Below are 52,500 nucleotides of genomic sequence, written 5' to 3' on the forward strand. Positions count from 1 at the left end.
CACACAAACAGTGACACACACACACATGAGCGTCTAATACCACTCAAAGTGAAAAGATGTCAAAGAACAAATACACATTCCACTCATCAACAAACAACACACACACATTCAGTGACGCACACCGGCACACACACGGCACACATACACACTCACGAACAGATAACACACACACAGAACACACATGCACACGCGCGCGCGACAGGTCGTTAAACTCAACTCCGGCTTCTCAATACTACTACTCGTTGAAACGAATGTGTCCATTTAGGTTGTCTATTCATAACAAGGTGTAAAACTGATATAACATCTTGCATCCAGCCAGAACGACAGACTGGCGCACAGAAGCAAAAAAAAACAACAACAAAAAACCCAACAATAACCCCAAAACACATAAAAAACATATAAGTGCTTTCTCACCCCGCACTACACACACGCACACACACACATATATATATACATATATATATTTATTTATTTATATCTGTGTGTGTGAATAACTGACTTTTCACTACCGGATTTTCACTTAAAAATTTCCAAATCATATCAGGCTACTCATAAATTCTTGGGTTTCCACAACATAGTGCGTGAATTACTCGTGAGCACAAAAAATCAAACCGTGCATAAGTAAATGAGGTCGCAGCAGGTACAGGGATCCGTCGATTTTTTTTTTATAAGTTCCGACAACCAAAATCTGTGGGTGTGCCGGCGCCGTGACACTGAATGAACTTGATGAGCTTTGTGTTACACATATATATTTAAAATCTTAGTTGGTTCAGACCGTGATGGTTTTAGAGACAGATACAGCCAGCATAAATAAAATGCAACATAAGCCTATATTACACTACTGACAACAAAAACAAATGATATTCATGGTTTTTTTTTCCATTGAAAATTTTTGAACTGACTCAGTACAAACACACGTACTACAGTCATCTGCTTTTGCTTCTTCTTTTTTCTTCTTTTTTTTCATGTTACGGGAACAGTTCTATCCCACAACTTGAAAATCAGAAACTTAAACTGTGATGACATTAACCTGCATGATGGTGGACTGCCATGCAGATTCCCGGTTCTGCATTCGTGGGCTGTATATAACTCCCACGTTCACACGTGGGACCTACTGAATGTACGAGTGGGCTTTTAAGAGCAAGACCTTTTTTACTCACCCCGCCGTGTGAGGCAACCAAGGGCTCAACACTCGGCTTGTATCAACTGAAAGACTGACATAAGCCTACAGTTGGACCAACGTCAAAGGAGAACTGTACGATCAGTGACCTCCACAGCAATGGGATAAATGTATGGCTTTGTATTTTGTGAAGGACTGTGACTCTCAAACTTGGAGGCAAGACAGCACTGGCTCTCAGTGCTGCAGCCTGGCTCTTGGAGATAATCCCAACGCCAACCGTGTCCTAAAACCCTCTTAGCTGAGAGAGTGGGGATATGATGGGCAAGATACTCTCCACTTTGTATCAAATTCTAGCCAAGATAGTCTGGACAACAGTTCACTATTCTGCTGTTTTGGTGGTCACACCTTGGGACACGACATACCAGTCAACTTCACTTAAACGTTATCGTTTAGATCATCAACTATTTGTGAATCAGTCAGCTATGCCGTCGGGAAGTGGCAACTATGTTGGGTACCACAGCAGAATTTCTCCTGTATAAGAAAGGAAGGAAGGAAAGGAAAATGTGCAGTCAGTCGGGAGGATGAATTACTGACGCCTGGAGGAATGGGATCGGGACATCAGACTTGACTTTGATTCAATAATTAACTAAGAATAGACATGTTTGGTATGTGTGAAAAGCCATCCGAACTAATCCTGTACCGTACATATGCAAGCATATTTCACAGCTTTATGCGCAAAATCAGAACATCTTAACGCCGCTTTTGCAACGAGGGAAAAAATCCGTCGTCTTCGCAAACCGTTGTCACTTGCCGTGAAGACAATGTTCACTGAGAAGTAGGCTTGAACCCGTCGGAAGCGGCAACAGGGCAGGCATTATTTCTCGGCGATACACGTTTTCAATGTAAATAGACTACATCGTAGAATAACAATGAAACATTAACCGGCGCTTCACTTAGTTCTTCAACCAGTTCAGTTATGCCGGGGAGACTGAGAAATCGATACACAATACGTATGAACAAAAATGGCGCACCCCTCCTCCCCTCCGTCGCGGGCGGCTATTCTGATTATTTCATTTTGTTTTTAACCACCGTGACAGAGCTCTCCCCATCCGCACCCACATTTGTTTTTGTTTTTGTTACATCAAGTTACTGTTAAATGCTTGCCAGTACTAAGCCGGCCCCGGCTGCAAGAAATCAGCCGAGTCATATCTGATGAATAAAAGCCCTGTGACCTGATGTTCCGTTTTGCGGACGGATGACATTAATTGTGGAGTTCGTTTACCTTGACAACTCGAAGTGATACATTAATATGAGTAATGTGTGTTCGGCCGTTCAAGTTCACTTTATTTTTCCTTTCGGATGTTCACAAGTCGTGTGCAGCCAGCCGGGAAAGCGGCTATGGTTTTTTTTGTTTTTTTTTTATACACGCACACACTGACACTGACAGATACAGACACACACATGCTCCGACTCAGGCTGACTGACCTATCTTCTTCACCTAGTCCCATGTACTGGAGTCCGCTGACCTCCACAGAGGGGTCATTGTCCTTAACTCGTCATCTACAGACTCCAAGACTCCACCCAGCCCCCTTTGACTTCCCCGGCTCCTCATCAGTGCCCCAGTTTTCCTAACAACCATTAAAAGTAACCGATACGGACCTGCAAGCCAACAAAAATATTTTGTCCTGGTATGCCATGATGACGGTCCTCATAGTACTTTTACTTCTCCGACTAAACACTTCGTCAGCCTGAGCTTTGAGTTTCATTTGTTGCATGTTGTTCAGTGTGTGAAAGAGACAGACAGACAAAGAGAGAGATATGGAGACTCCAGGGGAGAGAGAGAGAGAGAGAGAGAGAGAGTCAGTCTGCAGAATCGAACTGCAATGAGAGAGAGAGAGAGAGAGAGAGAGGGAAAAAAAAAGCCGGGAGAGGGATGAACACACCCACATAAAGACGGGGGGAAAAAATCAACAGAAACAGAGAAAAACACAAAGAAAAGGTGACGAGAGTGATACAGACGGCTGTATACAGAACTGAGGAAGAAAGACACTGTCACATTGACCTCAGTAAGGTTCCTCTGGATGCTTTACTAAATATAATTATATATATGTGTGTGTGTGTGTGTGTGTGTGTGTGTGTGTGTGTTCACACACGCATAATAGAGCCATACGTTGCATTTTTAATGGGAAAGCAAGCAAGGCCGCGGTACTGTCAAAGAGCACTCAGTATTCTTAAATAACTACCTCTGATTCTAAATATGATCTCGCTTTCTTCCACTTTTTCCCCCCTGAGTCCAGCTCTCACCATCTTCACCGCCCACTAATCGCTCTTCACCCTCCCACAGACCAGCAGTGGCGGGTGAGTTTATCGACCTATTGGCGATCTGCCCCTTAAGGTCGGGTCAAGTTGTTCGTCAGTGGCTGTGTACTTTAAACCACTGAGTATGCTTTAAACCCACCGATTTCTAAACATAATCTATTTATAAGTCTATGGCCCCACCCGCCTCCAACACACATACTCCCTCTCTCTGTCTCCCTGTCTCTAGCCAAAGTCTGTAGCTGGACGTGTAGCGACAAGCGCCTTCGGGGATATCAGTTCCGTGATGACAAGGGTTTGACAGTAGCCGGAGGTCTGCCATACACGGTACATAATAGCACCAGTGTCGTCAGGTTGGAGTTGGAATGTGCCAAAATATTCGTGGAATGTTGCTCCATTGCGAAATGTTGTTGCCGTTACCAGGGCATGGTGAGAGGATTTTAATGAACGTCAACACTGCCACGGTTATCACCACCTTCAGTAGGTTTTGTAACTGCGTGGCAGCCTACTGATAAATATATATATTCTTTTTTTTCTTTTTAATAATTACCGCTGACGGTGATGCCCCATCACCTGCACCTTCAGTTTCCGCAGTGGCATTTCTCTTATCGCTCAGTTCCGAGTCCCCCGGAACCCGCCATATCCGGGTTTGTCTTGTGTTATTTATTCACTTATTACATGATTTTTGCTATTACGGCGTGGGATCATTTTCCCCCCAGATGCATGGTATGATTTATTGTTTCCTCCTCCACTATGATCTTGTCACGTGTTTATGATGCTGCACAGAGGTAAGCGGGAAAAAAACTGACAAACAAAACCCGCTTTCACAATCTACTCTGCCTCTACTGAAGACTACGCGGTGTATCGGTGTGTCAGTGTGTGTGTGTGTGTGTGTGTGTGTGTGTGTGTGTGTGTGTGTGTGCACGCGTTTGTCAACATATGTGTGTAGAGAAACAAACGCACGCATGTAGATGAGTGCACATGTGTGGTGTGCGTGCGTGCGTGTGCGTGTGTGTGTGTGTGTGTGTGCACGCGTTTGTCAACATATGTGTGTAGAGAAACAAACGCACGCAGGTAGCTGAGTGCACATGTGTGTGCGAAGTTTGCGGCACTGATGCGCCGGTGTGTCAGTGTATTCATTCGTTCTATAATTCAACACCGTGACACTCATTGACACACTCTGCACACGGTGTGTCTGTGTATGTGTGTATAGTGTGTCTCTGTGTGTGTGCGCGCGTATGTGTAAGCCTATACATATGTGTGTGTGTGTGTGAGTGTGTGTGGCCGGGGAAAGAGAGAGAGAGAAAGTAGTTGAGAGAGGGTAGGACAGAGAAGAAGAGAGAGAGAGAGGGCGGAGGGGGGGGGGGGGGGGGGTGAGGACGGAGAGAGACCCCGGAGAATTAGCCTGGTTGTGTCTATGAATACTTGTAGTATTCGATCAACAGAGAATCTTGACTTATCAACCTGACGTTGTTGTTTGTTATTGTTTTTTTCACTGCCGACCGAGGATTGGAGGTGGTCCAGCAACAAACTAAAAATCTGAACCGTCAGTCATTTCATAAGATTAACGCGTCCCGGGCAAACGAATCAGTTTCCAAAATTATAAAATTGTAGACTGAGACACGAAAATCTAGGGACAGCGAGGAATGTCAGAGTGTAGTGGGATCAGTCTCGACATAAACTGAAAAAAAAATCAGTATAAGTTTTGCTCGTATATTTCCGACCAAACAGATCCATTCATTATTTCTCCGCTAATGGACTTTCATTTTCCTAATCTGCTTTCCCACTTAGAATAACTGTGCAATGACTCGGAATGAGAGGAGAAAAAGCGAAAATACCTGAGCCAACATAATAAATCCATAGATTAATGCTGCAGTGGCTGGCATTCTACAATAAATTATACATCTATAATGGCATAATGAAGTTGGCTTATAAGTTATATCAATAGCCACTAAGGCAACAACAAACATGTGAGGCCCATTTCTCTTCGGGATTGGTGGGCAACAGACTTTTACAACGAAATAGTGGTTGGGCTTTACAGATATGAAATTCGCAAATGATTCCAAAGGGATGATTGGCTTACCTGCTGGTCTTCAAAGCCATTGCGTCGCCAAGTTGGCCCCCTATTTCATATCGACTGGGGACGGGGTTTGGGGTGGATCTTGTCGGTTACAACCAAGGTCGTTGTTCCTTGCATAATATACGCACCTTTTTTAAAAACCTTCATGAAGCACACCCACACGCTGACTAGCCAGGGGCATGTGGAGAATGTTGACGAAGAATCAAGACTTGCTAACAGGCATCAGGCACCGTGAGCAGTTGTAAAACTAATATTCCGTTCACGCTGCACCCATTAATTTTGTGGCACCCGGCACCAGGAATCGCCTTTTTTCCCCTTTTTGTCACAGGCCTCCAACAAACAAAATGCAGGTTTTTTTTCTCTCTTTCAATGGACCAAATTAACAGGTGACAAAATCATCAGTTGACTCGGCTGTAGTCGCTCAATGGAACACTTATCATGGACTGTGCAGGTGTTGAAGGAAGCGGGCACATTGAACTGTTCACGGGAGCACAGCCCCGTTACCTTCTCGATTCGGCTTCACGTTGCCTTTTCCGGGTCAGATTGTTTGAAATTATACCACCAGTAGCCTACATCGATCGATCAACGACTGTGCGGCGTACACATGCACTCTTCCGCACCTCAAAACACTCTACCAGAAAACTGTGAAGGCAACAGAACAAACCGCGATCATGACAATGACGGATGTTTGCCACGGATGTCGTCTGCTTTTCCAGCTGTCCCAGCCCTTCACTGCGCAGACTCGGACAGACAATGAGTGGTGAGCTGCGTGAGGCGGGAAGGAAGGTGGTTGGGAGGGGCGAGGCGGAAAAATACTACTGTTTGACGACGAGACAGGGGATTCAAAGGCGTGTTGAAACAATGGGACGATCCCCTCATTACGGTCACCCCTTTCCCACTCACATTACCGCAGGCGAGCATGTATATTGGAGAGGTCAATGATAAAGCTAACACAATTCATATCGACGCTACAAGATTTGGGAGACGTATACAAGCGAAACAAGAGCTTTGTTAAACTGATTTTCCCGTTACGTTCCCCTCCCAAACCACATGCGGTCTTTGATTTGTCTATTTCGATGCATCTTCATCATTACTCACAATAAAGTTCGTTTTGAATCGAAAAAAAAAAAGATAAAGAAAGGTTGATGCTGAAATGAATTGAATATGATAACAAGGATACTATTTCAGATCAAGTACTGGAAGAATTCAATGCAAACCATACACAGTACAATATGTACGGACCAGCCATGTTTTAGCCTATACATACAAACACGGAATGAGACAGTAGGCACCACAAGAGTTCCAAAAGGCCTCCCGTTTTCTGTTTTGAAGGCTTCAAAACATCCTTTCGAACCCCGTCCAGTTTTTAATAATTAAAAATTCAAACAAAAATTCTTAAGCATTCTTGTAATCAATTTTAACGACGGAAGAATACATTGCACTACTGTCCTGGTGTTCTCTTAACGTGGTGGTCGATGAAAAGTGCAGGTGAAAACTTCTATCCATGTGAAAAGTGACTTTTCAACGAACGCTTTTATTCATATTAGAAGAGATGGAGACAGAGGGGAGACACAAATACATAAAGCTACATGCTTGTGTAAATAACAATGTTATGCAGGGGATTGCATTACATGTCCCTGGTGGGGTAAGAGGAGAGCCCCCTTATACTGGATTGGTAATGTGTTAAAGATAGTTTATGTCTACATCACTGCATAATGCAAGCGTCCTTGTGTGCGCGTGTGTGCATATGCACATGTTCAGTTCCATCATGTGTGTGCAGTGAGAGGCGAGGATGGGACGAGTATTTGTGTGCATGCGTATGTACTGCCTTCAATAAAACAATGTGTGTTTTCCATTTACGCGTGGTTGCAAGAGAGAAATCCGAATGAGTGTGTATGATTCAGATAGAGTGCGAGTTTATATGCATGCATGTTTAGTTTTCAATGCAACTCTGTGTGTGTGTTTTCAATTCATGCGCGTGTGTGCACATGCACACATGTATAAGAGAGCGTGCAAATGTGTGTATTACTGTATGTGTGTACATGAATATCATTGTATTTTTTTCTGTGCAACTCTACATGTGTGAGAGAGAGACTCGGAGTGTACATGAATGCGCACACGCGTTTTCATTTCAACGGTGATAGTGAAATGTACAGCCATCTAAATTGGAGGCAGAGGCCACACGAGTGTTTGAAGAGTACAAATTTCATGCATGCAATGGGGAATGGATCTGCAGCCTTATCATTGTATTGCCCATTGTCTAGCTTCACACTATTTGCAACAAAGTTTTTGTTCTGTTCAGTGTTGTGTTGTGGCTAGATGTAGAAAGTGCGCATGGCATTCGCGCGCCCATGCATACCATTTTCAATGGTATGTCCATACATGTGTAGGTGGTGTGTTCACACGTTCATCTGTGAGCAATGGTAAAATGTGTGTATGTCTGTGCGTCGATCTGTATATCCATGGTGTCTGTCACTGCGTGTGTGTGTGTGATGTGCGTTTTCAGTGGAGCGTGTGTTCGTTCGATCTTGCATTTCATGTCTTTTTACTTTGAGTGACAATAGGTTTTTTATCATTCAGGTCTGGGAGAGCAAATACGTTGTCATTTTTCAGCAAAAATGGTCATACCACGCAGCTGACATCAAATACTGCACATTCTGTGTTTTGAACATCCAACAAATCCAATGAATGATTGGCCTGGTTTGCTTCATGCACGTTTTTTCATTTTGCCCATACACACACACACACTAAATCAAAGCACAGGCAGGACTCACAGTCTCTAAACTTTTATTACATTGCAAAGACAGAGTGATGGAGACATGATCACATGCGAGGTCCTCTGTAGCTGACTGTGTTGATGGGAGTGGTCACCTGGAGGCCAGCGATGTTGGCAAAGTCCTGAAAAAAGACAAGCACCTTAGTTATAGTAAACAAGACCATGAACCTCAAATCATACTTTCAGTTTCATCATCCATCGATTAGACAGGTATACAAACCTTCAGCTGTTATAAAGTAAACCCAGCAGCTATGAACAGCAAGTCTTCAAAGATCAGACATCACTGCATACAGACAAAATCATCTATCATAGAATTGAGAGCAAAAAGATATAAGAAGCAACAAACTGATAGGATATTTTGATCTTATGAAAAAGAATAACCTGACACATCTGCAACTGATATCTGGGAGAAAAACACCACCAGTCACATTTTTATTTCTACCATAAAACATGAAGGCAGTGAGCAAAAAAACTACAACCTACCAGTGCTTTCAACATCTCCTTGGTGTCGGGATCAACCTCGATGATGTCCTGGTCCAAAGCAGAAACCTAAAACAGACAACAGTATTCTTCAGTTTAGTAAACTTCCTTGCAGGGGAAACACACATATTCAACAACCATAACACAGAGTTAACATTAATGTCCTTAGAATTTCAGATATACTCAGAAATAAATATTTTCTTTTCAGTGCTTTATGGTATACTAAACATAGAACATTGGTCATATCAAATCCGAGTATAATGATTAAAATCATCAGATGCTCACAAGGAAAAGAGAAATGAACACTAAAATAAAATCATGACAAATTAACCAGTTTCGTGCCTACTGTCAGTTGACCTCCCATACGAACTGATTTACTAATGCGACAAAAGGGACCATGGACAACCCACACCTAATTTTTTCTTCATTAGTTTGGCTCAACAGAAGGCATGCCAGTTAGCTAGATGTCCGTAGCATATAAATACATTTCAAATAAGTATACATCAGAAGAAGATTCCTTTCTTCTCAATAATAATTTGCTAACAGGAGCATGGGGTAGACCCATGAAGAAGGGGTTTGTCTTATCCCCCCCCCCCCCCCCCCTCCGCCCAGTGAAGGCAGAAATTTTGTCCAGAAAGATTGTGGTACATGTACCACTCAGCAGATTTACACTTCTCAAGGTAGATATAATGATGCGCGATGGATCTTTCATTTCATTATTTAATAGAACATGGAGACGAAAATGGCAGACAAAACTGACAACCACCTCTGAGGCTTGTTCAGTCCACCCATTAAAACATATCATTTTTTAGTCCGTGACAGTGTCAGAGTTCTCTGAACTTGGAACATCATAATGTGCCCCTTCCCATGACCTCCTGTTGCTTAAGTGAATTCAGGATTTTTTTTTTTAATATGTTGCTGAGAACTGGGGTTATCTGTTTCATATTTCCGCAAATGGTGGGTAAAAAGGATTAAAAAAAAAAAAAAAAAAAAATCATTCATATTTCCTTGTGGTGAGTATATGTTGCAGAATTTCTTCCCTTAGCACAACAGTCAGTTTAAAAGCACAAAGTTCAGTGGTAAGCACATAAAAAAAACACGTTCAGCCCCCAGAAATGTGACGGCACCATCACACAATTGCATTCCCACTCGGCCAATTTCTCGCATTTGAGTCACTACCACAAGGACACTAGATTCATATTTTGAAAAACCCACCTCAGGCACATAGTTATCTCTCCTTTCTCTCTCCTCTTCCTGGAGCTTGATGGAGATGCCACGCACAGGGCCACGCTGGATGCGCTTCATCAAATGAGTCACGAACCTGCAAAAGCACGTCAGTAACATCAGTTACACTGCTTTCCTCTCATTCCCTTAAAAACAAATTATTAACAACTGCAGAAACAATTGCACTTCTGCACAGATATCTGACACGCACGGCCATGCTGTTCATGCCACAGACAATCGTAACACTTCCAAGATATTTTCCCAAAGCCACAACAACAAAATGTGAGTTCAGTTATTGTGAAAACTTCACAGTTCACTACTAAACCATCAAGTAGAATGGCAACTGGCCCTACAACATTCAATCAAAACATTTAGCCCATGAAGAAGACTAAAACAATTCGCTTGTGACTTGATGACAAATGGCATGGCAGCAACACAAATCACCAAACTTTATTCTATTGTGCCTAAATACTGGCAGATGTGCACCCAGTGCTTGTATTTGTAATGAAACATTATCATAGCTGCCAACCTTTCAGAATCAAATCTTGTAACCTGCACCCAAAAAATGCAGAAAATCATAATTTTGTAGTCCGGATTGGAATTTAGAAAAATTCCAGAAAATCTGCAATGGTTGGCAGCTATGCATTATCATGATAATGGAAAGGTGTATGTTTTGAGAAGACACAGGCATACACATTTGCAATAGCAAACATACCCTGCAATTTTGTTGCGGAGCTTCTTGCTTGGGATGATGGCAATTTCTTCACACACCCTCTTGTTGGTGTGGAAATCCAGGGTCAGCCTGGTGTAATATTTTTCAATGATGACTCGGGCAGCCTTTTTCACTGTCTTTGTCCTGACACGCGCCTAATGACAAACACAAAAATATAATTAAAACAAAAAGCATTCAATGAGGTAATGAAACAGGGTTGCAGTATGCAGTTAACTACCTGTCTATAGGTTTTAAAAACATGAAAATCATAGATTTAAGCCAAACCAGTAGAACACAAAATTGGAAATATAGGAACAATCTGACAGCTACATCTGACAAGACAATGGCAGAACACAGTGCAGACATCTGTGAACTATTAATTTTTAAATTATTGTAATCGCCCACCCCTACTTTGCACAATTTTCACCCTGAAGTTGGGAATGGGCATTCACTAGGTACTTTAACTCCTCATCACCATTTTCCTTGGCTTAGACTGTGTTCTGACTAATGTGTATAGTCCAGTGTTTGAGTCTGCTCAGCTAACTGGGTACAAATAGGTTGCCCATAGCTAAGAAACGACTTGATCGAAAAGTTTAAAACAATGTACATGTGTGCTGCTGGTTAGTTGTTCTCAGCTGAGCCAGTATGCTGACCCAGACCAGCCTGGAAAAGATCCAGTGAAGGAGTATCTGTGAGGCTGGGTGGCAGGTTGTTCAACAGGTGCAGGGTTCTTGTGAAGAAACAACTGCAGAGGACTGGGTGGATGGTACATTCCTGGAACAGTCTTTGGGCTCCGCTGGTGTAAAATAAAGACTTAAATAGCTTGGGGAGATGCGGACACCAGAGGATTTGTTGGGGATGAAGCTCATTTGCCAGGTTACTTCCCAATGTTCCAGGAATAAAAGGTCCTGTAGTTGGAGGCTATCTTGAGGGGAGCTGATTCGTTTCAGAAGACAGTCATCGGCAAAAAGCTTGGCAGTGCTAAATTTGAAAGTATTGGGAAGGTCATTAATGAAGGTGAGGAAGAGAAAGGGGCCCAGGACTGTACCCTGCAGGATTCCCAATGTGGGAGCCCATGCCTAAGTTTCACCATACAGCTCTGGCTGGGCTGGCAATAACAAAACGTCAACAGCTGGAGGAATGTCATGCTCTCACTTGGTTTTTCAATATTTTTTCCAAAGTGGAATGATCTTTTGTTTACTGGAATTATTATACATGCACCTTAACTAAGATCCGCTGCTTATATGTAAAATGTAGTAAACTGATTAGAATGTCTGTATCTCCAAGTGTACCAGGGTCAAAGGGAATACTGGAGTGTATACAAACATCAAAAAATCACATACAATCACAAACATAGTGGTATTTTAAGACATTTGCATAAACATAGAAATGCAAGCTTGTGCATGCACTGATGCAGACACTCAGTCATACACACACATTGACATAAAAACTCGCACGCAGAACATACTGATATCACTTGAATATACGCCGCATATAACACATTTCATATGGACAGGGCTGATGACCCGTGGTTGCTGACTGCATAATTCTTTATACACACTTATTGGTTTAAGAGACAGTGCATTGACTGCAAAAGGGAAGAAGATATTGGCGAAGTGTTGGTCCTACCACTTCAGTACCAATGACTGGAGTGAAGCATTTAAAATTTTATTATTGGATAACTAATACCAGGTAGTGTTAAATGTTGACCAAAGGACTTTGTTCTGACAAGGGGATGCGAAGAAAAGTACTGTGAGAACCGAGCTGATAGGATAGGTTGTATAAGAGGATATCTTAGACATATCTCCCGGCAGTGCAAGAAACACAAGAAAAAAAAGATGCTAGTTTGCAGTTGATAATAGACTGGACAGGTAACCAGTGAAGAGTACGTAAACGCAGACAACGACCAATAGGAAGGTGCGACATGATCCCAATTTGGTGACTTGCAGACCAACCTGACAGCACTGTTCTGGACCTTTTCAAGAAGATATTCAGTTAAACCAGCCAGGAGAATGTCACAATAAAAAAGCCAATAAACGGACCCGGGTTTTGTGACTTAATAGGAATGGAAATGTCAAATGAAATTATTTTTATTTCCAAGTACGCTTTCTTGCAGATACTGGATTTGCAAAGATATCTGAATCCACACCTTTTCACTGAATTCAATCATTTTTATCAATTTTTTTGCCTGCGAAACCACTCAACCAGTGGAAGAGTTATCGTTCCTCGGGTTCGTTCACACATGTTGTTGACAAATAATTCAATTTTAGCGATAGGTAACAACGTGAAGCACCTGAATCGTCACAACTTGCACACTGAAGAAAAATAAAAAATCAAAAAGAAGAAGATATACATGAGGAAGAAGACAGAAAATGATTCTTCACCATCATTCTTCAAGACGAGCCGAATTCTGCGAACTCACAACAGCAAGGTATAAGTAACAGAAAATGAAGGTTGGTATTTCAATCTAAATCAATATACTCATGTAAATAATTAATGAAATCGGTTGTCTACCGATTATTATAATGAAAGATATATTACATGCACTAAGTAGACAGGATGATACAGATTTTTTCTTTTCCTCCATGTGATGTACTCACCATTTTGACGATCGGTCGATAGAAGGAAGTAGTGTGTTTCCAAACGGAAGTTGATGTGAAATGGAGGACCGGATGTCACATTTCGGATATAATATTTCATATCTGATTTTTTTTTTTTTGTCAGCTTCACAAAAGAGGGTGATTATTGGATTAAGAATACGTTCTGTAACTACTAAGGATAATCATGCAATATTTCATAAAGTAAATGATTTTCACTTTTCAAAATAGAACACTAGTTTCGTTTCGGTAAAGTCACAAGCCATTATTTGCCTACTCCTCACCGGCCATCGTTTGAGCGAAAAACAGCGATTTAAGAGCCATGGCTGAAACTGGAGCAAGAAGGCAAGTTCTGATATTTCATTAAGTTATGGGTCTCTTTACTGTAGATACTTGCTTGCCGCTTTTCACTGTCGCATATCTACATCGCGTATTTAGATCATATCTAAAAGCGTCGACAAATACATCTGTGGGTTGAGGCCAGCAACAAAGGCAGCATTGCTGATTTGATCGACCACGGAAGCATACTATTTTTAAATACTTTGTGACGGAAACGATAAAGAAGCCGTCTTTTGTTTCGATTAGCGTCGTATTGTTTGCAATGTTCTTTTGCTTTCTTATTTTTTCGTATGTTCTGAAAAGTGGCCTTCTAAACAGTGATACTTAAAGGTGTGTTTACTTGGTACCGCGCAATACATAAATTGCACGCGATACAGTCACACACACACACACACACACAACACAGTAATTGAGCAAACTGTTTCTTGTAATTCTACATCAGTACATGCTGATGCTGGCAGATGTAATGGTACTAACGCCACGGTTAACCCCTGCCAGTTAAAGCTTTTTAGAATGTGGTTCCCCTGTGCAAGAAAAAGAAATAATTCACCTACAGCAAAAACGAATAACCAAGCTTTGCTCAGTTTCCTAAGATTTTGCAAGACTGATCAGCAACTAAGTTCTGTTTCTTGCAGATAAAGTTGTTTTAGTTTGAGATATCCTTAATTATATAATTGCTTTTTAATCCTAGTCAAACTCAAAAAGAATTTTCCAGGCTGGTTTATAATTTGCTGTGTCACATTTTATCCCAGGATTACCCATAAGATTTGCTTTCATTGGGTGCTTGTCAGCCAGCTTTTTGACAGTGCTTGATGAAAAACCACCACCTATGCCGGTCCCAGATTCAAAAGGAGGAGGGTTGGAAAAAGGGCTAACAACCTCTTCCTGTTAAAAGAATCACTCCGATTCACTGCTTCAAAAATGTCAACAAGGATGGTGACCTATTACTATTAGTATTACCCAGAGTGGTGAATAGGAGAGAGCACTTCATTAGGCACAGGTCCAAGGGCATTACAATAGGGAACAAGTGATGACATCATGAAACAAGTTATTTCTCTTAATTTCGGTCTGCTACACTTTTGTTGATCTGACGATCTGACTTGCTCGAACATCTCGTGCTCTAGATGGATTAACAAGTGTAAAACAGAAAAGCAAAGGAAAATAGGAAGAACGTTGACAAGCTTGATCTTGAGGCAAGATGTCCATACATCGATAAACTTAGCTTTGTGAATGGCTTCGACCAGTACTATTCAGTTGAGAGTTATTGTGTCTGGCATCTGCGTGTGTTACTTTCAATCTGTTGTGTCTGTTTTTGTGTTTCTTCTTAAATTTTATGCCTGTTCACTGAGACAGAAAAAAAGTACGCACCTACGCATGTTCTGTTAGTGTGCTGTCAGCGTGTGTGTGCTTGTGTGCACTGATCAGAACAAAATTTAGATCAGTGGCTTGTGTGTGTGTGTTTGAGTGGTGTGTCTAGTGTGTTAGTGTTTGTGCTAGTGTGTGTGTGTGAATGATTCACTGCGTGCTTTATGAGTGTGCTGTGTCACTGTCTGTGTGAGTTTGTGAACATGTGCAACTCTGTGTGTCTGAGTGTGTGTTGTGTTAGAGATAGAGGGAAGGTAACATGTGCCACTCTGTGTGTGTGTGTGTTGTGTTACAGATAGAGGCAAGGAGAGAGAGAGAGAGAGTGTGTGTGTGTGTGTGCATTTTTGTGTGACTTAGTGTTTGCTGGTGTGGAGGTTGGTTTCAAGCTGTGTGAGCCAACAGCTCAAGCATTCATTTACACGCCCACACTCACAGCACAAAACAAACACACATACTGACACTGCACACACACACACACACACACACATACGCACACACACTCACAGCACAAAACAAACACACATACTGACACTGCACACACACACACACACACACACACACACACACACACACACACAAAGTGAAGGGGAAAATTCACATAATTTTACCTCAGCATCTGATAAGAATAAGATGCTGTTTCCCTCCCCCCCCCCCTCCTCCCCCCCAGGTTTCCAATTACTCTTTTTGTATACATTCGAAAGTGGGAAAGTTTTCATGTATATTCTGTGTCTTTTGTATGCATCTGACATTTACTTTAGTGAAGGATGGAGTTTTCACTTAAGCACACATTAGTCCCACTTTTTCTCCAATATTGAATCCACAGTCAGCAAGAAAAGATCCCCAATCAAGTTTATTTTAAAACCCACTTTCCTCTGTTATGTGCTTAAAAAGACACTTGTTCACCCTCCCCAGCCATTAATAGTATAGTAAAACCTACATATCACTGTATGATTGTGTTTGTAATGAGAATCTGTCATGTCTCCTGCATGAAGATTAAATGGTCTTTTCATGAAAATTTCAAAGAAAGCAATTATTACTGCTACTTTTTACTCAAAGTATTACACAAATTGATGCAGCATACATGATTGTAGACAGAGTCTCACAAAAGTCATGATCAGCATCTGGCAACAAGAGGCGCCTCTCCCCTTGTAGCAGAGAAGGCAGTAAAAACTGTAATACTGTCAGGAAAATCACAAAAATGGGATATTATGAGTAAAATTTAAACTTTTCAATATTTCATCCTTATTCTTCACTTTTTTGTGTCAAGTGTTTTCTGTTATTTTCACTCTGCTGTGCCCAAGGTGAAGAGATGGGGCCCAGTAGGGTGACTTCAACATACCACAGGCAGACCTACTTGAAAACATAATTAAACCTTTTATGGTGACCTTTGCAGTTAATCTCTCTCACAAACTCAATCGCACAAACTCGATCACACGTGTGCGCACACACTCAGACTCACACTTTCTCTCTCACTCTCTCTGCCCCCCCACCCCCCACCCCCCAACCCCCTCAACATTTTTCAGCTCAGTTCAATCAAATTACTCATAGTAGAAATGTATGTTTGATTCTATGAATATAAATAGATTGATGCATGTCTGTGTGTATTGCTGTGGCAGTGTGTGCTTGTGTGTGTGTGTGCACACATCAGACAATCAGTGTGTGTGTGTGTGTGTGCACATCATTGTGTGTGAGTGTCACTGTTTGTGTATGTGTGTGTGCACATCAGTGTGTGTGTGTGTGCACATCAGTTTGATGTTCAACATATATACTGATCTGATGACACAGTGACATGTCTTGTTTCAGTTTTCTGTGTTTTTCTTTGAAACAGTTATTAAGCAGTGTGTTACAAATTTCCTAACTGAGCAAGATATACAAATGACACTGAAAAGCAACAACCTACCTAGCCCCATATTAATCTCTCCTTTGTACTTCAGAAGAAAATCTGGGTTGAGACTGATGAAACTTACATTTAATTACACATACTTAACCGTGACCCAACTAGTGCAGACTCCGGCAGGGGTCTGACATTCCTGTCCTGTGCAAACTACTATCCGCTCCTCCTGTAACAGACACAGGTACAGACTGATGAAACTGAAAGACACAGATAAATAAAATCAATTAATGAGTTATTGTTGGATAACATTTTATTTTTTAGGCAAATTCCAGTAGTGAAGCCATATGATAAGCCAACATATTTTCGGCCTTCATCTGAGCACAGTCAGAAATCACTTGAAAACCTTGTGTAAGCCAAAGCTTCAGCACGTGTAAAGAAAGCTAGCCTATTTGGAGAGAACACTTCAGAATTCGCTTTATTTCATAGCAAACAACATTGTGTTATCTCCACAGAAATGTCTTGAACAAGCATGCAAATGTTCACTGGTATTTGCAAACGTCACTGTGGTGCGCCGGATAGCTGCGATACATGCCTGCCTCCTTGTTCTGTGACTTCTTCAACCTGCTTCCTGCTGTAGTTTCAACTATGGGAAATCATTAAAAATCAGTACCCAGTGAGTCCCAGTTCAATATTGTATCCTCAGCTTGTACAGCCGATAACGCAGCAAGTTAGTGGCATTGTTCAGTATCTTTGTGGAGATGATCGTAGTTTAACACCGTGTCACATAGTTTTGTTTTCGTTTGTTGCACCTGACCGGCAAAAAGGCGTCCTGACCCACAATGCACCACATGTGATGTCATCTTCTCAAGCCCTATAGATCACTGGAGAGTTCCATGCTGACACAACTTATAAAGGCGTGTCACATTATTTATGTTGTCAAAGTTGATTGGCTCTCTTAAGTAGTGAGCAGCAAATATTGCAAAGGTGATCAAGAGAGGCAGAAGATGTGAAACAACAGGCTTCTTTTTTTTGACTTTTTGCTTTTCTTTTTTTTGACTTTTTTGTTTTACAATTTTATTGTGCATATGATGGCACTTCATTGTACAGAGTTTGGTTCTAGCAATTCAGCCTATCAACTGAAGAAATGGAGGACAGCACATGTTTGAGTTTTATGTACATGAACTATGAAGATACAATAATGGAACTTTCCAGGGTTAAAAAAAAAAAATCAATTTTGTACAGTTTTGTTTATTTCTGCATTCACAGGCATAGTGGTGCAGGTGGTCGAAGACGCTCTCGGTCCCCTGTGGATAGGTCAAGAACACGGAGGGATGGTTCAAGGGAAAGACGCAGAGGTGAAGGTGGTCACCCTTGTGGAATCCTGGTAAAAAACCTACCATATGATGTCAAGTGGCCAACTATAAAGGACACCTTCAGAAATGAGGGTAGGTTATTCTGACTGAAAAGGAATAGCAGTCATGTCTGTCCACTCTTTAATTTGATTAAATATTTAAAACTTTGATTTAGTATTTAAAACTTATGTAAATGATAAGCTTTTTAAAAAAAAAAAATGTGTAACTAGCTTTAGATAATTTCTGTCAACTCTGACATATGTCATCGGTTTGACTTTGAGTGTGCATGCTTTTAAGAAAATGAAGATTTATGATGATCAGTCAAGTTTCTTAGAATATTTTGAAAAGCCCTGACATAGTTGAACACCATTTACTTTCTTCTTGGCATTGATAGATTCATAAGTGTTGGGTAGCAACAAACATAATTTGCGAGTGCTTGAGTTTTCGTGTATGATGTAAGAATGCTTTCATTTTCAGAAGTTTTTTGAGGAAATTTGTTAGACTGCAGAGAAGATCGTTAAAAATTTATGAATATGAGGGGACAACAACTGCCTAAGAATTAAGGACATTGGTTTTGAACTCATCTTTCTAAAGCAGCAGCATTCAAGGGAGAAGAAAGATTCAAAGGAATAATTCAGGAACAGATATCTGCAAATTTAGTTAAAACATTTCTTTACTGGTTTTCAGTTGGTGATGTGGCCTTTGTGGATGTTCTGGAAGGTCCTGATGGAAGATCCAAAGGAATTGCGTAAGTTCAAGAAATGGATTATACAATTTGATTTTATTTTTAAAACATAAGTGAATGGTAAGCTTTTTAAAAATGTGTACCTAAATTTAATTATTTTCTGTTACTTCTGACTTTTGTCATAGTTTTGAGTATGCATGATTTTAAGAAAATAAAGATTTATGAGGATCAGTTAGATGAGTTTCGCAGAATATTTTGAAGAGCCCAGACATAGTTGAACATCATATTATATTGGTATTGATAAATTCTTAAGTGTGAGAGTGTGAGTGCATGTTGTATTGTTTTTCTTGTAATGAAACCTATGATCCATTGCCGGAAGACTAGTATAAACCTCAGTATGGAAGAGGGGGTTCTCCCCTTGAGTATTTCATTATTAATTGTAATCACACAGAAGCATGCACAGATGTTGGAGTGTATTGCATATTTTAGACCTATGTTTCCTTTGTTTGCAGCCTAATTGAGTTCAAGAACAAGGATCATGCCAAGAAAGCTGTTGAGAAAATGCACAAGTTCAAAATAGGAGAGAGACAGATTGTTGTCAGAGAGGTTGGTATTTGTCTTTGAGAATATTTTGAGTGGTTATAGAGGAAGTGAGCGGCATTATGAATTAGTTGTTTTCATGTGTTTAAGCATTTTAGGATGCTCATGCCAATATGGGACTGGAAGATGATAATGGAAAATAAATAAAATGATTGCAAAGAACAGAGTTTAGTTGATGAATAGACCATTGAAACTTGCTGTATATAATTTATTCATCAGTATGTGTTATGGTAAGACAAGAAATTGGTCTTCTTTTCTTTTACTATTAAAAGGAAAAAAATGTGTTCAAAACTAATAATAATCAGTCACCTTGGGTTATTATGTGTTCAGCTATTATTCTTTGCCCCATATAGAATGGGTGAAATGTGTTCTTAATTTTATGTTTATAAAAAATGAACTTTAAAAAAACTGAAGGCAGACTGAAGCAAGATTTATTGGATTGTTTGATAGGTGAATAACTGAGAAGTTGAATGTGGTTCATGAGCATTTTTATTGAACCCTCCACTCCCACCCCCTTCCCCATACTATTGTGTCTTGTTAATTCTGAGAAGAAGAAAAAGAAAAGCCTGTTACAGGAATTGTATTTTGATTGCAGGAAAGAGAGCGTGACCGTGCCTTGTTTGATCGCCAGCGGGATGGAGACAGAGGAGGGATGGGGGGTGGGATGGGGAGGGAGATGGATATGCGAGGCCGAGACATGGACATGGGAAGGGGAAGGTTGGATATGGGGCGCGGACTGGATATGGGGCGCGGACTAGACATGGGTCGGGGTTTTGATTTGGGCCATGGGCTAGACCTGGGTCGGGGTTTGGACATTGGCAGGAGTGGAATGGATTCGATCATGAGAGGAGGGTTGGATCTGGGGAGAGGAGGGCTGGACCTTGGCAGAGGGGGGCTGGACCTGGGTCTGAGAGGAGGGATGGATCTTGGGATGGGGTTGTCAGGTATGGGTGGACTAGGAGGAGGTTTGGGGGGAGGACTGGGTGTTGGTCTTGGAGGTGGGGGCCTAATGCAAGGTGGTGGTGGACAGGCAGACATCAGTCCAGAAATCCTGGCCCAGCTTGGTATTGAAGGCCCCATCACCAGCCAGGTGTTTGTTGCCAATGTGAGTACACAGATGGTGATTTATTGCTGGGTTGCATAATGGTTATATAATGTCGTAAAGTGCATGGGCGCTGTATGTCTGATTTTGAAGCAGTTCTTGGCTCAGTGAACTGTTACCAAAACCATTACTATATATGCATATGTACTGAATTGTTTTACTTCAGTTGCTGCTTAGTGCAGTTCAGATAAGGTTATTCATTGAGCCAAGAACAGATTCACCATCAGACCATATTTGAAACAGTTTCACATCTGAGTTTAGAGCATATCTTTCTTTTGAACTATTTTTGCTTACTCCTATTATCATTTTACAACATATGAGAAACATGTATAAGTAACCAACAGATCAGAACAGAATCGGTTATTAATGTAGGTGTTGAGATGAAGAGTCAGCGGGTGTTGCTTGTTGAAGATAGTGCTTATTAAGCTGATATATTGAAGGTGTGTGGGTTATTTTGGAAATGCTGATATCACAGGCTTGTGCATGCGTATGATATTAAAATTTTCAAATGAAAAACAAGTTGTGTATGTGTTTGTTTACCCATTTGAACAGTTCTAATGTCATGGACATTGTTTGGCTGATATAAATTGCGTGGTGACAATCTGGTGAAAAGTGATATTTGTATGCAAATTTTGTTACTAGTTTATTGGTACCCCAGTATTTTGATTGAAGTATCCTACAATAATGTATTTTGCTGGGTTTTATCAGCTTGTTGGTGTAGTGACCACGCAGCAACTTGATTCTGGTAAAACTGTTTCACTACCAAGACAATCAACGATTGTAAGCTACACTATGCTGTACTGTTTTTGCAGCTGGACTATAAAGTGACCAATGAAAAGCTGAAGGAGGTGTTTTCCCTGGCAGGCCGCGTGGTTAGTGCAGAGCTGAAGGAAGACAAGAATGGCAAGTCCCGTGGTCTGGGCACTGTTCAGTTTGAACAGCCCCTAGAGGCCGTACAGGCTGTCTGTATCCTTTACAGCATTTATTCTCTTGGAATGCATTGTCACCTTTCGCAAGTTTTGTTGAAAACAAAAACTCTTATATCTTTGAATGAAATGTCTTCATTACACTTTACAGGACACCAGAACAGTTTGAAATCTGTTTATTCCAGATATATTCTTTTGCTCCTTTTCAGCAATCCACTACAATTTAACCCTTTGATCACTGTAGTCGCTGTTGGCCACTTGCAGCGAGAGCACCACAGTCACCACATGACGACTTGTAGGGAGAACGCTGCTGGCGCTGGTTGGCAACTTAAGCATTAGACTTAGAGTTAACAAACTTGCGCTACTCTTAAAAAGATAACACCAAACTAAGTTAGCACTTCCTGCCACTTGTACCGGAAACATCCTTCTCATTGTTGAACCAACTCTCATGTGCTTTAGAGCGATTTCAGCGGCCTTATTAAAAATTTAGTTTGAACAATGGCGAGTTCTTCAACCAGTTCAAAAAGTCCAATTGAAAGTCATTTGGCAGAACATGATTTTGCTGCTGACAGTGGCAATGGGGAAGAGTTTGTGCCACATGGCAGTGAACTCCACATTCCCACTGGCTGCTCTGCAACACAGCCGGTTTTCAGCTGTACTGTGCAGCTGACTTAGCCGTCTAACAGCTGATAGCAGCTTGAACAAAGCTGGTGATGAAATGGTTAAACTGGACAATATTGCCATAGTTATATCTGTTAACTCTTTATAATATTTTGTTGACAAACAAAAGTGATCTACAACAGAAACACAAGGAAGCTTTGTATTTGTTTTAGAAAGCAGTATGAACATTGGTATTTTCCTTGATTGCTGTGTCAGCCATGTTTAATGGACAAGTTTTGTATGACCGCAAAATGATGGTACGCATTGACAGAGTTGTTGAAGACAAACCCGTCTCAAAACTCCCCAGTAAGTGTTCTTTTTTTCTCTTGTTTCTCTCCCTCTTTCTCCCACTTTTACTTTGTTTCTTTCTTGCCCTCTGCTTTTTGACTCACTTGTGTAAACAAAGTGAGTCTATGTTTTAACCCGGTGTTCGGTTGTCTGTGTGTGTGTGTCTGTGGTAAACTTTAACATTGACATTTTCTCTGCAAATACTTTGTCATTTGGTGTCATATACTGTACCATGTCAAACTGATGCAAACTAGGCCTATTGGTTTGCTCTGCTTGGCCAAATTTTCGCGCGGCTAACAGTGAAAAGACGGGCCCACCCGGTTTCAGCCAATCAAACGCCTCTAAAAACTATAAGCGCTTAATCATTCCTTTGGCCAAGGCTCTCCACGCCATCTTGTCAGGTTTACGCTCTGTCTCGTCTTACACTTTTTTCGGCTGTTCAGCGTATCCTTTTGGCCTTATTTTGTTGTATGCGGCTTGTGTTTATTGTATTCTTACATTCTGTGTACTCGATTCGACTCGGCACCCTCGATTCGTTCGATTTTTTCTGCCTCTAAGTCGATCCTGTCTTTCCTTTCTCTGTTGGGGGTCGGATTTTCGCTGGGTGCCTAAGCGCGGGTTCCATGCCTCGTGTGCCATACCACGAAGGCAGGGGATCATGATGCTGGGATTGAGACTCGGTAAGAGACTCTCCCAGGCCCGGAGCTCATGATTCCTCCCGATACGGACCGCGGCGATGCGTCGTTAGACGCTGATCGCGGAGGCGACTTTCGTACCAGTAAAACGGTCATGAAGGGGACCGGGGGGAAAGAGGTACGAGCGTCGCCTCCCGAGGTGTCCCAGCGCGAGGCAGGGAGAAGGGTGAATGGCAAGTCATCTCCGTGCTGAGGGGACTCGCAGCTAGGCGCGGACTCCCAAGGGGAGGCCGCGCCCGGCCATTACCCGGGTCCCCACTCGGAGACGGCCCTCACGTGCCCCATTGTTGTTCCCCCTCCTCCCTTCTCTGTCGACCCCCCTCCCCCACCTCCTTTTGGGGGGGGGAGAAAAATTTGGTTCCGGGGGGGGGATCTCTACTTTGCCCACCCCGGGCCAAGCCACCCCAGTCTCCCCACGGGAGGGGATTCGGGGCGCGTGGCAACCTGCTCTGCAGGTCTTCCCGCTATCCGGCCGGTCTCCCCTGCTGGGGGAGGCCCGTGCATGTCAGGCGGTTCCGGGCAGTCAGCCCGCTCGTCTTCGGGCGGGACTGACACCCAAGTCGGACCTGACCTCCCTCCGACTTGGCCAGGTTGTTCCCTTCATGGAGGTCAACGCACCAGTGACCCTTGGGGTTCGGGTCACAGTATGGCTGGTGCCCACGGGTAGTTACCCCCATTCTACCCGTACTGGGGCGCACCTAGGGTGAACACTGGGTTGCCGGGAGCACCAAGGGCCAGCCCCTTGTCCGCTCCCCACCGGACCCAACCCAGCACATCTCACAGGGTGACACACACAGCCCCGACAAGTGGGATCGACTTCTTGTCGGTCAGGTCGAGCTCCTCGACCAATATTGCCACTCTGTCCACAAATCGGGCCTCTGTCAACCCACAGGTGACCTCCACGGTCACAACGGCCTCCTTGTCAGGACCGACGGCTGCTCAGGGGCCCTACTCGGCCCGGCAGAGCCGGCAGTCCCCACCTGCCCAGCCCTCGGTCCTACAGTGAGATGAGTGGGTGTTTGTCCCCACACAGCACTCGTGGGTCACTCTTGCATCCAGGGACGCCCTCTCTGAAAAGGTGTGGCACCCACCATCCCAAGCATGGTTGGACCTACGGTCCACACGCTCCCCACCCGCTTCAGGTGTCAAGGACATAACAGTGGCGGCCATGGTCCCGGCTCGGGATCGTCCCAGCTCATCCCGCTGGGCTGACCACAGCTCACAGGACGCCCCAGTGGGTACATCCACTTGGGATGGCACCCAGCAGGGGATGGACTGCGAACAAGAGTGGGAGCCCCTGTCTTCGGATGAGGACGAACAAGCAGATGAGCACTCTTCGCCCACATCCCAGGGGGGACAGATTGAGCCTGTGCCTCCCTAGGGACCAGCCTGAACCAAACTCGGACTTTGCCGAGCTCGAACTGACCCTCCCCAATAGGGTCACGTATGCCGAATCAGTCCCTCAGGCTACTTTGTTACCCTTGACCCTCCTTACGCCATGTGACTCTAACTCCAGAACCACAAGGCAACTCAGAGTGCCAGAAATGGTGCAGGTATGGCTTAATAAGTCAGCCCGCACTGTCAGGGGTGCTGCTTCCATCCCTCCTCCAGGCAGGGAGTCCCTCTCTGCCCCGGGCGCCTTTTCCCCGGGAAAGTTTCTTAAAGATTCCTCCAAGGGAGGGGTGTGGTCCTGGTACACACAGGACCACCCTGCCTACAGCGGAGCAGAGCCCTCCGCACAGGACAGGATGTTGGTCTCACAGCGCACCACCTTCCCCACTTCAGCTAACCTATCCTTTAAAACGTTAGCAGAGTGGGACAAATTGGCCCGCCGCTGCCCCCTCGAGGTTTCCACGGCGTACACCTTCGACACGTTCCTTCACAGGGCCAATGAGCTGTGGGAACAGTGTCCAGTTAATCAGGACAAGGGGTCTCCTTCCTCTGTCCCGCCAGGCCTCTTCACCGACCAGAGGTTACACGCTTTTGGCAATAGGGTAGCATCTGGTCTCACGGCAGCTGCAGACACAGCTACCAGCCTTCACTTCAATACTGTGCTAGCGCGGCGTGATGCCATTTTCAGCCTCTGTAACATTCCTGTGGAGGAGAGGGCTGCCCTGCGGTCCATCCCAGCATAGCAGCACTCCCTCTTCGGCCAGTTCCCGCCCCATTTGGTCAGCCACAGGGCAGAGACAAACAGGGAGGTGGCCTCATATTTGGCCCACACCTCTCATGGGCTCCAGGGTTCTATGCCATTGAAGAGACTGGCCACCAGGGCCCCTCCATATACCACGCCGCCTGTCAAGGCAGCGTGTGCTGAATCAGTGGCAGAGGAATAAACCACCTTAGGTCCGTCCAAGCCGACCGGCCATGCCCAAGGCCAGAAGGCAGCACCCCCAATGACTGGGCCCCGATTCAGCACCGCCAGTCGTTCAGCCCCTCCAAGTAGGAAACTTGTCCCGGCAAGCACATCAGTGGTGTGCTCTGGGACTCAATGACGGGATTATGTCGGTGCTAGAGTCGGAGTACATGCTGTCTTGGGGGGAGGACCTCCCCCCTCTAAGATCCACTCCTCCTCCTTAGGTGCCCAGCTCGACGGAGCAGGAGAGCGTCCTAGAAAAAGAGATATCGCACCCACTCCTCATGGGGCTATATCTCAACTCTCGGACCCGGGCCCCGGTTTTTACGGCTGGTTGTTGGTGATTCCAAAGGTCTCGGGAGGGTGGAGACCAGTTTTGGACTTGTCCCCCCTCAACAAATTCCTCCCAAAATCAAATTCAAGATGGACACACAGGCACAGATTCGGGAGACCATCCAACAAGGTGATTGGCCTACCTCTATCGATCTGGAAGATGCTTATTTTCATATACTCATCCATTCGGCATCCCGTCGGTACCTGAGGTTCGTATGGAGGGACAAGGAGTTCCAGTTCCTGGCCCTCCCATTTGGTCTGTCCCTTGCCCCTTTCCTGTCTACCAAGGTGGTGCGGGAATTGGTGTCCATCGTCCGCTCGGAATCCATTTGTCTCTGTGTGTACCTGGACGACTTGCTTATCCTGGCCCAGTCGCAGGCCCTGTGCCTGAGTCATACGGCCAGACTTCTAGACCTTTGCTCCCAACTGGGCTTCCTCATGGACCAGCAGATATGCGATCTGTCCCCACATCAGTCCTTCGACTTCTTAGGGATGAGATTCGACACGCGGTCTATGATAGTCTCTCTGGCGCCAGATCACTGGGACCGTCTGGCAGGCCTCCTCAGCCACTGGCGCCACTCCTCCCAAGATACAGCGCAGACACTTTCTTCCCTCTTGGGCATGATGGAGTCCACGGCACCTCTCATTCCCCTGGACAGGGTTCTCAAGCGCCCTCTCCAGAGGGCACTGAGGTTACGCCGGTCCCAGAGCACTCAGCCATGGGATACCCAGATATGTCTGGGCGAGTGGTTCCTCGAGGTGACATCAGAGTGGTTAATCACCCCCCTTCGGACACAGGGGGTGCCCTTAGCCCCACCTACTCTTCAGGTGGCACTCTTCACAGACGCCTCCTCCCTGGGCTGGGGAGCCCACATGGACTCACTCTATGCAGCAGGGACTTGGTCCCCGGAGGAGCGCCTATGCCACATCAATGTTCTGGAACTGGAGGCAGTTCGCAGGACTCTCCTGCACTTCATGGGGGAGGCCACTGGCAAGACCATCCGCTTGTTCACGGACAAGACGACGGTCGCATGTTATGTGAACAAATGGGGGGAGCGCACTCGGCAGACCTCTCCTTGCGGACTGAGGCTCTCCTCCGTTGGTGCCACAGCAAGGGCATTGCACTTTCAGCGAGACACTGAGCAGGAAAAACCAACTTCTTGGCAGATGCTCTTAGCAGGTCCAAGAGTGTCATACGCACAGAGTGCACCCTGGACAAGGACAGCCTTCAGGGGGTGTGGGAACAGTGGTTTCGGCCGATGGTGGACCTTGTTCAATGAGAGACTTCCCACTTCCGTCTCTTCGGTTGCCGACCCAGAAGCGTGGGCAGTGGATGCTCTTTCTCTAGATTGGAGCAGTCTGATTGCCTCCGCGTTTCCTCCCTTTCCAATTCTGTCCAAGGTGATACGGAAAGACAGATTGGAACACCCGCAGCCGATCCTCATTGCGCCGAAAATGGCCAGCCCAGACCTGGTTTCCGGACCTTCAGTCCCTGACACATGTTCCCACCCCTGGAACTTGAAACCAAATCTCATCTGCTGAGGCAGCCTCGCTCGGGCACTCCGCATTCCAATCCTCAACTGCTCCACCAGCACTCATGGCTGCTGGGCGGTCGGAACTGTCAGCATCACCATTGAAGTCCTCGACCCCTCGGTCGGCCTCTGTGTCGGCTGTGCTGACCCAGGGGTGTGCCTCCTCTGACCTCCTCTCCATAGTCACCAGAGCAAGGAGGCAGGGAACGGAGACTTTGTATGACTTTCGCTGGAAGAAATGGTTGCGGTGGTGTACAGCTCAGGGCATTACCCCTACGAACCTTACGAGCATGCAGCTGGCCAACTTTCTGGCTCTCTGCTCCTCGGTTCATCCTGTCTGCTAGTTCTGTGCGAGGGTACAGGTCTGCCTTCTGTACCACAATGCAAACAGCTAGGTGGTTCCGCCTTTGAAGCGGATTGCCTGCTCAGAGAGGTGGCTAGGGGTGCCCCTCTGAAGGAAGCTAGAGACCCCAGAAGAGTGCCCCTCTGGGACTTGTTCCTGGTGCTGGATTTCATTCGAAAACAGCCCTTCCTACCATTGGGGACTATTTCTTTTGACATCCTCACCCTCAAGACCACTTTCCTTCTGTGGCTGGCCACAGGCAGTCGTAGAAGTGAGCTGCATGGGCTTAGTGGAATGCCACAAGATCTGGCCTTCCACAGAGATGGTTCCATCACTATTCGTTTCCTTCCAGAGTTTCTGGCTAAGAACCAAGACCCTGAGGTTCCTTCCCCCTCTCCGAGGGTCAGACCTTTGTCTGATATTCTTGCCCAAGATGATGAGGATAGGCACCTGTCCTGTTTGGTGTCTCAAATATTATTGGGATAGGTCTCGCCATAGGCGTTCTTCTCAGAGGTGTCTGCTCATCTCCCTCAATGAGAATTACAAGAAAGACATCGCTGCAGGCACCATTTCCCGCCAGGTTTCCCAAGTCATTCGTAGAGCCTACTCTCATGCACACAGGGATATCAGCTGTCTTCATCCCAGAGCACACGAAGTGCGGGCCATAGCTACTTCGGCTGCTTTCCAGCACTCAGTGCCAACGCAGCATGTCTTGGAGGCAGCCTTCTGGCGGTCTGAGAATCCCTTCATCAACTTCTACCTCAGGAATTTCCGTATGACCAGGGCTGACGGTTCCAAGGGGATTTCCTTTGTCGCGGCTAACACTGCCGTCTCAGTTACAAGGGCTCCCCATATGAACCAGTAGGCGTTGCCCTCCTCCATTTGCTTTAAATTCTGCATCAGTTTGACATGGTATAGTATATGACACCAAAAGGAGGAGTTTGTATTATACTCCATGTTTGGTGTTAAATATACTTACCATGTCAAACTCGAATGCCCGCCCGTCCGTCCCCGCGTCTCCGCCGTGGTTCTCATGGGGCATTTTTGTTCATGGCCACGGAATGATTAAGCACTTATAGTTTTTAGAGGCGTTTGATTGGCTGAGACCGAGTGGGCCCGTCTTTTCACTGTTAGCCGCGCGAAATTTGGCCAAGCAGAGCAAACCAATAGGCCTAGTTTGCATCAGTTTGACATGGTATATATATTTAACACCAAACATGGAGTATAATACAAACTCCTCCTGTTGACACCAAATTAGGCATAAAAATAGGAAAAATTCAGTTCTTTCCAGTCATCTTGTTTAAAACAATATTGCACCTCTGGGATGGGCACAAAAAAATAAAAAGTGAAGCCTAATTATATGCAAACTGCATTTACTGTTATACTTATATTTTTTGTATTCTCTAAACATAGCACTTTGATCTGATATTCTGACCCAACAACAAGAGCAGTCATTATTATCATTTTCTGTTCAAACAGGAACTAAGCATGGAAGTTTTATTTATTTTGCAAACGTTTTTGGTGCAGATAGTTAAAAAGGGAAATTACTCTGTAATTAAAGCTAGGGGAGTTAATTTGCTTTAAACTGATCTTTCTCATCTTAAACATTACATTTTGAAATTATATTCAATACATAAAAAGCTTGGATTTTTTTTTTAAGTGTATCACGAGTGAGTCTTGAAGGCCTTGCCTCTCTTGTTTATGGATGTTTTTCACTTATGATTTTCAGGGTTTTTTTCCTTTTCTAGAAGTGGAAATTTGAAACAAGGTCCTTGACAACTCACCCCCCCCCCCAAAAAAAAAAACAAAAAAACCAACAACAAAAAAACAACCCAAAAAGGTCCTTGAGCATTGAAGATATATGTTTGGTGCACAAGGTATAGAATTTTCTTACAAGGCAGATTTTAAGTCTTTGTTATGTGCTTATGATGATAGCAGTATTCATTGCTCTGAAGATGATGGAGTGTATATCAAACTTCTATGCTTAGTTAAAGGTTGATTGGAATTGTTTTCTTTCAAATCCTGGTTTTTGGTTCAGAATTTTGATATTTTTTTTCTTTCTAAAAATGACAAAAGATAAGAATGTTTCTCTTCACAGTTTGGGATCACTGCTGTTAAGCAGATCTTATTGACATCCAAAACCTTTATTCTTATCACTCAGGTCTGGAATTGTTCTGATGTCAGGAAATAAAAGTGCAGACTGTGTTGTATGTTCTGGCCCAAATCCTCTTCCTTTCCAGGCAGGGTTAAAAAACAAACAAACAAACAAAAAAAACAGGCAAGGAAAAATAACTACAAATAATACAATATGGAGGAAACAGAAGGAAGCATATGGCCGACACTGCAGAAAGTTTATTTGTTTCTTTTGCTTTGGTATGTTCTTCATAAGTTCATATGATCTTATATGAAGCATGAAAATGTTTTGATACAAGACTTGTGAATTTCAGGTGGATTAAAGTCAATTGGAATGGGCTTGGGATCTGGTGGGGCACCTCTTAGCGGTCTCAAAAGCGGTGGTAAGTAGGAAATAGTGTCTTGTGGCGAGTGCAGAAACGTGAGGTTGCATTGTTGTTGATCAAAGGGCTCAGTGTGTTTTGATAAAAAAAAAAACCTGCCTTCCTAAAAATAAGCAGTGATTATATGGCTTCTCATCAATTCACAAATGCACATTTTTACATATGCTCATTTAGTTATTGCTGGAAAAGAGGAAAGTGCTACTTATTTTTTTGAGTAAGCGTTTTGGTTCTGTTTCTTTGGTCAGTTCTTCTTTCTTTTTTTCAGTTACTGTATTTTATGTACAAATGTAAAATATTGGATACAATCTAGAAATGATGACTTTTCAAGTGCTTGATATTGCATTCAACTAGAATTTCAGTGGCTTGAGATACACAATGGGCCAGCTTTTACAGTGCTTTTACATTGACATTTTGAACACTAACCACTTAATAGATACACTTCAGGTATTCTTTTTGTCATGTACATCCATAGATGTTACGTCTCGTCTTATACCATTATGGGTATGAATAGAACCTATTTGGTAGGATGTATGGGGCATTGTTAACTCCAAAGTTTACTTGTGTGCAGGTTTGGGTGGAGCTGGCTTGGGGCTGGGAGCAGGGGCAGGGTTAGGAGCAGGCGGCCTGGGGGGAGGTGTGAGCCTTGGAATGGATCTGGGTGTGGGGGCACTGGGCATGAGTGGGGCAGGGGATCTTGGAGGGCTGGGGGGTATCCCTACCAGCATGACAGGTGACCTGGGCTTAGGCCTTGGAGGCAGTGGTGTAGCTGGTCTGGGCCATAGCAGCATGGGACTTGGAGGACTTGGGGGCAATAGCCTGGGACTTGGTCTGGGGGATTCTCTGCCCACTAGCAGCATAGCATCCAGAATGGGCATGGGAGATGGCTTAGGGATGTCTGGTCTTGGGGCATCCGCAACAAGCGTTGCTGGCGTTTCTGGTCTGGGGGGTCTGGGCCCAAGCCTTGACAGCCGTGCTGGCTATGAGGAGAACAGGAGAAACATTTACAAGTCTGGGGGAACACGCTTTGACTCACCTGGCAGGAGTGGGGGCTATGACGACCGCCAAGGGTCCAGCAATTTTGATTCTCATGGCCGAGGAGGCATGGACAATGGAGGCCGTGGTGGGATGGATATGGGAGGCCGAGGGAACATGGACATGGGAGGGAGAGGAAACATGGACATGGGAGGCAGAGGAAGCATGGACATGGGTGGGAGAGGAGCCATGGATATGGGGGGGAGAGGAGCCATGGATATGGGGGGAAGAGGCGGCATGGATATGGGAGGAGTCAGGGGAGGCATGGATGGAAGGGGGGGGATGGACATGGGGGGCTCCAGAGGCGGTGTGGACATGGGCCGGGTCGGCATGGAAAACGCCATGGCTGGGGGCCGAGCAGGGCTGGACATGGGCAACCAGGGCCGCTATGACTCCATGGGTGGTCGGGGCAGCCTGGACAATGACGGCCGTGGCGGCTATGACTCTATGCGAGCAGGTGGAATGGGTAGCATGGACATGGGGAATCGTGGTATGGACTACGATGGGGGCCGTGGTGCCTATGACCAGGGCCTGAGAGGTGGCAGCTATGACACTGGTCGTGGCGGTGGCTTTGATAAAGACCGTGGAGGGGATATGGGCAGTGGTCGAGGTGACTCCAGAGGAGGGGGACGACAGGGACAGCCACGCTGCACAATCACCGTCAGGAATGTTAGTGGACTTGCTTGTATTGAGAGTCATAATGATAATAGCAGTGTTCTGAAGGTTACCACAATGTGGTGCTAAGTAACTATGATTTTTAATGATATTTAGATTTCTTTGTTTTACTGTTATTTAAGCTGATGAATTTTTTGGTGTCTCCTTCAGTTCATTCTGAGACAGTTGATAAATCTTCACAAGGACTGGATCAGTCAGGTTGACAGTAGCTGTTTCAGGTTGTTTTGCAGTACATTGTTAATATTTCTAAGCTGTTGGACATGACTGTCATACATGTATGTTGCATATTGGTTATGTGTGGCCGCATTGTGGCATGTTGAACCAACTACAATAGTCACGAGTCTGATGGACACTTCACTGATTCTAGTATGGGTTATTTTGCAGAAGTTTCAAGTCTTTCCTACATCACAGATTGAGAGAATATTAATTTGAACTTTAGGTCTCAGTGAAGAACACAATGATAGACACCATTTTGCAGCCAGGAAAAAAAGCCTGGCACAGTGGTTTCAGAGTGTCATGAGTATATTGATTGTATAAAAATCTAAAGAAGTAATGATTGGAAAATGTGCATACTCAGAGATGCCAACTATTACGATATCGTCATATTTTGTTACACTCGATCGAAATTTGTTCTGATGTTACGCCAATGTCAAAATTGTTCTGACAAGTTCAATTTTGACTACATAGCATGGTCACATGCTTTCCTGTTGTAACATTACCCAGCCGCTCAAGACCTATCGATCGCGAGGCCAGGGTAGTCGCTTCTAACCTTGGTCTCACATGATGATGCTCAACTGATTGCGTGCGTGTTTACATTGAAACAGCATTAAGCTTAATCATTTGCTCTAACAAGGGAGAACGTGGCTGAATCAAATTGGAGTTAGAGCCCATGTGTTATAACCAAATTCAGAATGTTCCTACCAAATTTCCTGATTGTTCTTACAAACGCTTGACAGAAGTTGGCATCTCTGCATACTGATAGTGTAAAAATCTAGGGAAGTACTAATTGGTAAATGTGCTTGTACACTGATATGTTGGTGTGAAATGACATGTACCTTGATGTTGTTGACTGTGCCAGATCCCGTTCAGCATGTCCTGGCAGGATTTGAGGGATCGTTTCCGCGACATTGGTGAGTACCTTCCTTGTTTGTTTTTCAGGATAATGTGTGTACATGACCCTTCCCCCTAACCAACCTCCGTCTACACAAAGCTGTTTACTCTTTTGAATAGATGAGTTCATGTATATGCATAAACGTTTCTTTCAAAATACAACTGTATTATAGAATAGTACTTATTTTCAAGACATTGAAGGTTTATATTTTTCTGTACTGCTGTTTGCATTTTATTTCTGGAATTATCTCACAGGCACAACTTGAGTGTCAGCCTGAACTGACTAAATGCATCCAACCTTGCTGGTCTGAATTAGCAGGAATGAGATGCACTTATCATTATTTTCTCATTTTTTGTACAATGTATACAATATACTGTCTTCTGTTTAATCCAGTTTGGAAAAAAAAAAAAAGAAATCTTATTTATTTAACTTATCCAAGAAAACAAGTGCCATGAATCAGTTGGCAATGTGTGTGCACACATGTACTGTATTTTTTAGAGTATGAGAATGAGAAGTATGTGTACGTGCAGGAGAAGTGAAGTTTGCAGAGATTCTGATGGACCAGGGGCGCCCGACAGGTGATGCTGTAGTGCGTTTTGGTACAAAAGAGGATGCAATGAGAGCCATCAGTATCCTTTCATGACTGCAGTGATGCATTCTGGTTCTTTGTTTTGATTCTGCAAACAGTCCTGTGGTGTTTTTTTGTGATGTTGAATCTGGAAAGAACATGCCAATGTACTCATTATTTGAACATTTAAAAACAGTATATGGTGTATTTTGCACTGCATTCATTTCTTTATTAATGTGAACAAAAGTGTAGTTATTATTTTGTCTCTTTGTTTCTTATAATGTCCTATTAATCCTTGTTTATATTTTCTTTTCTCTCAAACGTAACTGATAATTAGTTCAGTACCAGCTGCCAATGCAAATCATCACGGACTGAAGACTTGGAGGACTGTGTTTGATTTCCAGCAGACATGGGTTTTTTTTTTGGTTTTTGTTTTTTGTTTTGTTTTTTTTGTTTTGCTTGCAGCCAGCTCCTACCCAGAGTAAAGTGTGCTGTGGGATTAAATGGAAAGACTAGGATCGCACAGTTGATTATCATCCACTTCATTGGTACATCTTTGAAGGTGTTGCTAAAATTTCCTGACCAACACTGCAAGTGTCTATATCTCATGGGTCAGGTTAACGTTGGAATATCATTATGTAAGGAAGCATAGATAATCTTGTCACAAAGTCCCAGACCTAAAATGTACCTCCATAGCAACATTGTCATAATCCTCCTCCTCTTTCCATCATCAATGAAAACAAAAGTGTTTCAAAATGCTATGGCCTTTTATGCCCTGCTCTCATAGTAACCTCAGTTTTGACCCCCTTGCACTTCTGTGTTTCGGGTGAGTTCTGTCAAGGTCTTTGGTGTTGGCAGATTGATAGGGTTCTGTAGTTGGAGGGATGTGGTGGTGGTCTCCACTCTGGGGAGTATGCTCACTCAGTCTGGCTCCACAACTGAGCTCTTATTGTCATTAGTGGGGGGCTCAGTTAATGGTGTCCTAAGTATGTTAAATCAGAGCAGGCATTGCTGAACACGACTAAAGTGACTACTATCCGCCTATGCAGAGAAAACGAAACTACAGCCGATAACCTCCCGGAAGTAGGTAACCTCCCCTTTCTCCCGCTGGCTAGCGCCCTCTTTTGACAGCAATATGACATCACCAGTGCAGCGAGCAGGGAGAACAGGAAGCGGGGAGGACGGGAGGGTCTTAAATTTGGGTCACGGAAAGTATGTTATTCAAACGTAATTTTAGATAGAAAATTTCCTTTTAATTACACATACTTAACCGTGACCCAACTAGTGCAGAATAGCGTGACAAGGTGGAGGGCTCGCCTGTTCTACTGTCTGTATGCTGTGATGGCCTGTTGTGCAACTACCACAGAAGCGATGCCTCTTGAGCCATCATCCCGCAGGCGTGCGACGTCTCTCTGGTAGAAGTCGATGAGCCATCATCCCTAAAGCGATAGGTGTCCCTCAAGTAGAATTCAACGAAAATAGAGTGTGCTGTGTCACCTAAGGATATTGGTGTGGGCAAAGACAGAGGTCCGCAGCTGTATTGTGGGGGAGGTCTGTGGACCACAGCTGTGCTGATAATTGTAGCGCAAAGAAAATCGGGTCGGTGGGTTGAATCCACACTTTACTGAGAGCCCTTCGAATCAAAGGAAGGGAAGGAAACATGTACCCTTATAGGGTTGTCTCATCTGAGCGTGGTTGAGCGTCAATGCAAGGAGGTGCACATGTGGTTTGATTTGATGATTCCACATCAGATGTGGGCCGATAGTGGAAGTGATTTTTGTGTTTGAAGGAAACTTTAGCACGAGACAGAGGTAGGTCGCCATGTTGGGCTTGCCTTAGGCATGACAGCCAGATCTGTAGAGCACCTCCATGCGAGCTGACAGGCGATGGGCACTCCCCCCCCACTTTTTTTGTCATTGCCAAAAAATGACAGCACTGGTATGTTGCCTATGCATAGAATGGCAGACATTCAGCAACAAAAGACTTGATGTCCCTGGTGTCTCTGGGACAGGGTTGTGTAATTGGCCAGGTAGGTACCATTACGAAGGGGCATACGGAAGGCTTGGTGGCTTCTCTACCCGAGTGTGGCATGTTGGAGCAACCTGCAGAAAGTTGTCAGCAGTCAATGGCTGGGTTGGATCAGGCTGCCGGAGTCTGCACTAGTTGGGTCACAGTAAGTATGTTATTCAAACATAATTTTAGATAGAAAATTTCCTTTATACAAGTTTCATCCTCATATCTGTGTTCTCCCTTATGAGTGCGCAGAACCCGCTGGAATCAGGCTTTAGTTTACAATTATTTGCTGAAAGAAATTTAGATTGTTCAAGGTGGTGAATATTTCACCGGGTTATGCAGTGACAAGAGCTATATTATGCATGTGCCGACAAGACTCTATCTTTTCCTTAAGCGTATTTCAGATCTGGTTGATGGCACTCGCATTGAAGGTCGCACTGTGCGTGTGGTACTGCGAAACTGAACGGTGTCTCCCATTCACCTGGGAATGAGGTACTTAGCCACTGTCTTGTGTTGGTGTTGTGGATGTTATTGACAAGACCACTGGTGGCGTTGAAAATGTGCCTGATAGGTGGCACGGTTCTCATCGACATTTTATACTGCTTGGAATTGTTTTCATCATCACAACTGGCGTCAGAGCTTAGACATTTTAGTTCAGCTGTGTGTACTATTTGGACATGTTTTTAGTCTAAGTATTTTGGACATGTTTTTATGTTAAAAGAACTGTTTGTTTTGTAGTGTAGTCGTCAAGTGTTCTCATTTTTACGTCATGATCGGAATGGTTTGTTCAGAAATCTTGGGAACACATTCTGTATGTTAATAGTTTTGTAAGCAAATATTTTAGGCACCGTCATTATTCAGTTTGTTTTAATTGGTACTGGGGGTTTTTTTTTTTGGTTGTTTTTTGTTTTGTTTTGTTTTTTCTTCATTCATTTGATGAACGCTGTGCTGAGAATGGAGATTATTCTTCATGGCCATTTTCTGGGAATTTGCTTCAGTGCTGTGCTTTACATCGGTGTATGCAGCTGGATGGCTAGTTCACTTGGATGCAATTTACCCTGAGGATTTGGGAAGCAGGTTTCCTGAGGATTGGGAAGTGGATTCCATGACAGATGAAGATGTTAAGTGATCTGCTTGAAGATTTGGGAAGCAGTTTGTTTGAGGATTTGGGAAACGATGCTTGTGAACATTTGAGAAGCTGGTTATCTGACTTTGCCAGTCCCAGATGATAAGTAGGCGATTTGAAGAAAGAGTCCTGATGAAAGAGCTCTGACATGGCTACTGGGAGACTTCAGGTGGTTTTCTTGAAGCAGTTTAGTTGTGTAAGAATCTTAGGATTTGGAGAGAAACAAAATCAGATGACTTCATGGATTACTTAAAATTTTTAGCCTTTGTTTTCATTTATTGACAGGTGTAGGACTGAATTCAGCTGTGGATAAAGAACTGGAACAGAGGTCAGAATTTTTGGCAGGAGCAGTCCTGCTGTTGATATTGGCAGCGTTGTTTTTACTTTTGGTCGGTGCGCACCCTGTTGTTTTCCATGTAAGCATGTATTTCAGTTAATAAATGTTCCATCGACTTGACGACCTTGGTGTGGTTTTTCTTTTCTTTTCAGCTTTCAGAGTGTACAGATGGATGATTTGATGTTTTGTTCTTTGTGGGTTTGTCTGACCACTTTGTGAAACAGCATCTTCACAGCACACCATGGCCAGTTGGGAGGCTATGTGTCTTACATTAAGTGTTCATTTTCATGGCAAATACTCCTCACAGAGTAGTGTAACTGTGGTTTTTAGATGAAACCTTGAGGGGGAGTTTGCAGGATAGTTTTCATGATATCTTGCATTTTTGCAAACAAGAATAAAAAATGGACAGGCATGGAAACGGTTGAGCTTCATTTTAATTTTCTGTCCAGCCTGGGGTCTGATCTGGAATTGAATTGGATGCTGAAGGAAAACATTTACAGAATCAGAGGTTCATGCTGTTGAAACCAAAGAGTAGCACATGAGGCATGGAGAGAAAGCTGTTTGGGATTGTAAAGAGATTCAATAAGTCACAGACAAGGTGGAAGCTGCCACCAGCATCGTCTCTCTTTCATTACTGATTTTGTAATACAGCATTTTGTAAAAACAGTAGAGAATCATATGGTAACATAGATTTAAAACATTGTAAGTGAACAACGGTGGTTGAAGTTGTTAAACTTGCAAGATAGTTTACTGATTAAAATGTCTTCCCAGATATATATTGGGGATTCCCATTCGGTCAATAAAGAATCATTCTCTGATCTCTGCGGTTTAAGACGTAAGTGTTTTGAATGAAGGCAAGTACTTCTCATGACCCACAGTCTTGATGCAACCTCTTTTCACAGGGCTGCATGTTGTTAGTCATGATACCAGCCAGTTGTCAGAAGAACCAGCTGCTGACATCGACAACAATTGGTGGTGAACGTATTCTGTGCATTTAGCATCCAGTAGAGTGATTCACACTTGGCCTCAGCTTGATAGTTATTCTTCAGGTATGGGGGTCTGTGAAATGACCAACATACAGCTGTGGGTGGTATATAGAAACTTGATGATTGAAAGGGCCAAGTATTGCAGATAGATGAGGTGGAGTGAAAATCATAAACATTTGATTGATGTGCTGAAATCCTACATTTTGGAGGAACTTAGAAGGCAGAAAACTTTGGACAATCAACTGCTCAGGGGAGTATGGTAAAGCACAGCAGCAGACTCTTTATCACTTCAGAAATTATGAAAATCATGTTTATTTTCATAAATTGAAAAGAACAAATCAGGGTGGAATAAAGTAAGACAGAATGAAAAAAACAAAAAAAAAAAAACTCAAGCTGTCTTCCTCTGCCCACAGTTGCTGTTCTCTCATTTGCCACTTGCAAATACCCTCCTTCCCTCTCTCTCTTTCTCTCTCTTTCTCTGTCTCTTTCTCTCTCTTTCCACACACACACACTCTCTCTCTCTTTCTCTCTCTTTCTTTCTTTTTCTTAAACAGACTGACATACAGTATCACATGATACTGTGTAAGAGAGATGCCACTGAAAAATACCTGATGCCTAAACTTAGCTGAACTGTGAATTGTGGACCTCTGTGGATTTGGTCGAACATCCTGCTTTACAAAAGTCTGCATGGACGAAGGGTGGAAAAAAGGAAACCCTTACCATCCTCATTTGTCGCATGACTTCATGACTGTGCAGATAGTTTTGTGGAGGTTTTGTTTGGCATATTTTCCACTGATCATGAGAATTTGTCTCGTGTTTCTGGACTGTTCAGTGAATCTGGAAACTTGAGTTAGGTCAGTATAACTATAATCAGCAAGCAAATCACAACTGGTTGGAATCCTGTAAAAGATTGATTTTGGTTAAGGCCAGAAGAGGAGGAATGTCCTGGATTTGTTGACCATGAAAATCATCACTGTTGTGGTCTTTTTGACATCAGTTCAGATTCAGGATTGTTGAGGTGCTTTGGCATGGATTTAGGTTGAGGACTGCATCAGACAAAGCATGTATAGGGCCAGTTATAGAAAAGGAAATGCTGTTGTGGTTTGTTGCTCATTGATATTCAGCTCTGTAAAAAAAAAAAAGTCATTGCATATTTTTTTCCCTGCAAGTGCTGTCTTTTTCATGGCAGACTCAACCTTCATGAAGAATTTGGCCAAGGATGATTTCTGAAAAGGGAGCTGTATCATTTTTGGACTGCTGGGTGTTTTACTGGACTGTTTAGATACCATTTGATGCAAGTTCTGTGGATTGTTGATTGCTGTAGTCTTGATTAGACTGTGGAGTTAGCAATGCAAGTTGTAGGTGCAAGTGAAAGCATTCCAGCGGAAAGCAAATGGTGTGCTTTTACTTTGGTTTTAGGAGTTGAGCATCAACAGTATTTTAACAGTTTTGAGTTCAACAAGTCAGTGCTATATCTAGTATCTTTGTTGCAGTTTGCAATACTTACATCATTTTGTTCAGTTTGTTTTATAACTGTTTGCCCAGTGTTTCATTTGCTGATTTATAATTGGCACCAGAAAAATCTGCCATTAAGGCCTTGGATTTGTTAATCTCTTCATGACCACACAGAACTGATACCCCTGTTTCCTGGCATGATGTAGTGGAGGGAGTCCAGAAGTACTGCTTGCTGATATATCATTTTATATACCTGAACTTCATATTCTGAAAGAAAAAAAATCTCTTTGGAATCCACAGTTCACCTCTAGTTTTGTTGGATGTTTATTTCCGGCATCACTTTTCACAGTTTATGGGATTGTTCAAACCATGTAAAGATATTGGTAAGATGCATCCTTTTGTGGACACAAAGGAACAAACCCAACAACCTTCAACACTGGTATGTTTTTTTCTGCAAGTCAATGAAATTCATTGACCATACTCTTGACTGGAGTCACACCTTGGAACACCAGCTGCAGAAGGTGTCTGGAACAGAAAGGTGTTCTTCAGATACTTGTTCCTGTTCATGGCTGGACTGCATCACATTGTATTATTTACATTGTACTCCTGGACTGCTGAAGCACTTTTGTGCTGGGTGGATCGTCTGACTGCGGTTGGGTGCTGAATGGTCTACTGCTAGAAACCAGAGCAGGTCGGTGGAAGTGGGTAAGTGGAGATTTTGCATTGTTTGGGGTCTATGCTATAGTGGACTGTGAATGTTTATGCACTTGTTCCATACTCAAAGAGGCTGCTCGTTAACAGTGGATTGCAAAATACTCTGTTGACTGATGTTTATGATTGCAGGAACCCTTGCCAAAGATGGTTGATACTTGTTTTATATTTGATTCAAAACTCTAGTTGATGGATTTGCAAATTGCAGGTAATCCTGATTGGTTGTAATATCTTCATAGTCTATGGGTTTGGAGCTTGCTGTGTAATTCTTCTTGACGAAAAGATTATAATTAGATATATCTTCACAACTTGGCCGATATATTTTATTGACTGACAGAGGTCCTGATTGGTTAGCATCTTTGGATATACAGAGGATGGTACTCCATTATTTTAAGTTTGGGATTCACAGGGAATGGTTGTTCTAAAAGTCATTATCTGCAGTGACTTAGTGAACAGATACAGGCTGCTAACTTAATAAACATTTGAAAGGTTGAATGAATAATTAACTGGACATGAATTTGCTGATGTGGTTTATCACTTCTTGAATGGATGTATAAGTACATATAATAGTGCTTGTTATATGCACAATGCAGGTTTACAGTCTCTTTTTTTTCTCATTCAGCTGGGTTTCCTGACTTTAGGATGTTGTCAGCATTGCATACCCTTCAGTATCCTTTTGCTTGTTAGTTCTACCGAGGCTTCTATGCCTTCAGAAATACTCGTATGTTTTGTAATTGTATTCCAAGCAAGGAGCAAGTGAGGAAGATGAACCATCACAGAAGAAGAGATAAGTTTAGAAGATGTGATTGATGTAATCACTATGTATAAGCAGGGTAAAGAAAACTGAAATGTTCTTGATGTTGGTATGATCGTCCAGTCTGAACAGAATTAAATCTAAGGGGAAGGTAAGGTCACACACAAGAGTAAAATGATCACAGATAGGAATCAGAAAATGCATTGTTGTGAGAACGCAAGGCCAGGAAAACAAGATGCTGAAGGAGAGGAGGAAGTGGTGGCATGTGAACCTGCTGCATGGTGACATCCCAGGAGATCCCCCTTAAACCAGCATGTCTGAGGCAAGAGGTATCTGTCAGGGAGAAACAGAAGAGGATAACAGGACCTCTAGTAAACCTCAAACATGACGTCCTGGAGTCATCATGTGGATAAATGCGGAAGGTGACGCCCAGGTTCTGACTTCATGCGCTTGTCTTCCAGCTTTATTTTCTTCACAAGCTTGCGTAAGTGGCTGTACTGTCCACCAAAGTTACATCTTTGCAGTATTTGTGCATCATCTTTTGTCTGCAGCTTGTGCTTGTGCATTTGTAGTGTGGTTATTGTTTTCTGGTACTTCCGATGTCCAATGTTACTGTTTCCTGCTTATGTTGTGCAGCAGCTCTTATCAGGATTTTTAGAAACTTTTGATTTCACCGGTGATTGGAACTTGTTTGTGGACATGCAAATATTTCTGACAGAAGTGGTTGGATGATGGGTTTGTGTCTTCATCAACACCACTTGTTAATTGGGCTGTGGTCAGAGTATTTGATGATGATTACTTCAACATGTAACCTGGAATATTTTACACTCCTGAGATACATGGGAAGAAAAAAAATGTATGATTTTAGGTGTGATGATGACTGTTCATATGGACCGATGCTCGTGGTCATGAGGCACACCTGAGGTCTTTTCGGTTTCTTTTTTTTTCTGTTATACCAGACACTTGTTTTGGTATATTTGAATTCAGAATAAAGCTTTGGAATGATAGCTAATGGTGAATCAAAAGAGGGATGAAGGCTTGAGAGGCAAGCCAGTTTTGATGATGACACAGTTTCATGCTTCAGAGGTAAAAAATAAAATAAAATAAATAAATAAACGAAAAAGGAGAAAGGAAAAAATAAGAGAATCCTGCTCAGCTGTGTTGCTCCATTCAGTTCTGTGCCAAGGGTGGTAGGACCTGCTTTAAAGATTCTCTTGGATTATGGCTTCTTGTGACATAATTTCCTTAAATCTTTCACTATCAGCAGTGACTTTAGTTAAGTAGACAGTTCACCGTCATAGGCAACTTTAGTCAACATCAAGGGGCTGTCCTCTTCAGCAGGGTCCATGTCCATCTGGCTGCCTTCATTTCATCCATACATCTTGACTTCTCCATGTCTTGGTCATCAGAATTATTGGGGAGACTAGCTCCCCAGAGGCTTTCACCTGCTTGTGTCATCGGCCTCTCTGAAGAGAAGCATCACTGGACTAAGCTGCTTGGAGTTGCTGGTGTGGTTTCTGTAATGCTGTCATTCTTTTACAGGACTGGGTTGTTTGTGTAGAGCCCAGCTCCTCAACTTGAAGGACCAGGGATCATTCTTTGTCTAGCATCTCTTCCTTTTGCTCAGTCTGACTAGGAGGGCCATACCGGGAACCAAGGCTCCTGCAGGCACAGCTCTCATGGTTATTGAGATGCAAACTTCCTGACCACGGCACAGTGTCGATCCAGGCAGGTGGCAAGTAAGGTGGGTTGGGGATGTATTTAGTTATTGTCAGTTCACTGAATAAAATTAACTCAGACTGTTTTGACCGAAAGCAGTGTGTGGACTGTCCTGCACATATTGGTGTGTGGACTGTCCTGCTCATCATGGTATTGATTGATTTGTGTGCATTGCGTTTCACAATCGTTATTGAAAACTGCTTGAAATTTAGGGTGTACACTGTTACTGTTGGCTTGGACTAATCACACTTTGTGTTACTGACTGATGGATGAAACTGCCAGAGGATGTGAACATGTTGATGTGGTACAGACTACAAAAAATATGCAGACTGAAAATGCTGGAGAATCAGGATGACGTGGTTGACGCTTTTGGAACTGCTTAATTAGCTGCAGCTGTACAATTTGGAGACCAGTGGACAGCATCGTGCAAAGGTAACCTACTTTGTCTTGCTGTGATCTTCAAGGTAGAGTTTATCAGGTATCTCCTTTTGTGGGCTTACAACTTAGGCATAGTAATGTGTGGAATGGCTACATGTAGATCTGGATTGGAAGGTTGGCTCTTTTTTTTTTCTTTTTTTTTTTTTCCTCTCAGTCCAGAGTTGTTTTTTTTGTTGGATGTGTGTCACCCTTTACACAAACATGCGAAAGTGTATTTGGTACTGTGATCAAATCTGCCTGTGGAATGAGCGAATCTGTTGACCTGTCCCACAGTTCAAAAGGGAGGTGGCTGGAAGTGGGGGTAAAACTATGAGACATGGGGTCTGTACCATGCATATTTGATCTTCTATATACACTGGGAGTAACAGGTCCTGCACAAAAAGTTGACATTGGACAATTGGAGACTGGAAAAATCTTCATCTTTCACTCACAAGGTGTTAATGGGATTTGAACCTTTGACTTTGATGACATGAATGATAGAGTATCAACTGTCTGTAGCACTTGGCTAACGTATTGTTTTATCTGCTTCCAGGTTCAGTTATTGTGTATTGCAGTTGTTTCCAGATTCACTGTTGATGGTACATAACAGGGATTTGAAGATGGGAAACATTTTCTGGAAGTGCTCTGTATGCTTGAGATTGGGAGAACAATTGCTGGAGTGATACTTGAACACATTGTTAGATGTCAGTTGGACAGGACTCTGTGTGTCATCTATCCATTGGACTGGGAAGAGTTGGAGGTGATGAAATGTGTTTATATTGTGTCATCCATCGTATCTTGTTCTGTTTCAGCTTGGCAGCTGTATCATGATTTCCGAGGTAAAATATTCAGTGCAAGGAACATCTTGGTCTGATGTATTTCTTCACAGCTGGGTAGGCGTGGACTTTATAAGCATTCAACTAACAAGCCAGCATGGACATGAAGGGATTTGATGTCCAGCGTATTTAGAAATCTTCAGAGTGAAATTTAAGCAGCTTCTGAGTGATTTGAATGCACAATGGTAATGGTAAGATATTATTAGCCCTTACTTAAACACTGTTTTGTGTGGTTTGTTTACAGTGGTTTAAGCTAACTGTTTGAAATGGACCAAGTGAAGTGGCTGAATTTGACTAACCTTTTGAAATGGACTGACTGAAGATGGGTCTGATACTCACCATATTTTATGTTGAAATCTTAACTGTCCAGTCAAGACTGTTACATTACTCAGTCTTAATCCATTCAACCGTAGGGAGTTGGCAACCTTGGCAGACTTCCCTGTCATACTGATATAGAAAAATGCAGAAAATACACTGAAATTGACTGGGTTTTTTCCTCCACATTGCTGGACACTGCTGGAGATACTGCAGAAGTTAGTTCCCTTTATTTGCATTTAATGCATATGTACGAATGTGGAAACAGTTTTGATGGAGCGAATTTCAACTTCCAATTGATGGAGCGAATTTCAACTTCCAAGCAGTGCTCAGAAACAGGGTTCAATGAGTTAATACATTTGCCTTGTTTGTCCTGTGTTTCAGAGCCAGATTAATTTGTCGTGTGATCCATCATCGTCATGAAACACGAGTCAGTTTTGTTGGTCTTAGACTCAAGTGGTATCTGTTCTGATGGACAGGTAACTCCAGAGATTTGTCCAGGTTCAGTGTTTGTGTGTATCTTTGGAGGTTCTGTCAGGCAGGGATATTGATTCGTTTGAGGGAGATGGATGGAGGTCTGCAAAGAACATGATGTTGATTCTTTCCTAAAATTACAAAATACTTCATTAAAAATAACAAAACAAAACTTGCAGCTGTTATGCTTGAAGACAGGAAAGAGTAAAAGGATTTTTTTTTCTTTTCTTTTCTTATTCATTATTTAAAAAAAAAACAAAAAAAAAAACAACCTATCTGGATGCTCTTCAACTTTTAAAATATTACTGCCAGGTTCTGTAAAACAGTTGTGGGGGAAATGTTGCCATTCCCTTGATGGGGACCTGTAGAAGTACTGTCTCATAACAAACCTGATTTAAAGTATTTAATTAATTAGAGTACTTAATTAATTAATCCTTTCAGCACCAAGCCTATTTTATGCTCAGTGACAACTATTTGCCAAGGGATTTCTAGTCACAGAGGGTAATAATTTTTTTTTAATAGATTTTTATCTAGTATGCAAACTACAGATAGTGTATATGCCCTATACTTTTCTGAAAGGAAAATGAAAACACTTTTCAATTATAGCAATTTCACATGAATTTAAAGATTTTGTGTTTGGAAATTTCCTTCAGTGATGCGGATGAAAGTTGCTGTCCTGGGGCACATTTTCGCACACTGGAAGGGGATAGAAATCTCTATCTTGGGGCACTAAAGAGGTTACATTCTGATAAAAAGAAAACGTGTGTCTCAAGCAGAATCTTTTCTTTTCAGCATTCAAGGACTGCAGTTCCCATTTATTGGCATATGTAGTCAGTGTTCAGAAGACAGCAGGAGATCTGAAAGGATATGATAATTCTCCTGTGTGCTTGTCAGGTTTGCAGTCAAAATCCTGCAGTGTTGTTCTTTCATTGATGGACAAGGGCTTTTAGTTTGGCTGGTGCTTCTTTTTCCCATATATCAGGATTGCTTTGTCAGGGTTTTCACTATCAGTTGTCTTCATTAAAAACATACTGTCCAAGGTCTACAGCTATGCAAAATCTCCATCATGAACTGGCTCTATTTTTGAAAATGATGTTCTTTATTTTATTTCATAATTAAAATTTTTTTTGTTTGTTTGACAAAGATCTTTTCTCTGAAAGTATGTTGTTGGGAGCAGCTTTAGATGGTCTGAGATAGACTGATGTGGACTGTTGTTGATGGCCTTTGATCCAGCAGTGATATGTGATAATATTGAGTATATTTCATGATTTGAAAAGGTATGAGGAGCTCTTCATGACGTGGATCAAGGAACACTTCAAACAAAAATGGTGACTGAGATTTTTCTGTCAACATCGGATTGTCATTTGTCCAATATTTTCTCTGCGTTTTGTAGTGAAGTGTCGGCAGAACCTGTCCTGACACATACTGCTGGCAGCCTGTGTGGTATCGTTGGTGTCATCACTGCATGTTTGTGTTTATCTTGTTTACCATGGACATTTTCTGTGGACCTAGCGAGGCTGCTGGTACCAGTTTGGAACAGTGGTGGACATCGGTGACATGTTTTCAAACATTCACTGGACTTTGCACAAAGTAAATAAATGGTGGTGTTTCATGAGAAGAAAGAGAATCTTGAATGCAGTTAAGACTTGGGTATCTTTTGTCATCAGTTGTTTATGTTGTTCTCTGGTCATTGGTTTATTATCAAAAGTTTTGATTCTGAGTGATGCTGGGAACATATTGGTATGGGAACAATTTCGGCTGAAAGAAGTTTGCAACAATAGCTTTGAGACATCATTCTTTATCAACACTGTAATGTGGTGAGTTCCATTGTGATGGATGATGTTTAAAAAAAAAAAAAAAAAGACTCTTCTAATTTGAAAACAAATAAATGATCTGAATATGTTTCTTCATTGAAAATGACCCTTGCTCCCATCATGGTTTATCATTGTGAAAAATTGATAGCTGTTTGTTACATGTTTCGTATCATTTCTCATCCCTTTTCATCACATGCCATTGTTCACAGGTGAGTATAGTAAGTTAAATAGTGACTGTTGGTTGCTGTTATTTGTTAAGAGGTGTATGCAGTAATTTTGAGTAAATGGAGCCATTTTTTCTCCATCTTTTATGGTTTCCTATTTTCTGTTATTTTCACAAAGCAGTTTGAAATGATCTGATTGTGTGTGTGCATGTGCATGCGAATGTTGAGTGTTTGTTTTTACAACAAGGAGCAAAAATAGAGCTGTGTTGTTGGTTTTTTTGGCGGGAGGGTTAGGGTGGGAAGGCCAGTCTCCAGTCAGTTAATTTACAAGCATCTCTTTCCACTCTCTTAGGGTTTTTTTAGGCCAGTTTTGGAATAAACCCCAAATCTTATTGGCTCAGCTGGCACAAATGCAGTTTCATTATTGAGACACATGGTGCTTGTAGCCAAAGAAATAAAATGGTTGGCAGTCTTTTCAGGAGCAGTTGTTTTTTTTAAATCTGTTTGGATAACAGACATGTTTGAATAAACTATCTCTACAGATGGGTTCTTATCCATTGTGGATGGATGACAGCTGGGCTGGATCTGGTTGTTGGAGCATTTCAGTGGGGCTGAAGAGACCTGGCCTTCTTTGACAACCGTCCTTCATCCCTTCAAGACGGCAGTGTCACACCTGCCTAGTGGTTATCTGCGAGCTGATGGTGTTGGCACAGCAGACCACTTCCACAGAGGGACCGGCTCACATGGCTTAAAAGATGGATCACTCAACAAGCCTTAACATCAGGACAAGACTGGTGAGTCGACAGCTGTGGTGTGCTAGGTGCAGATATTATTTCAGGTCATGCTTGGAAAGGTAGGTGTTTAGACAGCATTGGTACAACCATTCCTGAAGAGACATGATACTTAATGTGACAAGAAGAAGAACCTATGATTATGTAGAATCTTAGTAGTAATCAGCTTTGTGTGCTTTGAGGCAATTTGAGCCTTCAGAATAGGCAGTTTTGTTGTTGTTGTTGTTGCTTTCTTTCCTCTTCTTTATGTGGTCCAATTAATTTTGCTGTAATATGAGACATCTGGTAGGAGCAAAATCAAAAAGTGGAATGCCTGTAGTTAGTCAGCAGCAAGATCTCCTTTCGTGTGTGTCCTGGTGACCTAACATCAATAGCTCCCTGTGGAATTTTGAGACTGGGACAGTGATTATTTTATTGTGGGGCTCAGGATGAGTGGTATAGGGAGTAATGCCACAGAAACAGCAAAAACAACTAACAAAAACAAACCAATAAAAACAAAAAACCCCACAAACTTTTAGAATGTTTAAAAAACAGAAAATATACTGATAAAAGAAAGGGACAGATTAATGTTCATTCAGAGAATGAGTCTGCATAGTAATATTTAAGGTATAAATTAGCTCTGAATTAAATAATCAGACCACATATAAGGTGTGTTACAATACATTCACAAATATCTGAAATAAGAGGCTTTCATTGTTTCTCCCACATATCTTCCCAATTTCCCACTCCTTCCCAGTTTTAGATGAAACAATAATGGACCCATTATGCTATAAAGCTGCTTCATTGTTTACATGTGTGTTTCAGCATTCAAAGAGGTCTGCATTAACTCGCGTTTATGTGGTTGCAGAAAACACAGGTTGCAGTCCCAGCAGCAACTATAGGACACACTGGAGAACTGGCTGTCAGCCACTGGGGGAGTGTTGAGGAATCAGAATCAGACGATAATGAAGTTGCTTTTGACACAAGGAAGCAGACAAAATCAAGGACATGACTGGAGCAGTAGTTTTCTGGAGGATATCTAGCGAAAAACAGCTTGATCATTTGTTAAAACTCACTGTGCATGCTCAACCAAATCGTTTTCTTGAAAATGCTAAGGGGTATTTGTTGTGACATGTTATCTACATCCTGTGTGAATTTATGGTTTTGTTTCTCGCCTGTGCAACTGCAGCAAAGCAGAATTCCATATATTTAGGAATATCTACAGAAAACATTGCCTGTGAAACCTGCCCTCAATAGCATACCAATGAACTCCCTTCTTTTCAAAATAGAAATCAACAAACAATGAGGCCAGGAGATGAAATGATTAACAAATAGTAAAGAGTGGTAACTCTCTCCATTCACAAGGTACAAAACTTCATGTCAGTGCTGCCTATGCTACTGATTCAGCTACCACACAGGTAAATAAAAGGTACATTGGAACAAACCCAGACACTTCCTCAAAAAAGGAAGCACCGGGCCTGTCCCTATACCGATCATTTGACATGTGCACACAGCAGCAAAGACAGAAGAAATGTGCAAACACAAATTAGCTTTTATTCGAGACTGGCATAGCCTAATTAATCCTGAACAAGCCACACAGAACACATGGACAAATAGAAACTAAAAAATAGTGATGAAGATAAACAAGGAAACTCATGCAAGAACAATGATTGTTTTTCTTTGTGGAAGCTTCATATGCAATGTAATGAAAGTATTTCTGTAAAATAGAATAAGATAAGGGTCTGTGGCACAAGTGGGTTTGTGAATTGATTTGTTTACTACTAGTACTACTAGTACTTGAGTAGAAATGTAGATTTCTTCTGAGTTGTTATGAATGAAATTAGGTAAATGACTGCTGCATCAGACCTTTTTTTCTTCTCAGTTGCCAGAGCAATGTTGCCTGATAACGAGAACACCCTAATGATATCCAGATTTCTTATCTTTGTGACTGAAACTAGCTGAATTTTATTTTCTTGCTTGTGCAACAAAAGCCCTGCATGCGAAATTTTGGTGAGCAACTTTTGAAAAGAAAGGCTGTGCACTTCTACATCTGATTGTCAAGTTGAAGGGAATACGGTACAAGGCAAACTGAAATAAAATATTGTGAAGAACAAGTGGGTGTGGGTCTTGTTGATGGTTGAAGTGCAAGTCTGGTGCTGAAAGATTGATGAACGGGGTGTTTGTAAACATGTTAAATCATGACTCACAGATGAACAATGATAAACAGCAGAAAGCAGAACTGCATAACGCACAACACCAGAAGCTTGTGTGTCTCACAGGCTCATGATGCATCACTCAATAGAATTATGCATGTGCACACACACATATGTTGATCCCACAAACTAGGCACATGCATACATCTGTACAGTTATATGTGGACCTATCTCCCATAATCCAACTAACACATGACATTCATGCACACATACATATTCACACAAAAGTATGCACATGTACACACACAAACCCAACGTACAAACTCGCACAAATACACATTACAGCTCCCACAATCCACACATGCATGAGAGCTTGCACTCGCATATGCACAAACCAGCTCGCATAAAGCTCATACACATGCTTTTCCACAGGCACTGGCACATGCCAGGTTCCACAACATCCATACACACATTGCCATAGTTTTACCTCAGTGGTTACAAAAATTCAGTGTACCACTCCAGGATTATGAACATAAGTAATATTCTTTAATTTATTGCATTTGTGAAGGCCCAGAGAGATTCTGCTTCATTTTAAAGAAGTCAACAGATTGTTGATTTAGAGATTAATGGTGGCTCTTGCACTTGCTTTCAGGCTGGATTTACAGCTGCTCCCTCTCAATTTTTTTCTGTGGGGTGATTGTTGGTGACATCAGATTTTCCCACATGAAGGCTGCTTTTTGTCGCTGGCATTGAGTCTGTCAGCTCGCTCACTTATTTTCCTTAACACCTGCATGTCCAGGGCAGTACATCCATGTAAGCTTTTACATCTGAATGCTGCACATTGCCTCATGCCACTCTGGGCTCCCAATCGCAGGACCACTTGAAATTTTTTTTTTTTAAACTCCTCATACACTAAAACGATTATAACTTTCTGATAGATTTCTCAGAAGCTTGCCATAACATCAAGAACTACTTGTCCAGAATACCATTAGAAAAATTAAATGAAATTAATTTTTTTTTAAAGTAGGGAAAGGTTAAAGAAGCCAATAAATCAGCTGTTGCACTGATCCCTTAAGAATGACTGGTAAAGCTGGATAGCACCTTCCAAGTCTAGTGCTACTTTCAAGATGGTTTGTGAACAGTACATTCATGGAGGTGTCAATACATGCAAAGTGATCCATGTGCTCCAATACATCTACATTCAAATAAAAATACGTCAGAATGTGTTCCAAAGTTTTGCATAGACTGTCTCATCTGGAGTAACATTGAATGAGACAGGTTTGAATTGAATGTAATTTTATTGTTGAGAGTGCAAAACAAAGTGCTGTCTTTTGCTGGAATGACGGAAGATCCTGTGTCGTGACACCATTGGGCAGAACTGTTTCTGGACACCTGCAGTTCTTTCTTGAGCATTTTTTGAAGTTTTGGAAAGGCCATCATCCGCTAAAGTAAGCACATGAGCCACTCAATTGTCCCAATCTGCAGGCCCTTTCATATAAACTTTATGAAGAACGGGAAAGAGTGATCCCTATGGTAGTCTGACTGAAAGTTTACAGGATGCAGACATCCAGTCTTAAAGGTGGACACAGGATGATAGTTCTTTCCTGAAGTGTCTCTGCTTTCAATCTTGTCATTGTCAATTTAATTCCATACTTTAGTAGCAGCTTTAATCATGAGTTATGAAAAATGCTATTTTGTATGCACCTTCCAAGTCAAATCCTACTGTTAATGTTTCTTTTTTGTGTGGGGGGTTCATGGTCAAAAGAGAGGGATTGTGAAAGACAGACAAAATTGGAGTAAACATGAAATGGGGAAAATGGTAAGAGATTAGGACAGTTACTTGGGGTGTAATGGGGAAAAATCACACGCCTTAATAGGGAGACGTGGAGAGAGACTGGGAACAAAAGCATGCACCGTGTGTGTGTGTGCGAAAACTCTTATCGCAGTCACTTGCCTTGTTGGTATGTTATTCAGTTATGTTTCTGTGTACTCATGTGAATTTCACAGATCAGTTCAGTTACTCAAGCAGGCGTCACTGTGTTCAGACAAACCCATATATGCTACACCACATCTGCTAAGCAGATCCCTAACCAGCAGCGTAACACAACGCGCTTTGTGAGGAGAGAAAAAAGTGCATAAACAAATAAATGGATACGTCATTAAATGAATGAATAAATAAATGAAAAAACAGAAAGGTAAGCAGATAGATCATAAAACAAAATGCAGGGGAAAACGAAAAGCAAAAAGACAATAATGATAATAAATAAATATAAATAAACATACACACACACAACACATGCAACAAACAGTTTCACAGATATGAAAGCACAAACAATAGCGCACAGGCCCAACACTCACATAAAAGTACGAGACCCCCCTCCCCACCTCGACCCCCACCACACACACAAACACACACCGGGTCACACCGTCTTCCACATTAGGACCCCCTCTCCCACCCCACACTCACATTCCCATGTATAGCAGCTTCCACGGCGCACACACACACAAGCACATTCATACACACACACACACCGCACATTCCCATATTCATTAGCTCTCACATGGCATTACTCAGCGTTGACAAGTTTGCCACTGCCAGCAGGAACTTCGGCCTTACCATCAGCATGAGGAAAAGCTGAAGTTCTCCAACAGCCAGCCCCAGGGAAACCCCACGTTGAGCCCAACATCACAGTCAATGGTCAGAGACTCAGTGCAGTGGAGCGGTTCACATACCTTGGCAGCACACTGTCACGAAATGCGACCATCGACGATGAAGTGAACGTCAGGATTGCAAGAGCAAGCACAACCTTTGGTAGACTCTATGCAAATGTCTGGAACA

At 42.7% G+C, this 52,500-nt stretch overlaps 3 protein-coding genes across 4 annotated transcripts in view; 1 reads left to right on the plus strand and 2 right to left on the minus strand.

Annotated features, from left to right (window-relative positions):
* Window positions 1-6,223, minus strand: part of LOC143296998 (uncharacterized) — a 34,102-nt gene extending 27,879 nt beyond the window's left edge. Inside the window, exon 1 of the mRNA XM_076609105.1 lies at window positions 5,520-6,223. Coding sequence (XP_076465220.1) covers window positions 5,520-5,539 — 20 coding nt within the window. The 5' untranslated portion in view covers window positions 5,540-6,223. The remainder of the gene's footprint in view (window positions 1-5,519) is intronic.
* Window positions 6,224-8,286: 2,063 nt separating this feature from the next.
* Window positions 8,287-13,420, minus strand: LOC143297287 (small ribosomal subunit protein eS17-like). Its single transcript, XM_076609557.1, has 5 exons — window positions 13,309-13,420; window positions 10,712-10,863; window positions 9,988-10,093; window positions 8,776-8,841; window positions 8,287-8,414 (listed from the first exon to the last, which is right to left on the minus strand). Exons 1-5 carry the CDS (start codon window positions 13,309-13,311, stop codon window positions 8,340-8,342), a joined length of 402 nt encoding a protein of 133 aa, XP_076465672.1. The 5' UTR covers window positions 13,312-13,420; the 3' UTR covers window positions 8,287-8,339.
* Window positions 13,421-13,500: 80 nt separating this feature from the next.
* Window positions 13,501-47,532, plus strand: LOC143297284 (uncharacterized). Of its 2 annotated transcripts, XM_076609553.1 has the most exons (13): window positions 13,501-13,650; window positions 18,110-18,288; window positions 18,883-18,943; window positions 19,393-19,486; window positions 20,076-20,585; window positions 21,395-21,548; window positions 22,385-22,474; window positions 30,163-30,231; window positions 30,800-31,932; window positions 33,017-33,068; window positions 33,580-33,678; window positions 36,035-36,122; window positions 47,281-47,532. In XM_076609553.1, the coding sequence occupies exons 1-12, from the start codon at window positions 13,628-13,630 to the stop codon at window positions 36,091-36,093; spliced, it is 2,523 nt and encodes an 840-aa protein (XP_076465668.1). In that variant the 5' UTR covers window positions 13,501-13,627; the 3' UTR covers window positions 36,094-36,122; window positions 47,281-47,532. The 2 variants fall into 2 exon arrangements, with proteins under 2 accessions (XP_076465668.1, XP_076465666.1); XM_076609551.1 differs by lacking the exon at window positions 47,281-47,532 and having other exon boundaries at window positions 36,035-45,031.
* The last annotated feature ends 4,968 nt before the right edge of the window (window positions 47,533-52,500 follow it).

The sequence above is a fragment of the Babylonia areolata genome, chromosome 22, assembly GCF_041734735.1.
Source record: "Babylonia areolata isolate BAREFJ2019XMU chromosome 22, ASM4173473v1, whole genome shotgun sequence".
NCBI lineage: Eukaryota > Metazoa > Mollusca > Gastropoda > Neogastropoda > Buccinidae > Babylonia > Babylonia areolata.

Coding starts and splice junctions, on each gene's coding strand:
- LOC143297284 (XM_076609553.1), top strand. CDS start 13,628: ATGGCTGAAACTGGAGCAAGAAG. Junction 22,475..30,162: donor ACCCGTCTCAAAACTCCCCA/GTAAGTGTTCTT, acceptor TGTGAATTTCAG/GTGGATTAAAGTCAATTGGA. Junction 31,933..33,016: donor GCACAATCACCGTCAGGAAT/GTTAGTGGACTT, acceptor TGACTGTGCCAG/ATCCCGTTCAGCATGTCCTG.
- LOC143297287 (XM_076609557.1), bottom strand. Junction 10,094..10,711: donor CTCCGCAACAAAATTGCAGG/GTATGTTTGCTA, acceptor GTGCTTTTGCAG/GTTCGTGACTCATTTGATGA. Junction 8,842..9,987: donor GAGATAACTATGTGCCTGAG/GTGGGTTTTTCA, acceptor TGTCTGTTTTAG/GTTTCTGCTTTGGACCAGGA.